Source organism: Mixophyes fleayi, chromosome 11 (assembly GCF_038048845.1).
Source record: "Mixophyes fleayi isolate aMixFle1 chromosome 11, aMixFle1.hap1, whole genome shotgun sequence".
Lineage (NCBI taxonomy): Eukaryota > Metazoa > Chordata > Amphibia > Anura > Limnodynastidae > Mixophyes > Mixophyes fleayi.
In genome coordinates this window covers 21,633,985-21,690,816 of record NC_134412.1, presented here as the reverse complement: position 1 = coordinate 21,690,816, position 56,832 = coordinate 21,633,985, and the positions used below count along the sequence as shown (strand labels likewise).

General features: G+C 42.6%; 2 protein-coding genes and 1 long non-coding RNA gene across 5 annotated transcripts; 2 read left to right on the top strand and 1 right to left on the bottom strand.

The window, feature by feature from the left end:
* Positions 1 to 2,525: 2,525 nt before the first annotated feature.
* Positions 2,526 to 9,230, top strand: AKT1S1 (AKT1 substrate 1). Of its 2 annotated transcripts, none has more exons than XM_075189895.1 (5): positions 2,526 to 2,626; positions 3,892 to 4,381; positions 6,976 to 7,056; positions 8,132 to 8,280; positions 8,832 to 9,230. In XM_075189895.1, exons 2-5 carry the CDS (start codon positions 3,913 to 3,915, stop codon positions 8,964 to 8,966), a joined length of 834 nt encoding a protein of 277 aa, XP_075045996.1. In that variant the 5' UTR covers positions 2,526 to 2,626; positions 3,892 to 3,912; the 3' UTR covers positions 8,967 to 9,230. The 2 variants fall into 2 exon arrangements, with proteins under 2 accessions (XP_075045996.1, XP_075045995.1); XM_075189894.1 differs by lacking the exon at positions 2,526 to 2,626 and adding an exon at positions 2,676 to 2,785.
* A 5,832-nt stretch (positions 9,231 to 15,062) lies between these two features.
* On the bottom strand, positions 15,063 to 29,811 carry LOC142106709 (pleckstrin homology-like domain family A member 2). Of its 2 annotated transcripts, none has more exons than XM_075189698.1 (2): positions 28,805 to 29,811; positions 15,063 to 15,682 (listed from the first exon to the last, which is right to left on the bottom strand). In XM_075189698.1, the coding sequence occupies exon 1, from the start codon at positions 29,240 to 29,242 to the stop codon at positions 28,835 to 28,837; it is 408 nt and encodes a 135-aa protein (XP_075045799.1). In that variant the 5' UTR covers positions 29,243 to 29,811; the 3' UTR covers positions 15,063 to 15,682; positions 28,805 to 28,834. The 2 variants fall into 2 exon arrangements, with proteins under 2 accessions (XP_075045799.1, XP_075045798.1); XM_075189697.1 differs by having other exon boundaries at positions 28,817 to 29,811.
* LOC142106710 (uncharacterized) lies at positions 28,591 to 53,897 on the top strand. The gene is made up of 7 exons (XR_012679759.1): positions 28,591 to 28,706; positions 36,220 to 36,311; positions 39,417 to 39,488; positions 40,775 to 40,970; positions 41,054 to 41,180; positions 51,634 to 51,729; positions 53,317 to 53,897. It is a non-coding gene; the product is annotated as an uncharacterized LOC142106710 (long non-coding RNA).
* The last annotated feature ends 2,935 nt before the right edge of the window (positions 53,898 to 56,832 follow it).

Genomic DNA, 56,832 nt, shown 5'->3' with positions numbered 1-56,832 from the left:
GAGGTGATAATAAAAATGAATACACAGCAAGAACAATAGTTGTTATTTTGAGTTTAGAGAAAACATACAATGCACAGTGACTGGAGCATGGCTGTTTAGAAATATATTTTATTTCTTCTTTTCTAGGCCTGCCCATCCATATGTTTTAGGATTTTTAGACCCAAGCTGGAGTCTGTTATGTGAATGCATATGGACAGAATGATTGATAAAGCAGACATGACAGGTGCCCTTCACATACATGAGCATAGCCAGGGCAGCCAAGAGGAATTCTGGGACCCAGTACAGCACCTGCCTGCCCCCCCTCCCCCCATAATAGATTATCATAGATAGATTTGTGTTGCCGCTCTGTTAAATGGGTGTTTTCAAACCATTGGGGGTGTGGCTGTGTCTCATTGGGGGGTGGGGGGGGGGGGGGGGGTTAGAGGTGCCTAGCAAGTGAAAAGAAACAAAATAACAAAAGGGATTCCTAAACTAAGTAAGCCCCAATGGGGCAGGGACTGATGTGAGTGAGTTCTCTGTGCAGCGCTGCGGAGTTAGTGGCGCTATACCAGTGTCCGAAGTGGGCTGGTATACTGTGGTATGCCATGCCGTCACTTCTACTGCCTTCACTGTAACACTATCACATTCCAGTCACTTACGCTTTCCACTTCTAACTTTCCACTTTAACCTCTGGTTGGAACCCCCAAGTGGGGATGCATATTGTATCTTTGGGGTCCACTGAATGTCAGTTATGAAATATATTCTGCTGGGACATACATATTTTGGGGTCCCAGAACAATGGTACACTGACACTTAGGGGTCCCAAATAAAATAAAAAAACACATTCTGCACCACTGCAGTAGATGACTGAATTGAAAGCAAAATTCACGCTCACTCATATCAAGTAGTGTGTGACATAAAATCATAATTGCCTACTCTCCCGGAATGTCCGGGAGACTCACAAATTTTTCGGAGCTCTCCCGGACTCCTGAGAGAGCAGAGCAATTTCTAGAATCAAACCCCGTTCCTTGGTGAAGTGGGTGGGAGTGGGGCTAAATGTGCCATCCAGACCCGCCCCCTGCTGTGATAGGCTGAAATTGACACGGTTTGACAGGGGGGTGGGCCTAATGATGCTAATATTGTGGCCACGCCCCCATAATGATATCACTGCAGCCAGACATCATGTATATTGTGTATTTCATGTGTCTCTGGTTTTAACTGGCTGATAGTAACTTTAACCATTACAGATATGGCTGCCAATTATATACCAGATGGTGCATAGCCCACAACCAATCATATGCCACCCTCTGCTGCAGTTAACGCATCGTTCCCTTTTCGAAGCGAAGTTACACATCTATGGCAACGTGTTTGGATTAAAATATAATATCCTGAATGCCATACTGTTTTGAAGCAGGGTTGATCAAAGAAAAATGAGCACAGCTCTAGGCTGGTCTCTCTAGGCTAGCGTTCCTCACAATGCTCTATTTTGCAAGCTAAGAAGGTTACACAGCTATATGTGTATTAAAGTAGATATAACGGTCACTCCAGGGGCAAACGCAGGATTTGTAGAGGGGGTTTCCACACCAAGCTGCCAGTGGGCAGGACCAACATTCATGCGGGCGTGGCTTTAATTTTAGAGAGTACTTGGCTGGTCTCCAACTCTTCCTATCCCTATAATATACATGGGCAATGCTGCGTGCACTACTGTTAGGTGCACGCAGCTCTGTAAAGCAGGAGCAGGGTCCAGCCACCTCAATTATACAGTGCCCCAGGCTTGGAGGGGTTTTCCAGGCACTGAGAATCCCCCCTCGGTTTGCCTATGCATTCCCTACTAATTGTGTTTTCCAAGCAAATATGGCTTGTGATATTGATTTTGCATATAAAGAGCACAATAGGAAACAATGGGTTAAATATGAATAATTATTAAATAATTCATAACATAGCATCCATTATTTTCACTTTTTGCTGGACACCATAAACATGCATGAAGGAAAAGATATACTTCAAAATGGGGATTTGTTTTCTTATAAACATATGTTTTGCTTTACGCCTACATTATGAAACCACAAAAGTGCCCAGCACCACTATATAATATCTGCCTTCTTGATTGCCAAATGTACATTTTTCAGGTTTTGGGCACATCCTCTCCACTCTGCAGGATGTCCCTGTTGCAGAACACCTGAATTACTGTGCACAAGGTGGTGTGTGATGAGAGAGCGGAGCTGGAAAACACGTGTCCCGTGGGACTAGTCTGCCTCTATAGGACTTTAGTGCGCTATGAAATAAACAAACCTGTCATATGAGGGGGCGTGGCGAGTGTCACCAGCCTCCCACACAGAGAGGAACCGCAGCATGGCGGCCGCCATCTTTCTTAAGGGCAGAGTGGACAACCCCCTCCACCCCACTACCCCTGAACCGTCACACGTACGGTGTTTATATCTGCCATAGATATATATCTGCCACTCCCCGTGACATACAGTGACTTAGTTAACAGCCATGCCATCTGGAGTTCCTTTACCACAAGCCTGAGAGCGCGGGCGCCATTTTTGTTACTGGCAAACCAAGAGTTTAACGAATAAGCGATTGGATGGGCGCTGAGAGTGTGATTAACCCCCAGTCTGCCTCCCCCCCGTGAATATAACCATCAGTAAGTATATGTCAGGGTAATGGGCGGGGACAGTGGTGGAAGGAGGCGGGCCTGGAAGGGGCTATAAAGAGGGAGGGTGGGCAGACTGGCTGATAGGTCGGTTCTGACGCTGGTAGCTGTGCGACCCTAGGGGCTCAGTGGTTGTTGTGTGGATCACAGGTAAGGTCTGTGTACGTCTCTTTTGTGCCCTGCCCCCCTTTTCCCAACCCCCCTCTGTTTGCTCCTAACCCTTAAAGTTCGGTTTGGAGGGTCCCCCCTCCTGCACCCATAGAGATATCTTGTCAATAAGTGGTTTACAATGATGCATCCTTATTCTGCTGCAGTGTATTGCTATTGTTAGTTGCAGGCAACCTATGGCACTACAAGTCTCAGCATGCCATGTTGTGTGCTGGGACTTGTGGCTCACCAAGCCTATTCTAGCATGTGGAAGTTTAAATGCTGCAGAGGTTGCTATGAAGCCTTTATTTTTGCATTGTGCAGTGTTTAGTTTTAGGCTTCCTAAAGTCCCTATCTGTTGCTATACACTACACATGGTGATGCAGGAGGTGTTTGGGTTCATAACATTGTTCCAGCTTCTGCAAGTAGTTGCTAGTTTAATTATTTTTAATCTCATTCTTCTGTTGCATGTTGAGGCATCTTTATTGTGTAAAAGTTTGACTGTATATGAGATTCTGCTATGCATCTTACCAGCTAAATTGCTATCAATGACTTAAATCTCAAAGTATTCATTATAATCACCATTTATATAGTGCCACTAACTCTGCAGCACTGTACAGAGAACTCTCACATCAGTCCCTGCCCCTTGGAGCTTACAGTTTAAATTCCCTAACATACAACACACACGGACTAGGGTCAATTTGAAATCAGCCAATTAACCTACGGTTTTTGGAGTGTGGGAGGAAACCAGAGCACCTGGAGGAAACATGGGGAGAACATACAAACTCCACACAGATAAGGCCATGGTTGGGAATTGAACTCATGACACCAGTGCTGTGAGGCAGAAATGCTAACCATTTAGCCACTGTGCTGCCCAAAGTATTGCAAAATATATTTGGAGATAATGTACCTGAGCTATTTAAGATGACTCTTCAGTTGTAGAAAACTAGCCATGTACAAGACTGACTTGATGCAAACCATGCATTGGGTGTAGGTGGGTTCCTTAGATAGCTTTAATATTAGCTGGGCTTAATGCACATGTACAACTAACCATGCTTCAGTCACTGATCTGCTGTCAAAACTCAATAGCTGAATATTCTCCTCCACAGGTTGCAAAACATCTCCCAATCATGAGTGACATGGCTGACAACCACAAGGAGGCTTGGGAAGAATTAATTGCTGCTGCAGAAAAATATCGTAGACAGACTGGAAATGACATTGTGTTAATCACTGCTTATAAGTCCAAGCTACAAACCTCCTTTTCGTACACTGTTCATGGAAGTGGAATGCTCCTAGAGGCTACCCAGAGATACCTTGATGACATTTCTGTAGTGCACAAAACCACTGTCTTAACAAGCCCCCTAGCCATCAAGGCGGGCAGGGAGTCCCCTGGTGGCAAGCAGAACTCTTACTCAAAGAGCTACCCTTCTATCTATGGCAAGGAAGGCCTTTCATCACTCGAGGACAGTGACCGCTCCATGGCCGTGCCTCAGAGTCGGATGCCCGATCAGCTGCCGTCTTTTGATGCCCCGGATGAAGAGGACTGTGATTACAAGCAGAGCCTACATAAGGCTGACTGTGTTCCTAGTGACTCAACAGGTGAGGGGGGTCCAAATCTGACTTTAGTCTTCGGTTCTCTGTACATACTTATAAAATATATTTAAAATTGAGATATTCCCCTATAATGGACTTCATTTCAGCCTTAGAAGTGCCATATTGTCGGTGTTCATGTAGGCTTACGGTTAAACTTTAGCTGATAGGACAAACTTAAAAGCCAAAATGAAAGTAGACTTTTCACATACATGAAGTGGCCATTTATTGGGTGGGGCTAAACCAATGCCCCACCTATTCATCGCCATTTATTTATATAGCACCACTAATTCCGCAGCGCTGTACAGAGAACTCACTCGCATCAGTCCCTGCCCCATTGGAGCTTACAGTCTAAATTCCCTAACATACACACAAGACAGGCAGTTGATCAGCGGCATGCTCTTGAATATTTGTCTACAATATGTCTGCTTTCACTGGTGATGGGGGGGGGGGGGGGGGGCACTTTTTTTTTTTTTTACCTTATGGTGTCTCGGCCCTGTGAATGACTCTCTATAAGCAATTACATGCCACAGTGTATTTACTGCAATCCTAGTTCTGGTGTTCTATTTGCATATCAAGTGTCTGAATGCACTAAGTATTTTCGGACATGATAGCCTGGGGCGCAGTTCATGGAAATGGTGACACTACCCTAATTCATATATTTTGCTCAAATGCAGAAGGGTTGTAGACTGAATGGTTAAGCTATTGTTTTAGTACAGGCCACTGTCTATACGTGTCCAAATGCATAACAAACAAGAGGAGCCCAATGTAGCAAATTTAAAATAAGGAAACTTATATTTTTGCATAGTTTAGCTGTGTGGACTCTTTAGTGCAAACATTTAGAGTATTACCTGGTACAGACCAAGGCAGTTTTTACCTTCTGCATTATTTAGGGGGGGGGGGGGGGGCAGGGTAGACTTGCTAAAGCTTCTAAAAAGTATAAGTGGAGGTTCTACCTGTAGCTACAATCTGATTGGTTGCTATCACCTTCTAGAATGTACTACATGGGTTAACACCCCCCCCCCCCCCCTGTGTCTATTGAAGCTTTGGAAAATCTACACCCCAGTCTTTAAAAGAGATGGGCAGGATGTAGTGTCTGATATATCTGCGTACTATTAGATTCTAACTAAAGACCATAGGTGACAGCTGCTCCAAATTCCTATAAAAGGTATTTCACATTGATACCATTTACAAGTGACTACAAAGAAATTCCTGAACAGAGAAAACCACATGTCTGACTGTCCTTGAAACTCATACAAACAAACTTGTGTTTGTTACTGATTATTTTTGAAGATACTAAACAATAGAGTAACATATATCGCAGATAAGTCCCTGTATCTTATTGTGCATAAGAATGTTTTGCATTAATATCATGGCAAACATTAAAAATGCCTGTTCATCAGAATACAAATGATGCATGTAAGTGTTGCTTAACTATAAATCATAAAAATACTATTGCTTCATATGTAACCATTGAACCAGTGTGGAGAGCCTGAGTGAGTTAAAATAAGTAGAACTATTACACAGGTCATGTTTGTCTGTCACTCACGTCTGGTTAGTCTGTTAATGATGTGACTACAGCTTGTAAGGAGGAATCTTGCAGTGAAACCCTTTTAATCCTATTCAGTGGCCAAAATCACTGGGGTAGTTTGTGTTTATTGTTTTTGTGGCCAAGATTTGGACAAGTGCAGTGTCCACACTTGACTTGAACTGAGCAGCAGTTCTTTGATGCCAGGTTGGAAAAATTACAGATTCCATCTACCTCTTTACGTGGTATAAAGAATGTATATCTCCTGGGCAAGCATTTTGTATGGAAAGTGGCTGTTTCCACTCACAGTACCAATGACACCTGTTAAGCTGGGTAAACACTACAGAATTTTCCACCAACTCTTTATGCTGAGCGATTTTTACATGCGATCGATGGTCCGATCGCTCGGTCCATGGACTGCATACACACTAGCCTTGTTTAGGACGATAAAGGGAAGAGCGGACGTCCCTTTAGTGACTTTTTACAGCCATGTTGTCGTGAGCAATGACTAATTTCGTACTCGCTGTTGTGGATCGGTCGGAAGTTTATACACATTACACAACAGAAATGCGATTGGAACGAAAATGGTAAACGGTACGACCAACCAAATGAGGTGACAATCGTCCATTTGGGCAGACTTTCGACCATTGTCACTGTACACACTGACCCGACTTTTGAACGAGCGGCCGTATATTGGCTAAATCAGCCGACATATTGGATGAAAACTGTAGTGTGTACCCAGCTTTAGGCTAACAAATTGTGCCTACTAATGGCTGTTGATTTAAGGTCTAGGGCACAAAATGTCTGCCTCAGCTCTAGCTTGTCCATTTTGCACTTCATTCAGTGAGCACAGTCTATGTACAAAGTACTGTGTAGTTAATGAAAACTAGGTTTCCTAAACTGTTTGGTAACATGTGACAGGGCTCAGAAGTAAGGTTTTTTTTTTTTTTTTTTGTTTTTTTTTAAATGCAATACTTTGTAATATTCTATGTGGGTTTAGATATCCTCCACTAGGTGGTGCTGTTGGCTAGTCTTTTATGGTTTTTACATGTTATGAACTGGTTAATCTCCGCAGGACTCTTTGTGATGGACGAAGACTCTAATAGCCAAGACTGTGAACCTTTCTTTGAATCTGACCAGGAAGAGAGCACTGATGGTAAGACTCGGATCATTCAATTACAAGTTGTAAAATATAATTTTTTTACTACTTTGTTCAGTAGACTCAGGAGCACAGGGTTAAAATATCTACTTCATAGGTCTAGTGATTTGAATGATTAATAGATACAGCTGCTCATATAACAGGTTAAATACCACTTTCCATCCTACATCTGAAAAGTGCCAGCAATTTGATGCATAAAGACTGCACCATGCATGTTTCCAGCAATTGTGGTAGTAATCTCTATTTATTTTGCCTCTAATCTATTAGATGAGTTCTTCATATGCTTTCATAGCCAGGGTAGAACTTCATAAACTAATCAAATGGGCAGGAACATGGTCGGACAGACCGGTCGTACTGCACTTTGGTCTATTAAAAACTAAGGGGCATATTCAATTGTCCGCAGCGGAAACACTATTACCAGTGTTGCGGTAACAGCCTGATTTCAGCTCGCAGGTCCCTGAGCCGCGAGCTGAAATCCAGCGAGAATAGTACCATAATACCAGTATTTACACGCACTATTACCGTAATGATGGTAATAGTGCACTGGGCACATTAATTTTGGCTGTAACGCCAACAATTGAATATGCCCCTAGGAGTCTGTTATTCTATTACTATAGCTGTGTATGCTACAATTACTGAAGTGCTTCTGGGTGGCATTATCCTTTAAGCAAATTGTAACTGCTGTGACATAACTTACTGGTGACACTTGGTTTAAGTCTAAAATCTTGGCTTATGGAAGGTGGTACAGGCATATGTGCAACGATATTGTAACCCATAGCAACAAGTCAGGCTTTCTTCCCTACTGTACTACAAGAGGTGTCTCACATGGTCACACTAAGCTGATTGGTAGAAACAAGCTGTGTGATGGCTGTTCTAGAACAGTTGTCAGTTTGTAAGAAACACCTTTTAAGTATTAATGTAACTGCAAATCCATGTTGGGTTAGACAGATGGTCACCACAGTGTACAAGGGTGCTGCCCTTGGATCTGTTGCTGCTTATGATTAATCTAAACCTTTAGTGCAGCTGGGTATTGTCTGGGGACATTGTCCAACTCTCAGATCTAATCTTCCAGATGGGAGTCTGTCTGAAGAAGTCCCTGGCCATCCTCCGCCCCAGCACAGCTTCCAGCAGTACGCCAAGTCTCTCCCAGTAACCGTGCCTGTCTGGGGCTTCAAGGAGAAGAGACAGACCAATAAGTCATCGGATGAGGAATCTGGCAAGGTGAGGACAGGGCTGGTTCCAGCTACTGGATTACTCTTAACATGTTTACACTGCATCCATGGATGGGAAAACTTTCACAACAAATGCCCAGTAGAGGGCGTGCTTTCAGTGGCTAGCATATTAAGCTGTCAAACTAACTGCTCACTAGACGGCATCCCTGCTAGATCAATGACTAGCACTGATGTAGACTGGGCACTGCCCAGTAAGTGCTTTGTTTTGTTTGTGCACTAATCACCAGACCCTCTTCTGGGCAAATGGATGAGCTGTTATCTCTAGACTTGATATTAGATAACGGGGCCCTGTTCCAGAAAACAAAGATTTGTGTAACCTGTGCTAGAGCTATATAAATGTTTAGTCTGCCCTGTATCCCTAGTTGCTGACTTGAATCAATGCAGTGTAGTTTAAATCTTGGCAGAAATTTAATGTTGCCACTTGATCATGCACAGTTTGGGGCACTCTGTAGTGAGTTAAATGCATCAATAAAAACTAAACTTTAATATGTCTATATACTAAATGAAGTCTCTCTTCCCCCCCCCCCCCCCCCCCTCCAGCTTCCATCACCAGACCTGGATCGAATCGCTGCTAGCATGAGGGCCCTGGCGCATGACAACACTCAGCCGTTTGGCGACCTTCCTCGGCCCCGACTGAACACCGGCGACTTCCACACAAAATACCGGAAGTACTAAGTGACTTAGCGGCGCCATCTGCCGACTGGTCTGAACACTAAGACTTTTTTTCCCTCCTCCACGAATCAGCAGATGAAGCTCTGTATTGAAACTGCCCACCCGTAGAAGGCTGACTGGTTCCCTTCTAATGTGGTCAACTGAATTTTAAAAAAAATTCCTTTTAAATTTTTCTCTCGCCCAGTGTCAGAGATTTGGCATAGATGGGATCCCATAACAAATTTTACCCCTTTTTTTAACTTCACCTCAATAAAAAGAGGAATACAACTTTATGTGTCTGTGTGATCTCTACTTAGTCACCTGGGTTAGGTCTGAAGCACCCGTTTCATAGAAGTGTTCATGGGACGTACTGTTGGATCAGGCCTCTTATCCTGCACTCTGCTAGCTGTCTATCTCTACTTCTGTATCTAAATCTGGCTGCCCATCGGGCAGATCCTTCTATGGGCACCTCTACTGAAAGCTGGCTAAAATGAGCCACTTGACCATTATGATCTAATTCATATGCAGAACTATCGCCATGTTTGAGAATGGGCAGGTTTGTTAATGAAGGTGTTCACAGCCACCGTTCTTTAGATTGGTGTTTCCCAAACCCAGTCCTTAAGACCCATAACAGTGCAGGTTTTCCATGTGACAAGTGAAACAATACCACCTGTGGATCTGTTGGTGTCAGTAATGAACGCACCTGTGCTAACACTAGGAGATATGGAAAACATGCACTGTTGGGTCCTGAGGACCAGGTTTAGGAAACACTGCTTTAGATGATGCAGTTATTTCACTTGTAATTGCTTGTGAATTCTAAGTGTTAATAACTTCTCAGTAAGTGGGAGAACCCAAAACTAAACTATGATTACAGGTGCTGTACACCTACTTTGTGTAAATGCCAAGTGCTGTACACCTACTTTGTGTAAATGCCAAGTGACTGGGCAGAGGTTTGAACAGGTGTAGTGATCAGTGCTGCAGAGGGCAGATTGTGGGTGAGCTGCTAACTAACTGGATACCATACAATTGCATGCAATTTAAGAAAATGCAAGTGTCTTCTATATTTCTGGGTGGGTATACAAATCCTTGGCACAGTGCAGCTGCTTTAATGGATGCCATCTGTCAGCCTTGGTATGGCTCCCCCCCCCCCCCCCCCCTTCACAGCCAGCACAATGCTGACCAATGCAGTCATCTTCTCCCATAAGATGGACAGGTGACTAATCATATAGACCACCTGAAGATCAACTGTCTGAAGACAAAATCCTTAATATTGTCTCCTACAGTCTTGGCACTTGTGCTGTGCTATCTATAGTCATGGCAAACTTCAACCTATATTCACAACGCCTACACTGCGTCTTCAGTTGTTGCACTGCTGCATAGTGTTTTAGAACTTTGGTGCTGCTCAGTGTAGTCCCTCTAACTATTACACCTATACCTTGTATAGAATTAGGTGAAGGAGACATCGCAGCGTCTCTGCTGGTCCTAAGTGAGGAACAGGGTTTCCCGCAGCTACTACAATGCCAAGATAAGCTGTTCTAGTGGGGATTAAATACAAATACATAACTGGGTTTTAGCGAGCTTTAAATGGATGCTAGGATCTGTATGTAATGTTGTGTTAAGGGCTTGATCTAGAACTTGTGACTCTTGTGTAACAAGGTAGAGAGCAGCATGCACATATTACTTCTAAATGTAATTTTAAATGTGTTTAATACAAGTTTGTGTTTTTTTTTTTTGGTTTTTTTTCAACTCTTTAGTTTCAGCAACAACAAGAGTTCCAAACAATACGTATTAGGAATACTGAGACAATTAGATTAAGACAGTTCAGTACATGTAAACAGACAGCCTTATCAAGCAAACCTTATACATTGCTTGTTAATAAAACTTTAGGGGGCCGACGTCCGTGAGTTAGTAGAAGTATAAAGGATCCATCTTCAATAGTACGATTGATTATTTTGCGTTTCGAGGGAGGGATTCCCAAGTTATATTTTTTTGGTTCATTGCTAGTGGGTTCTAAGATGATTAGCAAGGTCAACCGGATCTATGAAGCCTAAAGAAATCTAATCTTCTGTTCTGCCGTACAATGCCCTTCTGTGTATAATCACTGTATGCAGTCATTACTTTGAGATACAATTGCTAAAGGTAGATGTATTTAGCTTTCCTATGTCATTACTTGTCTGAGGTTGTACACACAAATCCCTGCAAGAAAGTGAGCTTGTTGACAGCTTGGTATGTTACGGGATGACATCACACACCTAGAGGAGAGGACATATGGTGTTTACAGGCTTCTGCGTGGATATGTGAGCCAAGTTGGTGCCTGCAGGGGTGTAAAGTTTACACTGGTGGAAGGCAGGAATAGAGCGACGTGAGGGCATTCCTGGCTTACTATGGACTAGAAGTGTAAGATGATAAATGACAGAGGGTGTATATACAGGGGCTGTTCCCGCTCTGCAGACGGCCTCCCAGTCTTTCCACAAAAGAACGTAAGATTCCCAGAAGCCCTGAAATAATGCAGCTAAAGTTGTCCCCCATGCTATTAATGACCCCCGTTTTGCACATCTGTGCTAAGACCTTTCTATTTGCACAAAACACACAAGTTCTTATGTCACCTCAAGCATTAGTTTAATGCAGGGCCAGGGAACTTTTGTTTTACCCTTTTGCCCCAAAATATATTTACATACGCCGACGTTACCCCCTTGATTTGAAAGGAAGGAAATCGTATGTTAGCATTCAAAACTTCAGGTTTTGGATACAGTCTTCAGCGTCCGATCGATTTCTCTGCTTTGTTCTTAAGTTCGTTAGTGGGAACTCCTTGTTCGCAAAGGTAGGTTGTTGCAAAAGGCAGCAACTTTTTGACTGCCTCCTCATGTGCAATTTTGATGCCTTTGCAGCTGTTGACCTCCAAAAATATGACAGATCTGCTTTGTTTTCAAATGCAATACGTGCTTCATTATTGCATCGAAGCTCAAGAAGTGCCTCTGCCAACCCTTCAGGCTCTTCTGGTACAATAGAAATTCCACATTTAAAGGGGTCTACAATCCAACTGACAGCATGTGAATTGGCAGCATTACCCTCAGGATTTTTTTTTTTACCCCATTTGGGGTAATTTACCACTGGTATAATGCATAAATGGTGCTAGATTAGATGTGCAGTCTTAGCTGGTGCCCCGTCTAACATACAGAGCTATAAAGAGGTATGTCCTAGCAGTGCTGGTTTGCTGAACAGAGCTCAGCATGTATATAATCTGTGCAGACGGGTGACACAAAAACCACAGAATTCTAAGGTCAAAAGTTGTATTAAACATGAGCTGACGCTTTAGATGTTTGTTACTTGATAAATAAAACAAAATCCATATTAAAAACTGCTTATCTGTATGTAATAAGCACAGTGGTCTTCATATCTGGAGCTAGTCTTACACTACAGTGCAGAATTGTGGTCTGTATGTGATCACGGAGCTGGGATTAGCCTGGGCTTGTCCTCACAATCACCCAGTATGGAGCTGCCTACAGCATTGATTTATAATTGAGGGGATTTTTCCAGTAACATGACAAGTGTCCTGTTGGAGTTTGAAGTTCCTTAACAAGCTGGCATTGTCTTTACACAAAGTAATCCTCATCAGCTATTTATATAGCGCTACTAATTCCGCCGCGCTGTACAGAGAACTCATGTCAGTCCCTGCCCCATTGGAGATTAGTCTAAATTCCCTACTATAGACAGACACACACTAGGATCAATTTGATGGAAGCCAATTAACCTACCAGTATGTTTTTAGAATGTGAACCCACGCAAACACGGGAAAACATACAAACTCCACAAAGGTAAGGCCATGGTTGGGAATCAAACTCGTAATTCCAGTGCTATGAGGCAGAAGTGCTAACTACTAAGCCACCGTGCTGCCCAAATAATGCTTCACTCTGATGTTCCTTTAAGATATGTTTTTATAGGACCCTTTTATTTTAAGGCATTGGTCAGTTGACCACCTCCACTATTGAGGGGAGTGCACAGGTTGACCTTGAACTACAGTTACTGCAATGTAACCTGAAAGTGAAATTCCCAGGGATGGATATTTTTATCGTGTTACACTTGTAATTACCTGTTTTCCAACTTGTCCGTATGCCAGCCCTTTAATCTGGAGTGCTGACACAGCATAGTAGCTGAGGTACGCCAGACTGAAAGTTGGCAGCTCTGTTTATGTGATGCTGAGATTGTATCAGGAGTATAGTGTAGTTTATAAACGTCACATTTAATCCATTTCACATCTCAATTCCACCCTTGGTGCGACTTTCTCTTATGAGACAATTTCCCACAAGACAGTTTTCATGGAATGGAATTATCCAAGTTTATACCTGAGGGTGAAGCTTAAAAATAACACACAGTATAGCCTCATATTCTCTTTACTTTGTAGCATCTGTGTGCTGACATGTATGCTTTCTTACCTGGTTAACCTGATTAACATTTTTAGCTGTGGTTAGCTGAAAGTGTACCAGTAACTGTCTGTACAAAAAATATGTAAGTGCAATATATCTTATATACTTTCCAATAAATCTTGCAAAAAAAACCTTGATTTTAGCATCTGCTTTTGACAATATTTAAACCAGTACTCAAACAGCACTAAAATGCCAGCAATAAATAAAGATATTCTTCAGTCACTCATAAAAAAAAAAAAGATATGGTGAGATTTAGTACCAGTTACTTATACTTGAACTCTGCTTTGTAACAGAACAATCAGGTTTTGTACCAGCGGATAAAAGACAATTTTGTGTTAAAAAAAAACAAAACAAAAAAAAAACATTTTAGTAATCAGTGTTGGTGAAGATTTCGAAGCCCTTTCAACCTCCTGTTGGCATCAGTGCCCCAGGGCTGAGAGACCATCTGTAAAGTGTACTTGTTCCCTATACACAGTGGATGCAGCCAGGTCATGAATAATTTTCGGCCTACCAATTCACTAGGAGCCACCAGCTTCATGGGAAGTATCGCTAGTTCCTAGTGAATCGATAAGCGACGTTCCCTTGAATGGGCCCACTAAACGGCCGCCTCTTCTGTGAGTAGACAACAGGTACCCTTAAGGGGGTCTTTCCGCATGGCTATATACTCAATTATTAAGGTAACAATGTCACCCAAGAGCTACTGGGGATACTTATAATGCCAGCTTAATTTAGGCAATCATGATAGATTGGTAAAGATGTCCGTGCAATGAGGTTTTGGGATAGATTAGATCAGGTGGTCAGGGGGGTAACGTGACTTCCCTTACAGGAGTAATTCCCCTGATTCTCTTCCTAGATATTCTGGTGTTACAGAGAATTCCGTACAGTCACACAGTGCATGGTGGGGGGCTGTCCGTGATTGGCTGGTGATGTCTTCTCCAGAGCTTGCTGGCCAGCCATAGGTTACCTCTGAGGTGTATGAACACACTGTGCTGCTGCTCTGATTTCATAATGAAATCTGATTCTTCTCCACAGGGGTAATATCGCCTCCCCCAAGGAATTAATGGCCACTTGCCCTGTCCTATATCATGTTGCCCATCTTTGCATTAGATCTTGGTGGATGAGGTGTAACGATGAGGCAGAGTTGTGCAGTGGCAAATTATGGGCCCCGGTACAGCATCATCTTGGGGCCCCTTCCATAGCGGCTGAAGGGAGCATGGCCATGCCAGGCTGGAGGCTCCTCCCACTACAGTCAGACCAGCGCCCCCTCTCGGTGCCCCTGTGTATGAGACCCCACCAGTGGCAAACGCAGGATTTGTAGAGGGGGGTTTCCACACCACACCACCAGTGGGCGTGACCAGCATGTATGGGGGCGTGGCTATAATTTTAGACAGTGTTTGGCTGCTCTCCAGCTCTTCCTATCCCCATAATATACATGGGCAATGCTACGTGAACTACTGTTAGGTGCACGCAGCTCTCCTTTTTCAAGCAGAGCTGTGTGAAGCAGAAGCAGGGTCCAGCCACCTCAATTATACAATGCCCCAGGCTTGGAGGGGGGTTTCCAGGCACTAGGAACCCCCCCCCCCTCAGTTTGCATATGCCCACATAACATTTTGATTGCAGGGCCAGTTACTTGCTTAGTCTATAAATAAAACTATGATTACCAATCTGTTAGTAGCACCAGAATAGGTAGACTGTATCACAGGTGTTCTGCTTTATTGTATGAACTTCCATAGGAACAATATTAATGATTTACCAATGACATTTTGATCTTTTTATTAAAAAAAAACATATTTCTTTCAACATCTCAAGAGGTTAAAAAAGGAAAAAAAAAAGAGCAAAAGTGAAGTAACTAGGTTGGGGGAGCCCCCAGGATGCACCAGCGCCCACTCAGCGAATGTTACTATAAAGTAAAGAAAAAGCCACTGTCCGCGAAACAGAGCTGACTGGAGAGAAAGAAGAGCCAAGCCTATAGCGCCACCTTCTGCCCGTGGTGCGGTAACACAGGTTATAGATGTCTACCTCATTTCTAATTCCTCTCTCTCACTGAAATAAAGGAAAAGAGTCAGAAAAGTGAAGGCATTGTGTTCTCTTCTGATGGAGAATTTCCAGTCTCCCAAGTTCATGTGAGGACTTCTTAATCAGGATGCAGTCAGGGTCTCCTGCAAGATCCAAGCTTTGTTATCATCTGCCAACGCAGTTAGTTCAAGCCTCGGAGTCTTGCTGGCTGACCTCTCCATACTGACCAACCCCAAGTACAAGAAAAACCAGAAGGAAGAAGCCGTTTGGTCTGAATACCACCAGATGGAAGAATAAAACCTATAAAACAGGAGAAAGAAGGAAAAACAATAAGATAATTTTTATACATTTGTACATGATTTTCTTTCATTTGCTAGTTGTTTTTTTCCGGGGTGTCACGCTCCTGAGGGGAGGTATAAGTGGGAGGACCAATCAGAGAGAATGCAACTTCTGATTGGTTCTAAACACTCCTCTCCCCTTCCTCAGCAATCTTGGGTCCAAGAAGTGGGAGGAACAGGTAAATAAAATTTAGCAATTTTCTGGTGCTTTAATTTCAAGTTCAACATTAGTAAAAATTAAATAGAAGCTGTCATCTTGATTTTACACCCAAGGATTAAAAGGAAACCGTACATCTACTGAGCAAATGATCTTAGACATTTTAATTGCTTTATCAATCAATAACACCTTGAATCTGTGCATAGACTGTACGTAGCATCCTGTCATTTTAAACTGGTCTAATACATTATTTAACGACTGTGCAACAACTATATTGGAGAAACAATATTGGAGTTTACCTTTTATATATCATGACGGCTGATTAACAACAAAACGTAAGTGTGAACATGCAGTAAACCAAACCAGACATTCACTGTTGTGTAACCTGCACTGGATTCGTCACAGTTGATGACTCTCTTCATCTCCCGTCTTGACTATTGCAACCTCCTGCTATCTGGCATTCCTGACACCAATATATCCACACTTCAATCCATGCTAAATGCTGCTGCAAGACTGATCTTCCTCTCTCACGGCTCCACATCTGCTGCACCACTTTGCAAAACCCTACTCTGGCTCCCTGTGTCCTCCAGAATCAATTTAAATGACTCACCCTTACCTACAAAGCCCTCAACAACACTACCCCTGTATACATCTCAAATCTCATATGAAAATACTCTCTCTCCCGCCATCTTAGATCTACCTCTGACCTGCGCCTTGTCTCGTCTCTGGTAACCACCTCTCACTCCCGCCTACAAGACTTCTCCCGTGCTGCTCCCCACTTATGGAATTCCCTACCACGCCCAATCAGACTTTCCCACAGTCTTCAAATCTTTAGACATTCTCTGAAAACCTATCTCTTTTTTAGAGGTGACCTTATCCCCAATAACACTATTCACACTAATGCACCCTCACAACTATCCCAATCTCCAATCTGAGCCACATTCGCTCCTCTTGTTTCAGCTGTGCCCTCTCCCACTTAGAATGTAAGCTCTGTAATGAGCAGGGTCCTCCATACCCTTTGTTTTCATACCTGCATTCATTTTGTCTACCTTGTATGTCCCTGTTTTATCTATGCCCTGTTTTCCCTACTGTACAGCGCTGCGGAGCACTGTGGCGCTTTACAAATCTACGATAATAATAATGACTAATAATGACTATGAGCTACTGCACTTTCTTAGTAGGATTCCTTAATCTACGGGGAAAGTCTATCAAGTAACCACTAATGTTAATTAAACAGGAGCAAATACAATAACTGTCATTCTACTTTATATATAGATTTGGCAGTGTAGTGAACTATTGCTTTGTTTAGGTCATGTTTTTGTTTTTAGTTGTGTGTTTGCACTGTCATTCCCGGGACTCAGAAAATGTATTCCAGCAGCTCATACCCTACAATTAGTGTCACTATTGTGTTTAACGTGTTCAGGACAACAGGTGTCTGTGACTTTCTGTAAGTCCTTATGCAGACACTACAATTTGTCATCCAGACTTCATGTAACGTGCTAGAGCGTAAACTGGCCGAGTAAACAGTCAAATAAAAGAAATCACATCCCGGAGTGTGTGTGTGTGTATGTGTGTGTGTGTTTTCTTTTCTCCAACAATGAATACAACATTACAGTGCAGATATACTGCCTATGTCTATGTGAAAAATGTATCCAATCTGCATGATGAAAGTATCAAACTAAGAAGTTATTTAAGTAGAGTTCAAGTAACTTTCATCAAAAACATCAACGTTTGTAATGATTTTCAGAACCTTATATAGTAGAAATCTAGCTCTTTGCATATCATCATCACCATTTATTTATATAGCGCCACTGATTCCGCAGCGCTGTACAGAGAACACATTCACATCAATCCCTGCCCCATTGGAGCTTACAGTCTAAATTCTCTAAGATACACACACAGACCAACAAAGACAGACTAGGGTCAATTTTGATAGCAGCCAATTAACCTACCAGTATGTTTTTGGAGTGTGGGAGGAAACCGGAGCACCCGGAGGAAACCCACGCAAACACGGGGAGAACATACAAACTCCACACAGAGTCTGTCTGGGATCTCCCGGACTTCAGTGCCTAAACATAGGCAAATATGATTATAATGAACTGATGTCCTGAAGCTTATAGCAGACAAACATATTGCACCATATAATTGTTTTTGTTTTTTTAAAACATTTAATTATAACTGAGTTTATTAGAAACAAAACAGAAAAAAGGCTACATAACTAAAGCAGGCTGCACAGAGGTCAATCCTGCCAGGTACCATGAGTGCTGGGCTACAGGAACCAGATTAAAGAATAAATGGCTGTTACCCATGCTTGCCAACTTTTCTTGTCTCCCTCCGGGGTCACGTGGTGTTGCAATTGCCTCACCGTACCCCTGCCCCCCCCCCCCCCCCCCCACACCCCCACCATGCTATGTCTTTATTCCAGGCATTTCTGCGGGGCTTAACGATGCAGATCTCGTCATTAAGCCCAGCATCCTCCTGGGATCCGGGAGGATGTCTGCTCTTCCGGGAGACCTCCCTCGCGGGCATCCCGAGAGAGTAGGCAAGTGTGCTTTTACCTATCATGGGCATACAATGCAAACACTCAAACACAAAACAATCCTGTGCAACTTCCTTTCTTCTAAGTTCTGTGTCCCTCCACTTGATTTGTTACTACAAGTCCCAGCATGCTTCATCAGCTGGTACTTGTAGTTCCACAGCAACTGGAAAGTCAAATATTTGCTAAGCTTGTTTCTATGGCATTTGTGTCTGAAAACGATGCAAGTAATGCCCCTATACAGTAAGTATGGCCGTTGTACAGAGCTGGTCTCCGAAGTGCCACTTGGAGAGCTGAAAGGACAATTTGATAGGCAGCAATTGTAGTTTTGCAGAGCAGTTTCACCTTACATCCCAGCCCCGCAACTGTCTCCAGCCCCCTTCATCTCACCCTGTTCTAATATTTAGAGAGTGGAACAGTTGTGAGCTGTGTCATTGTGTCCCTGCCTTGCAGACTATCAGATCATTTTGTTGGTTAACGTGGTCAGAAGATAAGTTCAGATGACCTCTATCAGCTGGTCTGACCGTACAGACCTCACTCCTGCCGAACCTGTACAGTCACACTGTTCGCTGATCATCCAGGAGGATGCAGTGGCCAAACAGGCCCCCAAACGTTAAACAGGGATTAAAATATTCATATATTTAGAAAATCATTCATCCGAGATGTTGGCTTGGAATTCAGAGTCCTGGCTTAGCTCAGAATCTGTTCCTCCTCATTTTGCTTGATCGGCCTTGTCAGAGCCATTATCCTGGATTTATACAATAAATACTGCCAGGGCTTGTTGATTTTTATCACTAAGTTGTGCCTGTCTTGTCTAGGAAGGAATGATTACAGGAGGTTTGCTCAGTATGTATTACATCTGGATTAGTGTTAACAAAACCAGACCCTGAGGTTTTGTTAAACAAGCTGCCTGCACGGCAGCTCACGGCCCATTAACCCCGCATTGTCCAGAGCTCGCCCTTGATCCTACCCACGCAAAACGAAGAAAAAAAAATTACCTCCACTGGTAATTTATCACCTGGAAAAAAATGCAGAGGAGGAATAAGCAAGGCCTAACGAAGGTGCCTGTCAGTAGAACGCGTGGGGTTTACCCAATCATTTCTGGTTATGCTTGGGTCTCTTAATTTTGACAGCATGCTCACTTCTAACAACGCTTCTAGGCAGTACCAGGATTTTTACTTTGCTAGGCTTTGCTTAATCTTTGTGGTACTCCTCATTTGTACAGTAGCTGTCTGTGTTTAGGGCAGCATGGTGGCTTAGTGGTTAGCACTTCTGCCTCACAGCGCTGGGGTCACGAGTTCAATTCCCGACCATGGCCTTATCTGGGGGGAGTTTGTATGTTCTCCCCATGTTTGCATGGGTTTCCTCCGGGTGCTCCGGTTTCCTCCCACACTCCAAAAACATACTGGTAGGTTAATTGGCTGCTATCAAAATTGACCCTAGTCTCTCTCTCTCTCTCTCTCTGTGTGTTAGGGAAATTTAGACTGTAAGCTCCAATGGGGCAGGGACTGATGTGAGTGAGTTCTCTGTACAGCGCTGTGGAATCAGTGGCGCTATATAAATAGATGATGATGACGATGATTGATGCCTAATAGCAAATGCTTGTGATGCACATAAAACAAATGAACAAAAACATGGGCTTGAGACGTGTCTGTGACGTGTGCCTGGCATAACCCGGGCACATATGCCACTGTTGCAGACTTGCACGGATCTAGTGATGTGTACCGCTCAGGGTATATTACGCCAAATTTGCAGCCAACTCTGTATCAGGTCCTTTGTGTACTTTTATTACAATTTAACTGTGTAATGAGGAAACACTCACACACAGTACTAGTAATATTTACTAATATACTAATAATATTTTACTAACTAAAACAAAACGAATGCCATTTTGTTTTTAAATACTGTATAAATATTGATATCATACGGTTGGCATTCACCAGTCTCATTATAATCACTATATACTCTGTTATACTGTTGGTCATTGTATGTTCTTTCATTTATCTGTGATACGCTGCCCATTTATATGGATGTCTCCCACCCAGTGTATCGTTTTATTAGAATGAAGCCGGAAATTCTTCTTTGTGGTATCACCACTTAGTAAACACATCTCGCAGATTTACAGGGGCTGTCACCCGCAGAATGGATTACATCTCTCCAACAATGGACAGAAAAAAGACAAATGTGCTACTAAGATGTTTAAGAGCTCTAATTGCATCTGTTACTGCATGTATTGAGTCTGAAGCACAGCATGTTCGGGCCTGTCCTGCCTGCAGGGCTGACAGGGAGCCTTCCCTCAGCCTGGAACTGCTGATTAGTCCACATTCCTCAGTAGATACCACAGTATCCCAGCAGAGTCTGCCCTGGGTTGCTATGCTCTCTTTCAGGCCTGTGGATCTCCAGGTGCTGTGAAACTACAAGTCCCAGCATGCCCCGGCAGCTATTGGCTGGCTATCAACTGGCAAAGCGTGCTGGGACTTGTAGTTCCACAACACCTGGAGCGCCACAGATTGTCCACTTTTCTATTTTGCAAAAAAAAAAATGCAATTAAAACAAACAACGCTACTCCGTCACCGTAGCTCCGCCCCTGCTAAGAAATGCTAACATTTGTGGCATTTCAAAGCAGGGGGCGGGGTTTGATGTTGCAAAATCACGTCATTTAGACCCACCCCCATCACGTCCATGAAAATGCCGGCTCTCCCGGAGGACTCCCCGAAATTCAAGAGCCTCCCGGAAATTCCGGAAGAGTAAGCAAGTATGGATAATAGCTGGAAAAAAAAAATGGTAAAAAATAGAAAAAAAAATAAACTTTTATTTCTTTTTTTACTTTATTTAAGTACAAACTGGGTGACATAATGGCAAGGAGTAAGGCTCATCTTTTTGCTGCCAGCCAGTAATACCAGGGGAGTTGAGCATCGCTCGGATGCCCTGTTGAAAATGTATTCAAAAATAGCATTGAGAAAGATTTTCTATCACTGCGATAAGCAGCGATATCAAATCTTTCATCTCGCCGTTATTTGACAAATAGGCCCCTTGGCCTTTTACAGGTAAGGGATTTTTCATTATAAGAAGCATAATACCTAAAATTTGCTAAATTACATTTAAAAGCTACTCTTGCCTTCACCCTACTACTCCTAAAATTGTTTAGCAGAGCTCCTCATAGTAACTAGATGTATAGCATCATTTCAAAGCTGGGCACAACTTTGTGCATTATCTTCTCATAGCCAACAGGTAGATAACTCTCTCTAAGGGTTGCCATCGATAATCCATAATAACAAATCTCTAAAATAAATCTCCACACTCAAAAAGCAATCTCACTAAAAACAAACATATATATTTTGCCAGCAGACAGATAAGACTTTATTATGACAGGAAGAAATGTCACCCATTTTGTCACGGTAAGAGATCGTTATCACACGAACTGCTGGAAATTAACTGTAAATTAAGAGTACACGTACAGACAATGGCGGCGGCCATTTTGTCAGCTGTGGTATTAGTATTTTTACTGTTACCGTCAAAATGTATGAGAGTACAGCCTATCCACTCACAAGGAGCTATTGACATCATTAGGGGATTGAGGCACTCCATGCCTCATTCTGTGATTAATAGACTGAACAAAATGGCCGCCTCTGTTGAATTTAGAGGTCAGGTCTACAGTCAGCCACATGGTACCAAAATAAAACAGTGACAGAAGTCCACACTGCCTTGTGTAAGTGTCTCTCAAGCCAGTTGGGATAAGTTGGTAAGGGTGGTTCAGGACTTTTCTCTTCCATCTCTTCTAGTTTCACTTTCTGCTGTGGCATCTTTAATTCCAGATCTGCGCTTGGACCTTTGGATTTCCCGGGGAGTCGGTAGGCTTGCGGACCTTTACGAGCAATGGGTCCTGGTGCCGTTCTCCTTTATTCCGGAGCGTTTCCAGATCCCGACCTCTGTACAAATACCTCCAGGTTTGACCATTGGATCCAAGCACAGAGCTCTGGAACATCCTTTCTACGCCCCCCCTCCCCCTGCCACTAGTGAAGCTATTGACCCCCTCACGCTCCCACGCTGGGGGTATATCAGCTTGGTACCAGTGCCACCTAACTGCTCCTGAACAAAGTAAGATGCCTACACAAGTGCAATGAGAACTGGATCTCGGTCATCCCCTGACGGAGCCTGGGAACGTATTTACAAGAATATGTATAAAATCTCTAAATGTATTAATCACTCTGTGATGCTCATAAAAATGATCCACAGATTGTATTACACTCCAGTTAAACTGCATAGAATTTGGCCCTCAGTATCTCAATTCTGTTGGAGGGATTGTGGGGAAGTCGGAACACTTTTTCACGTTTTTTGGACCTGTCCCAAAATTAAACCCTTATGGGATGATGTGTTTGATCTAATTCGGCAGGTACCTTTATTAGTCAATGCACCACAACCAACTTTGGCTCTACTCTAACTTTATCTGTCTGACTTTCCAGCCCATATCCGGTATGTGGTGGGTCATATTCTAATTGCCACTAGAGCGTCTATTGCCCAGCAGTGAAAGGCTCCCCCGCCTCTTTCCAAAGTTATATAAAAAATGTCAACATAGTTATACGATGGAAACCATCGATTCCAAATATTCTTCTTCAGCCTCCTCCCCCCTGATGAAGTGGTTCACCTGGTCTGAATATATTGCTACCCAATCAGCTGTAACCTCGTCTCCTAAGTCTCAATAGAGCCACTCTCTGTTCAACTTTGACTCATTAAACGTGGGATCCCCAGTATGCCCCCTCGACTTCTCTGCTAGTGCATCCTCTGGTGACATCTCCCACCTCCCACTTCCCTGTAGGCTGTGATCCCCCCTGTTGTGTCTTTTTGGTTTTGCAGCACGGTGGCTTAGTGGTTAGCACTTTTACCTCACAGCACTGGGGTCATGAGTTCGATTCCCGACCATGGCCTTATCTGTGTGTAGTTTGTATGTTCTCCCCGTGTTTCCATGGGTTTCCTCCGGGTGCTCCGGTTTCCTCCCACACTCCAAAAACATACTAGTAGGTTAATTGGCTACTATTAAATTGTCCTTAGTCTCTCTGTCTGTGTGTGTTTGTTAGGGGATTTAGATTGTAAGCTCCAATGGGGCAGGGACTGATGTGAATGGGTTCTCTGTACAGCGCTGCGGAATTAGTGGCGCTATATAAATAAATAGATGATGATGATATATACTTGATTTTGATATCTGATGTTTATATCTGTCATCTAAATTGCGATTGTAGTTATACTTGTTTTTCTTATCTCTGAAAATTTCAATAAAAACCCTTTGTTGAAAAAAAAAAAAAAACAGTGACGGAAAAGATATCTTGGGCTGCATCTTTATAACCAGAGCAGCAGGTGATTTAGTGTCCCATTTATGGCACCATAATAAAATGATTGCATTGTGTTTCAGAAACAGGTGTTAGGCAGCCAAGGATAAGATGGAGACCAGAGACCGCACTCACCAGCCATCTGTGTGGCCTGGGAAGACTCTGTTGCTATGGAGATAGAATACTGCCCCATAAATCCCAGGACAACGTTCCACTTTTAACATATAAAGACTTTATATGGCATATTCTTTCTCATCGTTCAAGTGAACTGTTGAAGTAAGAGTACATAACCATACCTGCCACATTAAAAGAGAAAAATATATCGGTACCTTCTAAAATGTTGATGTCCACTATTTTTATTCATTATCCGAAAGGCCTCTGGTAACATTCATATATATATATAAGATGGAATAAGCTTTTAGGACTGGGGTGTACATCTCAGATCTGGGTGGGGGCCTTAATAGTGCACGTTGGAGACTCTCATACCAAATTTACTCCATCCTGGATGACCAAGTGACCAGTGATGCAATAACCAGCTGGTCAAGATCCTACCCCATATTATATTGGGCTACAATACAACTATGGAGAAACAATGGCCAGATGACCCTTACCTCCACAGAGCCCCCAATACTAATCCACATACTCCTATATTGTCCCTAGCTCACCCTCAGGGTTATTGAGGTAGTGTGTTGGGACTGGATTGGAGGAGTTGAGGAACACACGCCAACCTCCCCACTTTAAAATAAGCTTTATGTTCCAAATGCACACAAAAACTAGTTTTGGGGATGGACTGAGGACATTATTGATGCAAAATTGACCAACTTTTACCTCAGAGCACCACAACAGGGCTATGCTCCTTCAGAGAACAAAATGGTGGTCACATATCCATACACCCTTTGTAGACTCTGCTCGGGGTTCAACATATTTGTCCAAAATCCTAGCGCCATCTCTTAAAGGTTGGGGCCAGGGACTTGATACTGCGGCACTAAAAAAAACACCATTGTTTCATCAAATGCTATATGCACTTTATCTAGAAGAGGGTATGATTTTACAAAGAACTATCGCCGGTGCAATTTATATAAAAAATGAGCCACAGCTGGTGCTAAGACTACAAATCTGAGCCATGTCTGATGCCAATAATAATATGCTGAGCCAAGTAATGAAAATTGAGCTATATTTCCTGGCAACACAGAGAAAATTGAGCCATATATGGTGGCAAGAAAAATATGCTGTCATACTTGGCACCAAATAGGAAGAAATGGGTCATCTGTGGTGCCAAAGTAGAAAGAAAGAGCCATACCTGGTGGCAACAATAGCATGCCGAGACTTATCTGGTGGAAAATGTAAAACAATGGCAAGTACTTATCTAGCCCCATTCCCCGTGAGGACTTAATGAAGTGGGCAGTAAGCAGACCACAGTCATGTGACTGGCAGCTGCACTCTCTGTTCCTAAACTTTGCATCTGCCAATCACAGCCGGAGGAGCGCTGTGGCGGGCCAGTGGACCAAAAGTATTCTTAGGTTGGCCTGGTGGGGCAGAAAATTTATTATGGGGCCTTTGTGTTGTACACCCCTCCTACAGGGGCACTGAACACTGCCTCTCTTTTGAAAGTTCTGCCGCCAATCTCTGCTCCCTCCCTTTCCCCCATTACAGAATGGGGGAAAGGGAGGGGGAGCAGGGACAAATGCAGGATTTGTTGAGGGGGGTTTCCACACCATGCCGCCAGTGGGCGTGACCAGCATGTATGGGGGCGTGGCTATAATTTTAGACAGTGCTTGGCTGCTCTCCAACTCTTCCTATCCCTATAATATACATGGGCAATGCTGCGTGCACTACTGTTATGTGCATGCAGCTCTCCCTTTTCAAGCACAGCCGTGTGAAGCGGTGTCAGGGTTCAGACACCTCAATTATACAGTGCCCCAGGCTTGGAAAGGGGTTTCCAGACACTTGGAAACCCTCCCCCCTCAGTTTGCCTATGGGGAGAGGGAGGGGGAGAAAAAAAAAAGCTTTATGTGCAAAAATACAATCAGTTGTGTGAATAAAAGGGACTGGCGAGTTCATAAATCCTATAGATGTTCAGGATGTAAAAGGCCGGAATAAATCAATGTTATTCTTGTTTTTTAAGTATGAATTACTCTGCGAATAAAAGTCTTTATGGTCTGCCTATTACTAGTATAAAAAGCAAGGGCTATAATCAATAAAGGAGGGACGATGATATTACAGACAGTTCAAATTTATGCAACAATTTATACAAATGTAATTGTTATGAAGCATCATTTAAACCTGTATAACTTTGCTAATACAACAGGAACAACTTCCCGGAATGCAGACAAAAAGATAAAGGGGTATATTTACTAAATGGCAGGTTTGAAAAAGTGGAGGTGTTGCCTATAGCAACCAATCAGATTCTAGCTATGATTTATTTAGTGCATTCTACAGAATGACAGCTAGAATCTGATTGGTTGCTATAGGCAACATCTCCACTTTTTCAAACCTGCAGTTTAGTAAATCTACCCCCAACTATTTAAGCCAGTGAATCCTTGTGGTTTGCATCAATAAGCAACATTTTTCTTGCCCTTCAGTGGTACTATGGCAATCACTTCCATCATACAAACACCTTGGCACATAGCAGAGATGTCAATATTGCTAAGTAGAAAAATTAAAGATGATTGTCTGCTCCCAAAACCCCTCAAATAAGGGATAATCTGAGAGAAAATGGATTTGCTGCAAACATATTAAATATGTTGAACCAGCAGCTCATTATTGATGAGACTACTAAAGACCCCGTTCCAAATCTGCGTCTGAACCCCGATAATCCACCGAGTACAGCCTCCAATCCTAATTGCAGCAACTAAACACACAGACACAGCACCAACCTTGTCCCAGCTGTATCACATGCGCCGTCTTTTCCAGTGCGTCAGGTGACACGCTGAGTCACATGACCACTGGGGGCAATTCAAAATCACTCTAGCCCTGGAAACTCAATCTGCCCATACATAGGCAGATCCATCCACTAGGTGGAATCTCTATCACAATTGTCCACATGTGTAACATACATACGTGGACATATCCTCAGCTTGGATATGACATCAGCCAATAGTGCGGTCAGACAATAATCGCAAATAAGGTCAAATGTGATTGTCATCCCAATATTGACTGGGATTGACTTGTCTTTTCGGGCCCATACACTTTTCAATTTGCGCTTAATCAGCTCTAAAACTGGCTGTCAAAATCGCAGCTAACATGACGGGCCATATTAATGTAATATCTCAGCAAGTCTCTCTATTTTATAACATGTTGGCTACATACGTACTTGGCAGGGCAAACTATCTGGAGTTTTTCTACCAAACTACTACAATATTGCAATGTCTATGGCCAGCCAAATAATTCTGAAAAACCAACTGATAGTTCACCATCAGGCACAATGGGAAAACCGATGACCCCCGTTGGTATATCTGTGAGGCCATTGGCTGGTCAGGAGCAGCAGAAATAGTAAAGCATTTTGCAATCAGGTCACTGTCCTTTAGCCCAAAATACATTGTATAGTATATTATATATTGCATATTATATAGTGTGCCACACATTTGTCTCTAGCAACCTGAACTTAGCCAAAATGCTGCGTGTATGAGCGCAAAGTGACCACCGACTTTGATCAACATGATGTTTCGGATATCGATCAGGGCCACATGAAAAAGTGGTCAGTCGATAATCGACTATCTGCCACTACAGTCGGACCTTCGTCGCTTGATTTTTTTCAATTGTAGTATAGTCACACTTGCAGGTGCATGAACACATTTGCACTTGTGGTATATTGACACTGTAAACTTCATTATATGTAGCTCTCAGGTTTTTTTAATTTATTTAGTTTCTTTCAATTTGTGTCAGAAAAGAAAAAACTAACCAGGGCTTTGAGAGAGCTTGGTTCATTTTACATCTGTGACAAAGAGCCAGAACCTCTTTTCTTGTAGAAAAATGGCTTAATGACATGAAAACAATACCCAGAAGCCACTTGTTCCAGTAACCTTGGCAACCGAGGTTGACATGGAATTTGAGGAAAACCTGGGGACAAAAAAAAAAAAACAATGGAGATGAAACACGCTGCAGGTTTTAAAAACCTTGTAACGATAAACAGGCTGCAAACCCCTGTTGTAGTCTTACGATCTGGTTTGACCTGACTTTCCATTCTCTATCAATGATGAAAAATAAATCTCCGAAGCTCAGACTGTAATTGTGAGGCATGCGAGATTGAGAATGATTCAAATGGCAATGAAAGGGAGAGATGCTGCCCTTTTAAGTGATTGAGCAATATTAATCCCACACAACAAAGCCACACTTAGCTAACCCCTCCGACAGGGGATAAGCAGCCTAGTGGATTAAAACTTATTACTGTTTCCCATGCTAAGAACTCAATTGCATGTACATAACAACATTCCCTACCCTGACATAACATAGCTCTTATTGTATTGTCACTGCTGTCACTGAGATTCAAATACAGCATCAATATTACAGTCCTTTCCCTTTATACGCTAGGCTGGTCTAGACTTGAAAGACATAAAAAAGTATAACTGAAAAGGAAAATTAATTTGCACGCATAAAAACATTTCAAGAATATTTAAACAATAAACTCCGCCCAAAACTGAAAATTCAGTTTTAAGCGCCAATAAGTTAAATATTAATCTTGTATATGACTTACCTGGGGCCCAGAGAGCCCCCCCATTCTGGTGGGTAGGGGAGGGCTAGCAAATTTTAGCCCAGGGGGGTGCAAGACTCTTCTCAGCAGCCTATTAGGAATATTTTAAAGGGAAAATTTTTTTTTAGGTGGCCCAGCCCAAGGTAGTCCACTGTGGGACCGGCCCAGGGAGCAGATGCCCACCCAGCCTAGCCTGCCCCTGCTGGTGGGTCACCACATGCCTGCCAGGGTCGAGCGAAGTTTCCACGCTCTTGCCGGGATAGAAAAGCTCGTTTCAGGGTGAGCAAAGGAAAGCTTTACCTTTATAATAACGATGCATAGAAAAGTTTAGTTATATTAACATAAAACAAGCATCTGCATAGGTACCTATTTCTTACCATAGAACTCACTTTTTGCCAATGGAACAGTCACGGCCCCCAGCTCCTTAAACGATCCCCTGAATCCCGCGCCTGGTGTTCTTTGCGTGCTCGGAGCTCTTCCACCGCTCTACTGTTTTGGAAGCCCACCAAGGCCAGGGTGATCTCGGCATTCCAGCGGCTGCGTTCCCTGCAGCGGAAGTCTATCTCCTGCCCTTCCATGGTCACCAGGGTAAAATATACGCGCTCCCCTTTCCTCTCCACGCACTCCAGCTTGGCCAAAGAATCGAAGCGGAGGATTTTGGCCTTACCTCTCTTCCGAGAGTCTGTGTACAAATGCAAACCTTCAGCCGTCAGCACGCATCTGCGCTTCTTCCATAGCTGAAGAAAGCTGTCACTGCGTTTCTCCAAATCGCCTTCTTTTATAGCCACCGGTAAAGCCACCCCAGACCGATTCATGACTTGCTATGCCTAAAATGTTCCACTTAAATATAGCAACCCTGTTGCAAAAGGTTTGGAATTTTCGTCTCTAAAAAATCTCAAGGTTCCAAAAATAATTACCAAAAAGATCCAGATTCTAAGATTGGCTTCAAAGCCATAACTTAGTTTAATGTCATTTAATGCTGTGTTTAGAATTTTGCAATCTAGCTGCAAATAAAAAAAACAAGAGTCCTTTTTAAGATGTGTTCTTTTTCAATACAAAATGACAATTTCACCACTAGCAGCTGATCAGAAGTCTCTTTGTCAGACTTAATACACTTATCTTTAAAGTTCTGTTGCAGATACTGGGCTGTGCCTTCTTCCAGGGATGCAGTGCATGCAGTCTCCAGCTCTTCCTTTGGAGATTAGGGCAAAGTGACTGCTTGTGTGCACAGAGAGGCAGCTCTGTGCATGCAGAATGGATCTGTTCTCTCTCCTCAGGCTTTTGGGTGGAACCTCACACTTGCTTGGGAGACGCTGTAAGTTCTTCCCAGTCACTCAGACAAATGCAGCTGCAAGAAGCACTCTGCCCAGTGTAACAGGATGACTGTAGTTATTCACTGGCTGTGACTCTGCCGGCTCCTCCTCTCTGGAAGTCACAAGCTGCAGGAGAAATAGATTAACTCTATTAGAGCCTAATGACAGGCAGTCTGTGCAATGGTCCAACGGACTAGGGCAGATCATCCATTATCTGTAGGGGTGGGGGATACTATTGATGTAGAAATGCAAGTATCCAGCTCGTGATTGTTTCATTCATTCCAATTAATTTATGGCATCAGGATTAAATGGGGGAAAAAGGAACTCAGTTCAATATCTCACCTTAAAATGTCTCACCATAAGTTTATTGGAGTTCTAATAAAATAAGTCGTAGAGAAAACAGATGTATTCTGAATATGTAGCTCGCACTGCACTCATACATTAAAGTGTGCGCATCAAATAGTGGTGTAAATCATTGTGTGCCCTAATTCTGAACCAATATTCAGGACAATATTATATTATAGTGTATATATTACGTCTGTAACTTAAAATTTCAGCACCTCGGGCAAGAAGGAAAAAATGGCACCCACTTTGGTTTCAATTTTAACCAAATTAACCCAAAATATTCATAAACTGTCCCCCCCTTCAGCGTCGGTCGTCCCTCTCGCATGACCCAAGTTACGGCCCTGCTGTATACTTCCCAATATGCAAATCCCTGGCAGCGGGACGGGGGGCGTCGTCATGTCACAGTGGGGGTATGACCACGCCCCCAGAGGGCTGCCTAGCGCTGACATGGCGGGACGTAGCCCTAAATTGGAGACTGTACTGCTGAAATCGAGACAGTTGGGAGGTGTGATCCAGGGGCGCACGCAGGATTGTCAGGGGGAGGTTTCCCCCCCCGACCCCCCCAAAATAAGCGGATGCTTCTTTGACATCGCCGCGGCTGCTGTATAGGATAGTGCTGCTATGGCGGCCACTTAGCGCAGGGGGGGGGGGGGGGATTGGTGACTCAGAAACCCCCCCTGCGTGCGCCACTGTGATCCTGTGTACACTGAATACATCTGAGTTCATGTTCCCCATGTGTGTCTATCTCTCCTCATTTACAAAGAACCTGAACTTACAGATCATTATTCTAGCTTCAATTCTTTTTTTTAATGACTGCTTTGCAAAATGCTGTTCAGTAAGAGCAAAATGCGGATAAAGATGTCTCTTTGTAAACACAAAAAAAAATCCCCCAATGCTGTAGAAACACATGAAAACAAGTTCTATTTATAGATAAGACACATCGTCACTGAAATTCAATATTCACAAAAGAAGACAGAGCTGACCACCCTCTATGGCCATCTGTGATGTAATAATTAGGGATGTGCACCGGCCACTTTTGGTGTCTCGTGTTTTGTGTTTTGGATTCGGATTTGCTTGAGGTTTTGGGTTCGGATTTGTTTCGCAAAACACCTGACGAAAGGTTTTGGTTCGGATTTAAGGTTTTGTAATCGGATTTATTTTGAAAAAAACATAAAAATTGCTAAAAACCAGTTTTGTGTTTTTTTTTTCACTCCTACGCTATTATTAACCTCAATAACATTCAATAACAATCATTTCCACTAATTTCCAGTCTATTCTGAACACCTCACAATATTGTTTTTAGGCCAAAAGGTTGCACCGAGGTAGCTTGAGCACATAATGCCAAAAAAAAGAGGTACAAGATGGAATTGTTCTGGGCCCTCCCTCCCACCCCTCGCGAGATTCGACGCGAGACTTGGACGACAGAGCCTCGTTTTCATTTTTTTGCCCGCCGGAAATATCCGAACAGTGCTCGGATCCCGTTCGGATCCGCACTGTTCGGGTGGGCTCGGATTAGCGGAATCCGAGCCCGCTCATCTCTAGTAATAATTCCTGGCTGAGAATTCAGTCAGCACCTCTGGGACCCCCCTGGTATCCAGTCACTAAGGGTCATGCCGAATTGACCCAGGCAAACTGGAGACAGATACCATCATTTTTCAATCAGGTCTGACGTCCAGATCTCACGTGTCGCCCCCCCCCATTATATCTGCTATGGCATTATTCCTGAATTTTAAATGTCTCTGTCACTAAGTGTGTGTGCGCCTCTGAGAGATGTGATAGAAAATCATTCCTGACCGCTAGAAAATACTGTTCAGCCTCAAGCAGATTCTTGAAAAACACTTCTGATCTCCAAAAAAAGCAGGTAGGGAGGACTTAGAACATGCCGGCACATGATATCTCCCAGTGCCAACAAATTCATACACGCAACACGTTATTATGCACAGTCAACGTAGATCCCTACTAAAAATAACACAAATTATGTATTGATTTTCAGATAAGAACCAACAACCTGTGACGAAGAATACTCTGGGAACTTGCAAAAATGATATAACATACATATAATATCTATGTATACAGTTGCAGACTGTACACAGCTGTTCTCGCCCCAGCTAGTTGGGGGGTACAGGAAAATTAGACCACAGGCCAGAATACACGGATATTTAAGACAGATCAGTATCAGGCAGACACTAGTGTTGAAGCGCGGCGCCGCGCAGCTCTGTTCAGACATAAAGAATAAAACTTTATTTAAATAAATTTCCTCCAGCACAATAATCATAACTGTTGCAGGAATATACACAGGTAAAACGCCACTTTTTTGCCTCCATGACAATATCCAAGGACTCTCCTTTAGTGAGGTGTCTCTATTCCCAGCTGCGCTTCCAAATAGCCACCCACTCGATATTGGGGAACTTTCCAGGGTGGCAAGTCCATGGAAATACCTGCTAGAAGGAGCACTTCAGACTTTCGCACTGTCTTTTCCCTGTGGTGCCAAACGCCTGTCTGCTGTGCGGATCTTATGTCTGGGGGACCCCTCAGGCTAGGGCTCCCCCTTGCTAGGCTTCTTTTGCTGGGCTTCTTAAACTGTTGGGGCTCTCCCCCTCTCTTTCTAGCCAGTGGCCCTCGTTCCTGCCACCATATAACCGCTTCCAACATATTGGGGCCACCCAAGGCTCTGGGTGGCCCCAATATGGTGCCTCCTAACAATTAGGGGTATGGGCACCCCCTTATGCGGTCTTGGGGCTTATACATTGGGGTCTCTCCCCCTCTGATCTATAACAATCAGTTAGACCTCATGACTCCTCGCACCATGCACCCACTTCCCCACCCAGCGGGAGAGGGAGAGCCCGGCACCTCCTCTTCACCTGTCCTGGGTCCCCCGGCAATATGGGTGCTTCCTGACCATTCGTGGGACTCTGGTCTCCATGTGAGGCTCACGTGGACAGCGCTGGTGCTTTTCCGTAGAGCGACTGAGCTCCGCACACCTGGTGAGGCGGTTGGGTATGTCACCGCCTCTCACAAGGCCTGCGCCTCATCTCCTAATGTTTAGTTGGGGCCTAAATCCGTAACATTACAGACGTTACATAACACTTGTTTAAAATGCCTGCTGATATATTATTACAGATAGGTGTCCCTTTACTTGATTAAATGCATTGTTTTAGTAAAGAGAGATTGAGTGTAATGTGCGGCCTTTTCGAAGGTCAAAGGGCCGCACCTGCGGCCCCCGAAAGTGGGGGCTCACTGCTCTATGCCATCTAAAAACCATACTTGCCAACTCTCCCAGAAAGTCCGGGAGAGACTCACGGAATTCGGGTCAGTCTCCTGGGCTCCCGCGAGAGCTGGCATTTCTCCCGCATCCCGGATCTCCCTTGTCAAAATGACGGCATTCGCAGAGAATCTCGTCATTTTGGACCCGCCCCCCTGAGAAAAAACTGTCATTTTTCTCATAGGGGCAGGGCCAAAATGACGCGATTCGAGTCGCCCCGCCCCCTCCCGCCCATTAGTCACGCCCATCTCCTGGAACGTCGCCTACTAAAAGTAGGCAAGTATGCTAAAAACAAAACAGATTTTTGCTAGATCTATGGAGATGATTGATACAGTCTCTATATTTGTTAGATACATTTAAATATTTTGGACTGGTTGGATCGGTTTGCAGTATTATTCTGACAGCTGTCCCCGTTGCTTAGCAAGTATTCAGCTATAATCATGCCCCTCTTACTATGCTCACAAGCTGTCTGATCAATATATCATCATCATCAGCTATTTATATAGCGCTACTAATTCCGCAGCGCTGTACAGAGAACTCACTCACATCAGTCCTTGCCCCATTGGAGCTTACAGTCTATATTCCCTAACATACACACACACAGACAGACAGACACAGACTAGGGTCAATTTGATAGCAGCCAATTAACGTATTAGTATGTTTTTGGAATGTGGGAGGAAACCGGAGCACCCGGAGGAAACCCACGCAAACACGGGGAGAACATACAAACTCCACACAGATAAGGCCATGGTCGGGAATAGAACTCATGACACCAGTATATGCAGCCATAAAGTTATATATAAGTACATATACCCTTTTACAACCGCCACACTTAAATTTACATTATACCGGGGTTTAACAAACAGCACAACTTAGGGCTAAACTCCATGGGCGATTTTTACTCGCACAATCTTAAAATGAATCTGATTACGGAGATCACTTGTTTTTGTAACACGTTGTTTCCTCTGTGCTCTGCTACACCAGTGATTTTTAACCGCCTTGTAATGGGATGATCTCTTTCAGTCGCACAATGCAAGGATTAATCTCCTGAGCAGAGTTTAATTGGAGGGGGCTGATAGTTCGATCATTCAGGAGATTCCTGGTGATTCTGGGCAGGAAATACTTAGTAAAACAGAACACAGGCAGTTAGATAAGGATGAATGGTATGGTTTTAAACAAGTATGTAAAGCAAACAAGAGATCCAATAAAGATTAGGTGAGGAGGGACAGGTAATAAAGTTGTTTTGTAGTTTAAGCTTCATTTGGCAAATCAGTAATGAATGTTAAGGAAAAAAAAACTTCCTATACATTGTTAGTAGAATGAGCAATGAAGGTTGTAAAAGAGATTGCTTTCATGGTTAAACTTGCCCGATGAAGGGGCCTCTGTGCTCTGACATCTAGCAAATATAATAATTTTTTGGGGTTAGCCAATAAAGGTATCACTGCTATAATACTTTTGTTTTTTTTGACACGAAAGTATTTAACATCACATGGTTAAACAGTAAAATATTCTGTAAATGAAAGCTGCTGAATCTTGACTTGTAGTAACATGACAAGGCCTGTAGGGGGCCTAAAGAATTTGTGTGTGTCTGGGCGTACTTTAAGCTAAGTGGGTGTTTTGGGGTGTTGGAACAAGGCTTGGGTATGTGTGTAAGGTGTGTGTGAGAGGTGTGGGTTGTCTGGGTGAATATTTTCTGTGGGTTTTTTTGTCTGCAGGTTTTTCTTTTAGGAAGTTGTTGGTGTCCGGGGTATCTACAAAAGGTCTCTGCGCAAGTGCGGGTTATAGTTGCCTACTCTCGTGGAATGTCCGGGAGACTCCCGAATTTCTGGGAGTCGTCCCGGACTCCTGGGAGAGCAGGCTGTGAAAAAGGGGGGATGTGTTTGTGGTGTGATGGATATTCATAGACAATCCTGCGAGGGACTAGTATTATCCAGACTATGACATATATATGTCTCTGTTTGTATGTGTGATACGTTTTACTATTATGTACTGCAATGCAATTTATTGCAGTTAATATTTATTTAAGTAATCCCGAAGAACAGGGCATTAATAGCGTATAATGCCCTGGCTGGAGGGGTTGATCGTCCCAGATGAAACTAAGTCAGGGTTATTATAATATTATTATTTATTTATAAAGTACCAACATAGTACGCAGCACTGTACATTGAGGGGCTCACAATGCAAACAAACTACATGCATTGACAATAAAAAGATGGGCACAAGTGCATGCTGCCACTTGTAGTACCACAACTATGCCAACTTTGCTAAATGGATTCCCGGGAGGTCCGGGGGCAGGTGGGCGTGTTGGGTTGGGGATCGGAGAGTGTGTCATAGGCCCAGCCCCCTAAACTGTCATTGACATTTTTGGCCTATAACAGCAGGGGGCGGGACAGTGATGAAGCATGAATAGCGTCACTAAGCCCCACCCCCTCCATTCAACTTTCTGAACTGCCTGGCATCCGGGAGGTTGCCCTGCTCTCCCGGCAGTTCGGGAGGACTCCCAGAAATTCGGGAGTCTCCCGGACATTCCGAGAGAGTAGGCAACTATGAACTATGTACTTTAAACGGTGTCCCCATCTGGAAATACTAAGCGTTGCCACATCAGAAAAAAATAATTATTGCCCCACTGCTAATGAAATAGTAATGCCACAATAATATAAGAAAAACTGTCCCTTACATATAATCATTAATGAAATTGGGCCCACTAATTTATTCATAAAATAATTTGGCCCCGGTAAGATCATTAATAATAATTTTTGCCCCTCCAAAACAAGAAATCATGATTACCCTCATAAGCAAAACTTGTATTGTGCCTCCTGTTATGTTAAACGTTGGGCAGATGGCTCTAACTGCATTGCTTTTTTTTCCGCAGGTGACTTTGCGCATAAAATCGCCAGTGATCCCGAGCGATTTGAAATCGCTGAAAATATTGCAGCTTGATACATTTACCCCCCAGGAGCACTGGTAAGTTATATTTTGTCTCTGTTCTACGGGGGCCGTAGGTGTCTGGTGACACGGTCTCTTTGGACGCTACCCCCCCCCCCCCCCCCTCCTGTTGGCATCAGCAGTTATGCAGCTCGTGTCAATCTGTCAGTAGAGCCCGTGCTTATGAAGTGTTGATGCAGCTGTTGCCTCTCTGAAGACCTGGTGTATAATTATAACAAGCGTTCCCTGTGTCAGACTAGTAAACGAGAATGCTAATGATTGTGCAACCAAACTACATGTCAATACTAAGCTAGTAACTTCATCCTTCATCATCATCATTTATTTATATAGCACCACTAGTTCCGCAGCGCTGTACAGAGAACTCGCTCACATCAGTCCCTGCCCCATTCGGCTTACAGTCTAAATTCCCTAATATAGACACACACTCACACACACACACACACAGACAGAGAGGGAGAGACTAGGGTCAATTTTGATAGCAGCCAATTAACCTACCAGTATGTTTTTGGAGTGTGGGAGGAAACCGGAGCACCCGGAGGAAACCCACGCAAACACAGGGAGAACATACAAACTCCACACAGATAAGGCCATGGTCGGGAATCGAACTCATGACCCCAGTGCTGTAAGGCAGAAGTGCTAACCACTAAGCCACTGTGTTGCCCCATCCTTCAAAATTAATAAGCTGAGTCGCTGATCAAAATAACGCTCATTACTGTATACAGCCGACAAGCTGAGGCAATGGTAACCCCACAAAGCACAATGTTCCTATTAATCTTATAATCTTATAATTAATCTGTATCCTTAATTGCAGCTAGTCTGACGAATTGCCAAACCCCTCAATATTAAACAACCACACAAGCGAACCAAGTAGGAGTGCCAGGTAACACAGGTATAGAAATATTGGATGTAGAATGTAATTTTATATAACATACACCATGAAGGATATGGCTTAAAACTCAAACATTCAAAAGGTTTCTAGCTTTTTTTTAAAAAAAAGTCTCTTAAGTATTTATAATAATATACAATTATTATATTAATATGTTAAAATCTCAAAGGTAAATTAATATATGAAGGTTCAATTGCTCATTAGGGTAAGTAATTTATCTTAAACATCAATAAATTGCAGAAGTCGCATTTGAAATCTTGGAATTGCTAATTATCCTCTGAGTAAATACTCCTCCATACAATATCGATAATAGAACTGTTATTCAACAAATAGATGTATACTGGAATATTGGCGAATGTTGATAGTTGCATACGAATGTTTTAAATATCTCACATTAGATTGTGCATAATGGCTCTGGGGGCAAATCTATCAAGCTGCGGGTTTGAAAAAGTGGAGATGTTGCCTACAGCAACCAATCAGATTCTAGCTGTCATTTTGTAGAATGTACTAAATAAATGATAGCTAGAATCTGATTGGTTGCTATAGGCAACATCTTTGCTTTTTCAAACCCGTAGCTTGATAAATTTACCCCGTGGTGTTTTTAATAGTAAAGGACAGTGGTATTCAGACGCAGTAAAGAGGTATCCCGCTTTTTAACAACTCATCCCCTTGTATCAATGATGGAAGTAGCTTAATTCTATTTCACCTTCCGCTAGCTACGTCCTTAGAAGGTTGTGTGTAGCTGAGGCAGTTAATCAAATTATATTGTCATTGAAGTATCTATCTTACAATCCGCTGTCACATACCGCTGCTGCGGCTAACAGGTGGACTTGTGGAAAGGTTATACTGATGAACGATCAAACATTCAACTTTGTATTGCCAACTCTCCCACCGGTGATCTCTTCAGTTTCTGACGCGTTTCATCATAGAGTATGACTTTTATTATATAAAATGATATTCTCTATAAAATATTTCTATACCTACGTTACTTTGTGCTCATACTTGGTTTACTTGTAAGGCATTTTTAAAGTCTATTCTGTAAAATTTACCAATTATTGAGGAACAAATGCCAGTTCTGTGCTATTTACATAGCTGTTGTACAACCAGCTGACCTGGGGCTTCATCAGTTCTGTAGCGGTGACCGTCAAAGCTTTAAAGACAAACTTTTGTTCTCAGTTGGAGACAACAGCTTAATATTGGGAGCCTGTGAAATGAATATTTTAATTCAAATGAAAGTTAAGTGAATTTCAGATGTAAAGATTTATTCAGTGTCAAAATGCATCCAATTAAAAGCATACTTCTCAGAGGGGAGGTCAAGTGGCAACTCAGAGGGGCCGTTGTCCCTACGAACTACATCATTTTAGTTCCCCTTCTGAGTCAAAATGCTGCAATTGTGTCACCACGCCTCGTGGTGGGGCCAAAATTGAGGTCCCTCTCCCACCCACGTCCCAGGCAGGCAAGTATATTCTCGTGTTTGCGTGGGTTTCCTCCGGGTGCTCCGGTTTCCTCCCACACTCCAAAAACATACTAGTAAGTTAATTGGCTGCTGTCAATTTTGAGTCTAGTCTCTCGTTCTCTTTCTGTGTGTATGTTAGGGAATTTAGACTGTAAGCTCCAATGGGGCAGGGACTGATGTGAATGAGTTCTCTGTACAGCGCTGTGGATTCAGTGATGCTATATAAATAAATGATGATGATGACGATGATAATTAAAAGTGTAGCTCAAATATGCAAAAATCAAGTTCTTTTGCAAAGTGGGGGTCCACAACACACAGTAAGGAAAGCCCCAAAAATTTACTTTTACCAATAATCTTGCTCCGCAAAATGAAATCTCATGTTTGTACTACTCTGCAAAAATTAGGAATAGTTTCTCTTTATCCATCTTGCTTCATAAACCTGTGTGCTTTGGTAGAAATCTAGGCGCACTTGCTTAAATTGAGGTGCGTCACCAAAGAACATTTTGCGATGAGCCCCAACTGTTTTGTGCTTTATAAATACTGTTAGTGTCATGTATTCCTAAGTACTTAACACCGTCTAAGATTCCGCGATCCTTAGTGAAGAATAATTAGGTTTTTGTAATCTCACACCTTGGTCTCAGCAAACTTGACAAGAAAATGGGAGATGCTAGGGGCTAATTGTCTAAGTATCTGAGAAATTATTCCTATTGGGTCAGTCTGTTTTATAAACTCTGAATAAATAGTGTATAGTATGATCATACAGTTTGTATGTGTTTTACAGAACAGCAATGTTCATTGATTGAACCCATCAATGCTCAGCTGTTTCTGTCACGGAAACAAAACCAGAGAACAAGTAAGCCTGCGCTTGGTATATCCCATCTAATATATAAAAGCCTAGTGGCGTGTGTTAGTCTGTGTGTGTGTGGGAAAAAAAACAACCAAGCTGCAGTGCCACCTGCTGGGCGGAATTATACACTGACCTACTAAATTCTTAGTGTGTGTGTGTGTGGGAAAAAAACTCAGAAAGGGCTGAAATTTGGTATACTAAGATGTTTTTAATTTGTTAATTTAATTTGTTAATTGTTAAAAGTGTTTATAAATATTTTTAAAAAATATATATATATTTCTTGAAGGAGAAGTGACAGTTGGGAGTGGTTGGTGGTTGCCGGGGGTGACAGTTGGAAGTGGTTGGTGGTTGCCGGGGGTGACAGTTGGGAGTGGTTGGTGGTTGCCGGGGGTGACAGTTGGGAGTGGTTGGTGGTTGCCGGGGGTGACAGTTGGGAGTGGTTGGTGGTTGCCGGGGGTGACAGTGGGGAGTGGTTGGTGGTTGCCGGGGGTGACAGAGCGAGAGGAGTGTGATACTCAGGACCGCTGAGAGAGACCCCTGTGTCTGGATAGACATCTGGATAGATGTGGCGATAAAGATGAAGGATGAGGTGATGAAGAAAAATGATGAGGTGGTGACATGTGGACAAAACCACGTTAAAAAAGGGCGCTTGCGTCGGGAAGTAACGCTCTTCCCCTGAGGAGGTCTGGCCTAGCCCCAAATGCATGACAAAAACATTTTTAACACCTTAAGTAGCTTGATTTGACTAGAATGCATGAGTATCATGCACGGGTTAACTTGTATTATATATGGTACCAGCTGCGAGGCAATATAATTGTCCAAATATGTATACAAAACAAAGACAGTTGTTGTCAACGTTTATCCTTAACACTGCATATCTGTGTGTATCTAGCAAAATGGAAACATGAGATATTAGTTCATCTTTTGATCAAAACATTTAAGCCTGCATCCCAGCGTCAAGGGCACCTCATTATCTGCAGGCCCTACACTGACCTATTTGCTTTAAACACCATTAAAATGCAGTTAAAATCATGCACTCACCACCCAGGTATAGGGGCTTACATCTAGTAAGGGCTGGCTTGTAAGCCACACCCAAATGAGCTTTAAATAGGCTTTATGGACAAGGATGCAGGCTTAAATGTTATAATCAAAATATGAACCAATAGCTCATGTTTTCATATTGCTAGATACACACAGATATGCAGTGTTAAGGATAACCGCTGACAACAACTGTCTTTTGTTTTGTTCTGTCATTGGCATTATATAACAGACTTGTTTATCTTTATGTTTAGGTAGATTGATGGTGCCAAAGATTTTTGCATTTAATTTCTGTTGAGAAATCTGTCCACCAGATATCACTTTAACCAGGAAATAAGCATGGACGTCAGAGGCACAAAGGACGACTCTGAAGCATCTTGCAGGAAGTTGTACCAATACTTGGAAAATGTTCCCTAATTTTTTATTTTGTTTTGAAAATAGCAACTTCAGGTGAGATTTTATTGTTAATAACGTTATTACCTCTGTAGCAATGGATAAATATATGTTAACATAATATTTGCATTGACTTTCAGAGACACTCTGGGAACCATGTTACCACAAATACCTGGTCGAGAATCATTGATTGACAACTGGCGAACCTTAAATGGGACTGAGCAGCTGCAATCCACAGGGACAAAGAAATAGGCTTAGAGTTCCAAGGTGACATAGTCTCATTGCTTAAAAATATAAGTAGGGGTCAGTCTTACGAGGAATGTGACACAGACTCTCTGCTTTGTAAGAGCCTCCTGAAGTCATGAGTTCCGATAAAAGATTGGAAATGCATGTTGTTGTCCTTCTATTGTCTTTCTATTCCACAGTTTATCGGTGGCGTGGTGGCTCAGTGGTCAGCACTTCTGCCTCACAGCACTGGGGTCATGGGTTCCATTCCTGACCGTGGTCTTATCTGTGTGGAGTTTGTATGTTCTCCCTGTGTTTGCGTGGGTTTCCTCCGGGTGCTCCGGTTTTCTCCCACACTCCAAAAACAGACTGGGTGGTTAGTTGGCTGCTATTAGATTGACCTTAGTGTCTCTTGGTCTGTGGGTATGTTAGGGAATTTAGACTGTAAGCTCCAATGGGGCAGGGAATGATATGAGTTCTCTGTACAGCTCTGCAGAATTAGGGGTGCTATATAAATAGCTGCTGCTGATGATAACAGCATATTGCTCTAACTCATTACTCAGCACAATGACATTTGGCGACAAAAAAAGACCTTATATGCTTAATATATGTATTGTTCTATGTTACTTTTGACCAATAATCTATAATATAAATGTCTAGTGGCGTGTGTTAGTCTGTCTGTGTGTGGAAAAAATAAAACCAAGCTGCAGCGCCACCTGCTGGGCGGAGTTATACACTGACCTACTAAATTCTTAGTGTGTGTGTGGAAAAAAAAATTCAGAAAGGGCTGAAATTTGGTGTACTAAGATGTTTTTAATTTGTTAATTTATTGGTTAATTGTTAAAAGTGTTTATAAAGATTTAAACAAAATATATATATATTTCTTGAAGGAGAAGTGACAGTTGAGAGTGGTTGGTGGTTGCCGGTGGTGACAGTGGGGAGTGGTTGGTGGTTGCCGGGGATGACAGTGGGGAGTGGTTGGTGGTTGCCGGGGGTGACAGAGTGAGAGGAGTGTGATACTCAGGACCGCTGAGAGAGATCCCTGTGTCTGGATAGACATCTGGATAGATGTGCCGATGAAAATGAAGGATGAGGTGATGGAGAAGATTGATGAGGTGGTGACATGTGGACAAAACCACGTTAAAAAAGGGCGCTTGCGTCGGGAAGTAACGCTCTTCCCCTGAGGAGGCCTGGGCTAGGCCCAAATGCATGACAAGAACCTTTTTAACACCTTAAGTAGCTTGATTTGACTAGAATGCATGAGTATCATGCACGGGTTAACTTGTGTATATATATGTTCCACACTCCTTCATACTGTTCCTTTTTTGGGAGCGTAGGAGTATTTATTATTTCTCAGCCATTATGCTACAAGTATTGTTATCTTTTATACACTCGCAACATATTATGTGGCACTATATAGAGAATTATTTCTTTCAGATGAGTCCCTGTCACAGTACACACACACATACCAGGGCCAATTTCAATTTTGGAAGCCAATTAAGTTGCCATATGTGGCTCTCCAGGACGATAGCCCAAGGAGAGAACATATAGGCTCCGTGCAGATAGTGCCTGTGTCAGAATGAAGCCCAACACTCCAGTGTTATAAGGGAACATTGCTGATTATTGTGCCACCGAGCCGTCATATGTCATTTATCAAATGTGCTCAAGGACAAGTAGTGAAGTCAGAAAACTTTTTCTGAGGATCCGATAAATCTTCATACATGAGGGTGGGGCAGCACGGTGGCTTAGTGGTTAGCACTTCTGCTTCACAGCACTGAGGTCATGGGTTTGATTCTCAACCATGGCCTTATCTGTGTGTAGTTTGTATGTTCTCCCTCTGTTTGCGTGGGTTTCCTCTGGGTGCTCTGGTTTCCTCCCACGCTCCAAAAACATACTAGAAGGTTAATTGACTGTTATTAAAATTGACCCTAGTCTATCTGTGTATATGTTAGGGAATTTAGACTGTAAGCTCCAATGGGGCAGGGACTGATGTGAGTGAGTTCTCTGTACAGCGCTGCGGATTTAGTGGCGCTATATAAATAAATGATGATGAGGGTGAGATGTCTCTTGGATAACCAAGAAGATGAATCTAGATCTGTGTCTCTCTCGCCTTTGGAGAAGGAACATTAAAAGTGAAGCTGTTATACTATTTTGATAAAAGTCATACGACATATTCACACACAGACAAAAACAGAAACACCGAAGATGGAGATGCTTCAAATACCAGATGCATTGTGGGTAGACACTGCATTATAAGCAAAACGCGTTGTAAAAATGATCAAAAAGGCTTGATGACATTTTCTGGGAGATGCATTGTATTTTTATTGGTGTATTTTTAATATTTTTTTTTAAAACCACCTGTGTACACACAGCCTAACTCTGAATGATATTCTGAGGGTTTAGGAATTTGTACATACAGTCCTAACGTGCTGACTCTTCAGACTATCCCAGACACATCAAAGGAGCCCTGTATAACAATGCAGTGATTTGTAGCCTGCAAAAGGATTATATTTACTTCCCAGCATGAACTGGAGATCATGCTCTCGGGCCTGTCGCCAAACTATTACAATTATAAATAAATGTTATATAAGTATAACCGCTTGTGGTGACTAGAGAGCAGCTGTAACGATTGATGTATCCTCCACCAAGAATACAGAGCAGGTAAATTCACACTTGGCACAGTTACTCTGTGAATTATAAATAGTACATGCAGTACAAATGTAAAATACTAATAAATAAAACAATATTTAAAATAATCTACTATTAAATTAAATCATAAAATCAATTCAGAGTTCATAATACATGGCGTTGCTGTCCAACCATTTGATATAATTCTCCTAAAATTTATAGAATTGAAAAAAAATTAATTATAACTCCAAATAGTTTTAGTAGTGCACATAATAAAGATATTTCTTTATAATCTACAACTTACAACAGGGAACTCCTCAGAGCAGCACTACGAGCAACACATTTCACAATTCTCAAGTTCCGATGTCAGCACACATTGCTGATACAGAATATTAAGCTTTTATAGGGGTGTTTGGACTTAATTATGACTTAGTAATTAACTGTTTGTTGGCTGTCCATACTATCTCAGTTTAGTTAAAAAAATACAGAGCAAATGACAATTTTACGTTTTCAATAGTGACATATTTCAAGCAATGTTTTTGATAAATAATAGGCTATGTAATCACCAGATCTCCCTTAAATGCAAGCAATTCTACTTCATTATATAGGCTCAGACAAACTAATGTGTTCTTTAAAAAAAAATCAGCTTATTGTCAGCTATTACTATATGTTAGAGATGTTCACTGACCCCCGCGATCTGGTTTTGGATCCAGATTAACTTTGTGTTTTGGTTTTGGATCCCGATTTTTTTTTCTAAAATCCTTTTTTTTTTTTTTTTTGCTAAAATAACATATTTTTGCTTCCCCCCCCCCTACATTATTATTAACCTCAATAACACTAATTTCAAGTCATTTGCAGTCAATTTTGACCAGCTCACAGGTCACAATATTATTTTCATTAGAGATGGGCGGGTCCGGTTCTCCGAGAACCGAACCCACCCGAACTTTGGGTATCCGAGTACCGAGCTGAGCAGCTCGGTACTCTCCCGCCCATTCCGAATCCAAATCGAGGCCGAACGTCATTGTGACGTCGTCGGATCTCGGGACTCGGTTCTCGCGATACTTCAACTTTATAAATACACGCCTCCACAGCAATCCATCGCCATTTGACAGAGGGAGAGAGCAGGGTGTAGTCATAGGCTAATTAGAGCAGGGACAGAGAATACCATATTGTTCTTGCAATTGCTCTAACCAAAATCGCTAGTGCAGAGAGGAGGATAGAGGTTTATTATTTTTTCTTCATATTTGGCACTCCCCAGCGCTTTTGGGGTGTCCCCCATAATTGTGCATTAATATTTCTGGCTGTCAAAAGTCATATCTGTCAGCAGTATCTACTCAATAATTTTTAGCACTCCTCAGTGTTTTTGGGGTGTCCTCCCTAATTGTGCATTAATATTTCTGGCTGTCAAAAGTCATATCTGTCAGCAGTATCTACTCAATAATTTGTTGCACACCTCAGTGTTTTTGGGGTGTCCCCCATAATTGTGCATTAATATTTCTGGCTGTCAAAAGTCATATCTGTCAGCAGTATCTACTCAATAATTTTTAGCACTCCTCAGTGTTTTTGGGGTGTCCTCCCTAATTGTGCATTAATATTTCTGGCTGTCAAAAGTCATATCTGTCAGCAGTATCTACTCAATAATTTTTAGCACTCCTCAGTGTTTTTGGGGTGTCCTCCCTAATTGTGCATTAATATTTCTGGCTGTCAAAAGTCATATCTGTCAGCAGTATCTACTCAATAATTTGTTGCACACCTCAGTGTTTTTGGGGTGTCCCCCATAATTGTGCATTAATATTTCTGGCTGTCAAAAGTCATATCTGTCAGCAGTATCTACTCAATAATTTTTAGCACTCCTCAGTGTTTTTGGGGTGTCCTCCCTAATTGTGCATTAATATTTCTGGCTGTCAAAAGTCATATCTGTCAGCAGTATCTACTCAATAATTTTTAGCACTCCTCAGTGTTTTTGGGGTGTCCTCCCTAATTGTGCATTAATATTTCTGGCTGTCAAAAGTCATATCTGTCAGCAGTATCTACTCAATAATTTGTTGCACACCTCAGTGTTTTTGGGGTGTCCCCCATAATTGTGCATTAATATTTCTGGCTGTCAAAAGTCATATCTGTCAGCAGTATCTACTCAATAATTTTTAGCACTCCTCAGTGTTTTTGGGGTGTCCTCCCTAATTGTGCATTAATATTTCTGGCTGTCAAAAGTCATATCTGTCAGCAGTATCTACTCAATAATTTTTAGCACTCCTCAGTGTTTTTGGGGTGTCCTCCCTAATTGTGCATTAATATTTCTGGCTGTCAAAAGTCATATCTGTCAGCAGTATCTACTCAATAATTTGTTGCACACCTCAGTGTTTTTGGGGTGTCCCCCATAATTGTGCATTAATATTTCTGGCTGTCAAAAGTCATATCTGTCAGCAGTATCTACTCAATAATTTTTAGCACTCCTCAGTGTTTTTGGGGTGTCCTCCCTAATTGTGCATTAATATTTCTGGCTGTCAAAAGTCATATCTGTCAGCAGTATCTACTCAATAATTTTTAGCACTCCTCAGTGTTTTTGGGGTGTCCTCCCTAATTGTGCATTAATATTTCTGGCTGTCAAAAGTCATATCTGTCAGCAGTATCTACTCAATAATTTTTAGCACTCCTCAGTGTTTTTGGGGTGTCCTCCCTAATTGTGCATTAATATTTCTGGCTGTCAAAAGTCATATCTGTCAGCAGTATCTACTCAATAATTTTTAGCACTCCCCAGTGGTTTGCGCTCAGAATGGATTCAAAGCAGTCCACATATGATCTAAATGAGCAACCAGGTTCTGTCACCAGTCCTGATGTTAGTGTTCCCAGTACGTCATCTGGCCAAGGCGATGTCAAACAACAGAGTGTTTTCAAATTAGTGCAAAAAACAAAAACCAAAAAAAAATTTACTGTATTGAAGCGAAAAAGAAGTGTAACTGAGCAAAAGTTAAGTGACGATAAAAAAAAAATTGCAAGCATGCCATTCTACACACGCAGTGGCAAAGAGAGAATGAGGCCTTCACCTTTGGCTATTAGTGGCAGATCCCAAAAAGTTACCCAGGCTACAATTGGTGCACAACTACTGTTACGCGTCAAAGCTGAGCTGCAAGATACCAGTGAGGCATTACAGGAGAATATTTGCTCTGATTCACAAATGACAACAATCCCTGTGGAGAGTCCATCCAACAGTGGGATGTCTAATCGTGAGCATTCTGCTGATGTGTGCCTTAATAGCCCGAGTGTAGCCGGTGATACCCAAATTGAGGATGCCACTTTGGAATTAGAAGAGGATGAGGGGGAGATTTGTGTAGGCGACGAGGGCGCTAATGAGGATGTTGATGAGGATGAGGTTGTTTGTGTAAGTCCTGCACCAGTGGCAGCAGTTCTGGCACGTGACAAGAAAAAGGCCATTGTCATGCCTGGGCATAAAACAAAAAAATCCACTTCTTATGTGTGGAATTATTTCTACCCAAATCCAGACAACAATTGTATAGCCATTTGTAGTGTATGTGAAGCCACAGTCAGTCGAGGGAGGGACCTTAACCATCTTGGAACCTCGTCTATGTTACGCCATTTAACGAGAGTTCATGGCAAAGTGTTGGGAAAAGCTGAAAGTTCTTCCCAAAAAAATACAAGCACTCCCTCATCAGCTAAGACCCTCCGCTCACCGACATACCGACGGCTACAAAATACACCCACCACACCATCCTCATCAATATCCTCAGTAGCGCTCGGAGTTAGCCCGGCATCCCACTTAAGGCTGGATGACTCCGGCACTATTATTGATTCCTCTGAAGAAAGCGTTAGTCCTGCTGCTGCTGTTGCTGCTGCTGGGGGTGAATCGTCATCCCAGAGGCAGGTGAATAAAATGAGCAGTCCTACATTTCAGCAATTAACTGTGAAACAATCATTTGCGAGGGGAAGCAAATATGACAGCAGTCACCCAGTCGCCAAGCGAATCACAGACGCCATGGCTGCAATGTTAGTGTTAGATCTGCGTCCAATCTCCACAATAAACGCAGCTGGTTTTTCACAGTTAATTGAGGTTTTGTGTCCGCGTTACAGAATTCCATCGCGACACCATTTCTCCCGTAAAGCTATTCCACAACTATACCAAAAAGTGTGTAAAAATGTAGAGATTGCGCTGAAAAATGCCATTCTGCCCACTGTTCACTTAACCACAGATATGTGGACAAGTGGAAGTGGCCAAACCAAAGACTATATGACTGTGACAGCCCACTGGGTTGGTCATTCACCTTCACCAGCAGGAACAGCAGCAGCATGTACACCACTACGTAACATTTGTCACAGGCAGGCCACTCTTTGTATCACCGGCTTCACTAACAGGCATACGGCTGACAATTTGTTACGCAAACTGAGAGATGTGATTGATGCATGGCTTATACCACTCGGACTCTCCCCAGGGTATGTCATTTCAGATAACGCCAACAATATAGTGCGAGCATTACAGCTGGGTGATTTCCAACATATTCCCTGTTTTGCTCACACCATCAACTTGGTGGTGCAGAGCTTCCTACGAAATAACCGTGAGGTGCAGGAGATGCTTTCGGTGGCCCGTAAAATTTCAGGCCATTTCAGGCATTCAGCCACAGCATGTAGGAGATTACAGCAGCTCCAAGAGCAGTTTAACTTGCCCTGCCACCAACTTAAGCAAGAGGTGGTAACTCGGTGGAATTCCACCCTGTACATGCTTCAGAGGATGGAGGAACAGCGCAAAGCCATCCAAGCATATTGCACAAGTCATGACATTGGGAAAGGAGGGGGGATGTATTTCACTCTTGCACAGTGGGGAATCCTTTCAGTGCTGTGCAAGGTGCTGAAACCATTTGAAGTTGTGACATGTGAGGTCAGTGCAGACTCTGCTAGTTTGAGCCAAGTCATTCCTTTAATTAGACTATTGGAAAAGCAGCTTGAGAAAATGAAGGAGGAGCTGAAAGCAAGCAATTCAGCAAAGTATGTTGGCCTTGTCGATCAAGTACTTAATTCGCTTCACAATGATCCTCGAGTTATTAAGATCTTGAACTCGGATCAGTACGTTTTGGCCACTGTGCTTGATCCAAGGTTTAAAACCTACATTGAGTCTTTACTTGTAAATGAGCGAGATGTGAACTTTTGCAAGGAGCTATTGCTCAGCAAGTTGGCCGCTGAACTGGGCCTCGGCTTGACGACGTGTCCTCCTTCACTTTCTCAAGCTGTTGCTCGTAAAAAATTAAATTTCCAAAAAAGAAGCAGGGAAGACACAGGGGGCAGACGAGAACAATTTAACATCTGGGCTGGTTTGAAGGATTTTTCAAAAAAAAGTGTCACTTTGCCCATAAGTCCATCCAATATGAGTATAAACATGCAAAGGATGGTGGAGGATTACTTTCAAGAGGTAGTTGATATGGAAATGTCAGACAGTCCCTTTCCTTACTGGGAAGAAAAGCAGGCCATTTGGAAACCCATGTACAAACTTGCTTTGCAATACCTAAGCTGCCCACCCTCCAGTGTGTACTCTGAACGAGTGTTCAGCACAGCAGGGAACTTAGTCAGTGATCGCCGTAGAAGGTTACTTCCCAAAAATGTGGAGAAAATGATGTTTATAAAAATGAACTACATCTTCCACGAGGAAGGCCTTCACCATCCAAGACATCCAAGCACTGACTGTTCTCTAATGGCGGATTCAAGCGGCGATGAATTGATAGTCTGTGATGATGACGTACACACTGATGAGGGTGAGGATGAAGCTGAAGATGATGCCGATAACATCTTTTTAAAACTTTCTATGTAAGTGTAGGGTGCAATCTACCCCCAAAGAGGAAAGGGACTTGTGGCATTTCCATATCACATACCATCTTGAAAGGCTGCTGTTAGGGCAATTTATCCTTAAGGGTAGGGTGTCATAGACAGAGTGACCCTAAACTGGCTTTGTCCATTTTTCATAATATTGTACAGTCTATAATGGCTGAATTTTTTAGTATTTTATACAAGTGGAGGGGGGCCTAGAGAGACAGAGTGACCCCAAACTGTCTTTCTCCATGTCAATTAATATTGTACAGTCTATAATGGCTGAATTTTTTTGTATTTTATACAAGTGGAGGGGGGCCTTGAGAGACAGAAACCAAACTGGCTTTCTCCATGTCAATTAATATTGTACAGTCTATAATGGCTGAATTTTTTGGTATTTTATACAAGTGGAGGGGGGCCTAGAGAGACAGAAACCAAACTGGCTTTCTCCATGTCAATTAATATTGTACAGTCTATAATGGCTGAATTGTTTGGTATTTTATACAAGTGGAGGGGGGCCTAGAGAGACAGAGTGACCCCAAACTGTCTTTCTCCATGTCAATTAATATTGTACAGTCTATAATGGCTGAATTTTTTAGTATTTTATACAAGTGGAGGGGGGCCTTGAGAGACAGAAACCAAACTGGCTTTCTCCATGTCAATTAATATTGTACAGTCTATAATGGCTGAATTTTTTGGTATTTTATACAAGTGGAGGGGGGCCTAGAGAGACAGAAACCAAACTGGCTTTCTCCATGTCAATTAATATTGTACAGTCTATAATGGCTGAATTTTTTGGTATTTTATACAAGTGGAGGGGGGCCTTGAGAGACAGAAACCAAACTGGCTTTTTCCATTTCTTTACATATTTAACTATAAGTGTAGGGTGTAATATACATTCAAGACGATGGCTGCATTGCCAATATGCATAGATGGAGAGGAAGACAATCTGTTTTGTGTGTAGAATAGGCCTACCAACGAAGAATTAAACTGTTTTTTTGGATGATTTATTACCTCAACAATTAGATTACTTGTCTCTAAAACAGTTGGAGCACTAAATTGGGTTAATTTAGGCCCAAAAACATGGATTTTCCCAAAAAATAGCAAAACAAAACCAAACAAAACCAAAACCAAAACCAAAACACGCAATGGCGGTTTTGCAAAACCAAAACCAAAACCAAAACACGACGGTAATCCAGATCCAAAACCGAATCCAAAACCAAAACACGGGGGTCAGTGACCATCTCTAATTTTCATACACTTTCAAACAAAGACTGCAGATTTAGAAGACCAAGCCTGCCAGACCTATTATTTCTATTTCAGCAATGACAATTAGCAATGGAGCAATGTAGCTCTCCTGAATGTCACTGGAGACTTTGAAGAACACCCCTCCACTTTCTTTTCTACCTATGACACTGCCCAACTGCACTAGAGACTGCCAAGAACTGTGCTACCCCTTCTGTGTCCCTCTGTGAAATGGCGCTGGATCGCCGTGGAGGGCGGGTACTTATAAAATCCAAAGCTCGTGAGATCCGAGGGCTTAGAAAGAGGGGCACCTAGGACACAATTAATCCTTCTACCTGCCCTGGGAATAAGGGAGCGAGACATTGAATGTTAGATCAAACATGAGAAAGTTGTGACTTGGGATGTATAGAGCATATGTAGCCTGTTACTTGATTAGTGTAACACACACGTCTTACTTGTAAGTCTAGAAACACTGTATTCTTTACATTTAGAGCTAATCAGTTGTCTGTCATAAGGCAACTCATCCTAAGTTAATTCTAAAGGAAAAAGCAATGACATCTGTCTGTTGTATGAATTTCTGAACAACAATCTCCCAGAGCTATCAAATGTACCTGGCTTCAATATATATATATATATATATATATATATATATATATATATATATATATATATATATATATATATTACCCACTATTAAAGATGTTATATGAATGCTGTGCTCAGCTTTGATGTACAGATAATAAAGTGAATTAGCTGTAATGAAACCTTAATACATCGTCTTTGCCTGATATCTCTTATGACGTTGTCGCCGCAGGACAGCAGCTGGACGCCGGAGGAAATATTTGCAGAAAAATCCCCTGCGGGTAATGAATAGCAGGATTTTGATGCAGTGACTGGATTATAGGCTGAGGTCTAGCTCATTATATTCACTTATACCCATACTCGAGTGAAGTTTATAAGCATGATTTTACCCAACGCGGATAGTAGATGAGTCTTCATATACTGTACACTTTAGGGGCTAATGCAAAGCAGAGCTATGCGCATATAGGTCTCATACGGACAACTAGGATGTAATTATAAGTTCTGCATGCTCTAGTTTAATGTTAATGTGCATTATGAATATACTTGTCTACGTTCCCAGAGTGTCCGGGAGACTCCAAAATTTGGGGTAGTTATCCCGGATTCCCAGCAGAATAGACCATCCTCCTGGATCCTAATGGATACTACTATCCAGTTATTTATCATAGCAGATAATGACATTTACTGGTCACTCATTGTAAGTAGAATTGATTTAAGGTCAAATTTGAACTGTTTCCCCTTCCCAGTAATGGTACCTGGCAGAGCCGTAACTTAGAATTCTAGCGCCCTGGGCGAGAAAGACAGATGCCGCCCCCCTAACCCTCAATTTTAACCAAATTAATCTAAAATATTCCTAAATTGCGCCCCCCTTTAGCGTTGCGCCCTGGGCGGTCGCCCCTGTCGCACAGCCCTAGTTACGGCCCTGGTACCTGGTGGGCCCCTCCTAGTGGTCACCCATCATGTACTCTATGTAGCAGGGTCCCAGTGTCACATATTGCTGTCACCTTTACTGATCACCTCCAGCTACTTGTCTCCCCACAGCAGGAAATATATAACCCAATGTCATTAACTGGAAGACTCAGACCCTCTATAAATGCAGAGAAGGAATAAGGCAGCGTTTGGTTAATCATACATGGTACCAGCTGCACGGCAGTATAAATGCTCTATATGTCTACAAAACAAACTGACAGTTGTCAGAGCTTGTGCTTCTCAATGCATATCTATGTGTATCGCTGACAACCGTCTTTTTGTTTTGTATACATATAGGGCATTTATATCGCCATGCAGCTGGTACCATGTCCAGATTATTTCTTCTCTGTTTCCCTTAGACCCTCAATATTGGACCTACTCTGCTATGGAGAGGGAAGGGAGCACCCCCAGAGCACTATTGTTGGGAAAGTAGGTATTTTGTTATACATCTTAAATAAAAAGGAATCTATTTTAATGCCAATAAAGATGTATTGTGTGATGTTATTTTATTTTGATATCATTATTTGTATTATGCTTTACTAATGTCAATTATAGGGATAAATGCCTAATACTATAGGCCTGGCCATTGTGTCTTTGTAAGGTATAAAATCATCAATAATTTCCTTTTATCTTCTTTTAATAACAGCAATCTTCTGACAATCTTCTTATGGACCTAATTAGCAGTACATTTAGAGGTCTAGAAATAATTTGAAAAGAGTGACAGATAAATTATATATATTAAATGACAGTATGTGATAGGAGTTAGGTGAAAGTAAATGAGAAGAAAATAAATCCTTGGAGACAGAGGACTATATGGACAGATGTGTGATAAATAGCCTGTGGACTTTGTCTCTTTATGGAATGTTGAGCTGAGTGAGGTCATGATGTGACATCATAATGGTAACTGCTGATATCACTGCTTCAAGACTCTACCCTCTGTCACACACAGCCAGGACACTGACCCAGCACCAGCAGACATCACCAGCTCTCCTGCACAGACTGACGACATCCTCTGCACCTCGCCATCCTCTCGCCAAAAGAGGCCAGGATTAGGTAAGTATATCGTCCAAAGCGTATTCCTCACTTGGATGTGCCTGCAGACTTGGAGCTTGACTACCCCAAAAAAAAAACCTTGAGCTTGTTTGGAAATTATGAAATTTTTGGTTCTAGCAGGGTGCTACTACTTTTGCAATTCTAAAAAATGGTCGTCCGATTCAGCAGATTGTGCAGCTTTGTGAGAGATACAAATTGGGCAACAAATTATAACTTCTGAATATTTGATTAAGGCTCAGTACTTGATTTCTGCATAGCCCCTTAATGCCCAGAGGGAAGGGCAGTCCTTGCAGCCATGGTTCCCCAGAGGTTTCCTCCACAGGGGGTTTTTCCTCTCCTGAGCGCTGAAGGATGACTCCCCGTGAGTCCAGGGGTATCCGCTATCTTGGTTCTCTTATAGAACAAGTTTGTAAGAGCCATAGCCATATTTTACTAGTTTATTATGCAGAATAACAAATGTACATTTTAATCTGAAAGAAAACCTTAATAAATATATTTTAAAATATATTTTGCTTGTTGTTCATTTGTTTTCTTAATAAATGCTCCTGAAATGGGAAGAGAAGTGGTGTGTGAGATAATGACTGGGGGCAGAGATGGTAATGGGGGGCAGTACAGGGGTAGCTGAAAGAATGAAAACTCAGCTTATTAAAGATAAACCACAGGTATAGAGAAGATAAAGGTTATCAAATGATTTAAATTACATTTATTTATAAGAAATAATAATACATCTAAGAGCTATGTGGTCAAAAAGAGGTAAACAGATCTGTGTGTAAATGAAAGATACATCAATGTCATATACAGCTGCTGCTTTTATCCACCTGTTTCCTGTCTGCTTGGAGTGACTTCACCTGAACAAGGGGGGGGGGGTACAGCCCCCACCTCCAAAAACTTGGTGTGTGTCCTGACACCCACCTGTATCACAATAAACCAGCTCTGATCAGCGTTTGCACCACATGCCATATATGAGGTGTGTTCTCTGATATAAGGATTATTATTGGATATATGGTTGGGAAGTGGAGGAGCCCAGAGAGTGTATTTAGGCACCACCGCGTCACATTGGACCTGGAAGAAGGAGACAGACCCGACTGTGAGACTTGGAGTGAGTGGAAAACTACACAGAGGATCCTGACACATGTTGCTGCCTTTACACAGAAATATAATATCTGACAATAAAAGACAAAGAAAAGTTTGTTTAAATCTCTACCGACCAACAAAACACAGTCTGGTATGTTATAATAACAATAGTGGTGGAAAAATAAAGAGTCTAACATACATAGTAAGATCCCTATTGGTATATCTCTAGCTAGAAAGATAAACAACAAATACATTCTGCCATAGTGAGTTATTATTGGTGAAATTCTCCTACTAAAGGTATTAGGAGGGAGAGCTTCTTAGTGCAATTATCTATACAAAAAATAGTCAGTGGGTTATTGATTGGCTAATACAAAAACTGTCCAAAAAGTTTCCAGCTGCTGAAGAAGAACATGTTTAGTTGTCAGGCTGTGAGGAAGTCACCCAGCTTCTGAAGACATCTCAGTGGAAGAATAAAGATCATTGCCTCATTGTTATACAACTCAGAATACTTGGAGATGCCGGTCTTAATAAAAATCGATTAAAATATTCCAGTGAAGTATTGTGTAATACATAATTTGTGGTATAGTCTATAAAATCCTAAATACACAAATATACATGTAATGTATACTAACACATACAGTCTTGGCTACTCAAAAAATAAGAAAGGGCTTGATCCAATGCACTGTTACTTCTTCTCTCCACCCCTTCCTTCTCCTGCTGTCCCTGCCCCTTCCTTCTCCTCTTCTCCCCTTCCTTCTCCTGCCCTCCCTGCCCCTTCCCCTTCCTTCTGCCCACAACACCCTTTCCTTCTTCTTACCCCTTACTTCTGTTGCCCTACCCTTCCTTCTGCTGACATCCCCTTCCTTCTGCTGCTCTCCCCTTCTTTTTCCTACTCTCCCCTTCCTTCAGCTGCTATCCCCTTCCTTCTCCTGCCCTCCCTGTCTCTTCCCCTTCATTCTCCTGCCTACCTCACACTTTCCTTCTTCCTACCCTTTCCTTCTGCTGCCCTCCCCTTCCTTCTGCTGCTCTCCCCTTCCTTCTGCTGCCATCTCCTTCCTTCTCCTGCTCTCTTCTTCCTTCCCCTGCTCTCCCCTTCCTTTTGCTGCCATCTCCTTCCTTCTCCTGCTCTCTTCTTCCTTCTCCTGCTCTCCCCTTCCTTCTGCTGCCATCTCCTTCCTTCTCCTGCTCTCCCCTTCCTTCTGCTGCCATCTCCTTCCTTCTCCTGCTCTCTTCTTCCTTCTCCTGCTCTCCCCTTCCTTTTGCTGCCATCTCCTTCCTTCTCCTGCTCTCTTCTTCCTTCTCCTGCTCTCCCCTTCCTTCTGCTGCCATCTCCTTCCTTCTCCTGCTCTCCCCTTCCTTCTGCTGCCATCTCCTTCCTTCTCCTGCTCTCTTCTTCCTTCTCCTGCTCTCCCCTTCCTTTTGCTGCCATCTCCTTCCTTCTCCTGCTCTCTTCTTCCTTCTCCTGCTCTCCCCTTCCTTCTGCTGCCATCTCCTTCCTTCTCCTGCTCTCCCCTTCCTTCTGCTGCTCTCCACTTCCTTCTCCTGCCCTCCCCTTCCTTCTGCTGCAGCTGGCGGCTGCAAACTATGTACAGGTCCGCTCGACAGTGACAGTGTGCTGCCCCGCTGCTCTGTTTAAAACACGATCAGAGCAGCAGGGCAGCACACTGTCACTGCTGAACAGACCTGCACAGTGTGCAGCTGTCGGCAGCAAGCCACTGCTAGGGGGGGACGGGACGATCGCCCCGATCGCCCTGGATCCGCCAATGGCCCTGCTTTGAATTCTGTGTGGCTTTGTTTTAGCACATTTCATGTTGCAACAGGCTTACTAAAGTCCATGAGAAAAGTCTCTCCATATTTTTAACAAATGTTTTAGCTTGATGGCCCTACTAGATAGGAGACCTGTTTACAGGTTGTATGGATTCCCTTTTTTAATCCCCAACAAGGTGATATTTACAGCTTCTTTCATTTTGCTCCAGGCCCCTTGATGGCATTGATAAGAGTCTCACTGCTGCTCACATCATGTACTGGCTCAGCTGACTAGTAGCCAGATTGCTGACGGTGATGATGGAGATCCCAGTTTGAATCCCCAGACAGGCTCGATGGTCTTTCCTATGTCATTAGCCTGCTCAGTGGGTTGTCTCCTGGTAGAGATGCTTTGGTCTAGCATTCTTTAATAAACATGGCTGTTGTGTCCAAAAGTGCAACAGCCAATGTATGAAAAGATAATTCTTTCTTACATCATTACTTTCCACTAGACTACTCTTTTCTCAATATTGATAGGAACTCTGCTGTCAGTTGAGCACTTTACTAACTTATGCTCTCAATGTGAACAAAGACA

Coding starts and splice junctions, on each gene's coding strand:
- AKT1S1 (XM_075189895.1), top strand. CDS start 3,913: ATGAGTGACATGGCTGACAACCACAAGGAGGCTTGGGAAGAATTAATT. Junction 4,382..6,975: donor TGTTCCTAGTGACTCAACAG/GTGAGGGGGGTC, acceptor TAATCTCCGCAG/GACTCTTTGTGATGGACGAA. Junction 7,057..8,131: donor CCAGGAAGAGAGCACTGATG/GTAAGACTCGGA, acceptor CTAATCTTCCAG/ATGGGAGTCTGTCTGAAGAA.
- LOC142106709 (XM_075189698.1), bottom strand. CDS start 29,242: ATGAATCGGTCTGGGGTGGCTTTACCGGTGGCTATAAAAGAAGGCGAT.